Raw genomic sequence first — 56,517 nt, forward strand, 5'->3', positions numbered from 1 at the left:
TTTTTCAGGATAAAAAGGAAACGGAATGGAGCTAAGCACAGGCAAAATCCTAGAGGAAAAACTGGATCAGTCTGCTTTCCACCAGACACTGGGAGATGAATTCACCTTCCAGCAGGCCAAAAACCTGAAAACACAAATATACACTGCAGTTGCTTACCAAGAAGACAGTGAATGTTCCTGAGTGGCCTAATTACAGTGTTGACATAAATCTGCTTGAAAATATATGGCAAGACCTGAAAATGGTTGTCTAGCAATGATCAACAACCAATTTGACAGAGCTTGAAGAATTATGAAAATAATAAATGGTCAAATGTTGCACAATCCAGGTGTGGAAAGTTAGAGACCCAGAAAGACTTACAGCTGCAATTGCTCACAAAATGTGATTCTAACATGCACTGACTCAGGGGGTTGAATAGTTATCTAATGAAGATGTGTTGTTTTTTTCATTATTTAAATTGTATTATATTTTTTACAAATGTTAGAATTTTTCTTCCACTTTGACAGAGTATTTTGTGTAGATCGTTGACAAGATCGTTTATTGCAAGCATAAATTTACTATACTCCTCAAATTTCCAATGATAAAAACCGGGGGGAAAAAATCCTATATGGTCTGGATAATCTGTCCTATTCTATATTCTTACATTCAAACGATTCTGTTACATCGCCAACTCCTATGCTTTATATTTAAAGAATGTTATATGCATCACATATGAATTTTAAGAATAGGAGGTGCGCAAATGTATACAAAAACAAATGTGAGAAGTTTGGCACAATGGACTCAAAGAAGCAGCGGTCAAACATTGAAGAGCAAGCCTCTGATGTGGGTTCCGACACACTGGAGACCGTTCCCCTCCAAGATAGACAGCATCTGCTAAGCCCTCACAGGAAACCTCTCTCTCACCACTTCTGCTTGGGAGGTGCTGAGTATGCAGCGGTGAAATGAAATAGTCTCGTCTCTTGGGATGAGAGGGGAAAAAGTCCAGGCTTCGATTTGCTTCGGTGTGGTGTGGTATTTAGACTGAGGACAGATAAGTAGGGAAATCGCTGATGGGGCTCCTCTGCCTTTTCCGATTTGAGCATAAGTTGTCATGCAATTGCACCACAAGAGGGCAGGAGTGAGTTTTTCCATGTATGACTCTCCAACTTGGTTTACACTAAGCATAACACAAATCATCAAATTACCGGTAGTCACATAGTCACACGTGAATCTCTGCACGTTTTCAAACACCTTCACTTCCGCACGTTTGAGAGAGTGTGTAGGAGATTTTTATTTTTTACCAGTGATGACTAAATGGTGTTTTTTTGTGTTCCCCACACCACAAAAAGATGCAAGGTCGTCAAGAAATCACATTTTTGTGTCACGTGTTTCGTTTGCAACAGGTGTAGACAAACAGTGAAAGGCTTACTTACAGGCCCTTATCCAACAACGCAGTTAGAGATCGTTTGTTTAATACCAAATAGAAATAGTGACAGGCGGAATAAATACTCAGCGAATACCAAATAACAATAACATGGCTATATACAGGGAGTACCAGTACTGAGTCGCTGTGCAGGGGTACGAGGTAATTGAGTTATGTAGGGGTAAAGTGACTAGGCAACAGGATAGATGAGACGGAAGCAGCAGCATATGTGGTGAGTGTCAAAGTATACGTGTGTGTGGCAGGTCAAATTACATTTTATTTGTCACGTGTGCCGAATACAACAGTGAAATGCTTACTTACAAGCCCTTAACCAACAATGCTGTTAAGAACAATACCTAAAGAAATAAAAGTAACAAATAATTAAAGAGCAGCAGTAAAATAACAATAGTGAGGCTATACAGAGTCAAATGTGCGGGGGCACCGGTTAGTCAGGTAATATATACATGTAGGTAGAGTTATTAAAGTGACTATGGGGGGCATTGCAAATAGTCTGGGTAGTCATTTGATTAGATGTTCAGGAGTCTTATGGCTTGGGGTGTAGAAGATGTTTAGAAGCCTCTTGGACCTAGACTTGGCACTCTGGTACCGCTTGCCATAAGGTAGCAGAGAGAACAGTCTATGACTAGGGTGGCTGGAGTCTGACAATTTTTAGGACCTTCCTCTGACACCGCCTGTTATAGAGGTCCTGGATGGAAGGAAGCTTGGCCCCAGTGATGTACTGGGCAGTACCCACTACCCTCTGTAGTGCCTTGCGGTCGGATGCCGAGCAGTTGCCATACCAGGCAGTGATGCAACAAGTCAGGATGCTCTCGATGGTGCAGCTGTAGAACCTTTTGATGATCTGAGGACCCATGCCAAATCTTTGCAGTCTCCTGGGGGGGAATATGTTTTGTCGTGCCCTCTTCACAACTGTCTTGGTGTGCTTGGACCATGTTAGTTTGTTGGTGATGTGGACACCAAGGAACTTGAAACTCTCAACCTGTTCCACTACAGCCCGTCAATGAGAATGATGGCGTGCTCAGTCCTCCTTTTCCTGTTGTCCACAATCATCTCCTTTGTCTTGATCACGTTGAGGGAGAGGTTGTTGTTCTGGCACCACACGGCCAGGTCTCTGACCTCCTCCCTATATGCTGTCTCGTCGTTGTCGGTGATCTGGCCTACCACTGTTGTGTCATCGGCAAACTTAATGATGGTGTTGGAGTTGTGCCTGGCCATGCAGTCATGAGTGAACAGGGAGTATAGGAGGGGGCTGAGCATGCACCCCTGAGGGGCCCCCGTGTTGAGGATCAGGGTGGCGGATGTGTTGTTACCTACCCTTACCACCTGGGGGCGGCCCGTCAATTGGTAGTGAGTGGAAATGCAAACCGGATGCTTCAGATTTATACATATAGTGAAACATCAGGCTCATTGTTCTATCTGTGGTAGTACTAGCTGGCGCTGCTAGCTGCTCGCTAGCCGCTAAGCTACTAGCTAGCTAGTCAGTTTAGCCAATTTATCAAGGTGACAGCTAAAGCACAACAGTGGTTGCTTGGTTGTAGTGATTTTTGGTGTTAACATTGTGTCCAAACATTATCCAAACTAAATTCATCCTGAACACATAGCTAGCTAGCTCTCCCACTTCCCAGTCATTGTTCTCCCAACTTGGACCACTACAATACTAAACACACTAATATAACATCCTGTAGCAGAGCTAGTGCGCACCACTTGTACGTGCGTAGCACACGGCCGCCCTGGAGTTCAGGTTGCGTGCACACACAGAACATACCAACTAACAGCTGGGGAAAGCTGAACTTCATGCAAATACTCTGCGACATCATGTTGCTATTGATCAATCGAAGCTCACTGTATGTTCCAGCCCCTACTGGATTGGCTGTTACCAAGCACTCCCTAGCCTGCTTGCTAACATGACGGCAGTTGCAGACTTACCATTAGGCAGAAGAGGAAATTGCCTCAGGCCTCAATCATTTCCTCGCTTGAGGACCCCCCAACGCATTTCTTCCATAAAAATGCTGGCTGTTAATACTGCCATCGCTGTCAAGGCAGAGGACATGTATGTGTAGCCCATGTATCTGATGCTGTCTGGCCAGAAAGAGTATGACATGTTACTTTTTGGCCAGACAGCACCAGATAAATGGGCTACATATAGTAAGACAGAGGGACGATGTTTCGCTCACTCAGAGGCTTTCTCCGGCGAAATAGTTTTTCAAACAGAAACTTGCATCCTGCAGCACTAATTCCAAAAAGTTTTGGGACACTGTAAAGGTCCATGGAGAATAAGAGCACCTCCTCCCAGCTGCCCACTGCACTGAGGCTAGGAAACACTGTCACCACAATAATCTAGAATTTCAATAAGCATTTCTCTACGGCCGGCCATGCTTTCCACCTGGCTATCCCTACCCCGGCCAACAGCTCTGCACTCCCCGTAGCAACTGGCCCAAGCCCCCCCCCCCTGCTTCTCCTTCACCAAAATCCAGATGTTCTGATATAGAGCTGCAAAATCTGGATCCCTACAAATCAGCTGAGCTAGACAATCTGGACCCTCTCTTCCTAAAATGATCCACCGCCATTGTTGCAACCCCTATTACTAGCCTGTTCAACCTCTCTTTTCATATCGTCTGAGGTTCCTAAAGATTGGAAAGCGGCCGTGGTCATCCCCCTCTTCAAAGGGGGAGACACTAGACCCAAACTGTTACAGACCTATATCCATCCTGCCCTACCTTTTTAAAGTCTTCGAAAGCCAAGTTAACAAACAGATCACCGACCATTTCGAATCCCACTGTACCTTCTCCGCTATGCAATCTGGTTTCTGAGCTGGTTACGGGTGCACCTCAGCCATGCTCAAGGTCCTAAACAAACTCATAACCGCCATCGATAAAAGACAGTACTGTGCAGCCATTCCATCGACCTGGCCAAGGCTTTCGACTCTGTCAATCACCACATTCTTATCGGCAGACTAAACAACCTTGGTTTCTCTAATGACTGCCTCGCCTGGTTCACCAACTACTTCTCAGATAGAGTTCAGTGTGTCAAATTGGAGGGCCTGTTGTCCGGACCTCTGGCAGTCTCAATGGGGGTGCCACAGGGTTCAATTCTCGGGCCGACTCTTTTCTCTGTATATATCAATAATATCGCTCTTGCTGCGGGTGATTCTCTAATCCACCTCTACGCAGACAACACCATTCTGTATACTTCTGGCCCTTCTTTGGACACTGTGTTACCTAACCTCAAGACGAGCTTCAATGCCATACAACTCTCCTTCCGTGGCCTCCAACTGCTCTTAAATGCAAGTTAAACTAAATGCATGCTCTTCAACCGATCGCTGCCCGCACCTGCCCGCCCGTCCAGCATCACTACTCTGGACGGTTCTGACTTAGAATATGCGGACAACCACAAATACCTAAGTGTCTAGCTAGACTGTAAATTCTCCTTCCAGACTCATATTAAGCATCTTCAATCCAAAATTAAATCTAGAATCAGCCTATTTCGCAACAAAGCCTCCTTCACTCATGCTGCCAAACATACCCTCGTAAATCTGACTATCCTACCGATCCTTGACTTCAGCAATGTAATTTACAAAATAACCTTCAACACTCTACTCTGCAAATTGGATGCAGTCTATCACAGTGCCACCCGTTTTGTCACCAATACCCCATATACTACCCACCACTGCGACCTGTATGCTCTCGTTAGCTGGTCCTCGCTACATATTCGTCGCCAAACCCACTGACTCCAGGTCATCTATAAGTCTTTGCTAGGTAAAGCTCCGCCTCATCTCAGCTTACTGGTCACCATAGCAACACCCACCCGTAGCACGCGCTCCAGCAGGTATATTTCACTGGCCATCCCCAAAGCCAACACCTCCTTTGGCCACCTTTCCTTCCAATTCTCTGCAGCCAATGACTGGAACTAATTGCAAAAATCACTGAAATTGGAGACTTATATCTCCCTCACTAACTTTAAGCATCAGCTGTCAGAGCAGCTCACAGATCACTGCACCTGTACATAGCCCATCTGCAAATAGCCCATCCAACTACCTCATCCCCATACTGTTATTTATTTTAGCTCCTTTGCAATTGTAATTACTTCGCCACTATGGCCAATTTATTGCCTTACATCCTTACTTTATTTGCACACACTGTATACAGATTTTTCTATTATGTTATTGACTGTACGTTTGTTTATCCCATGTGTAACTCTGTGTTGATTTTGTCACACTGCTTTGCTTTATCTTGGCCAGGTCGCAGTTGTAAATGAGCAAACTTATTCTCATCTGGCTATCCTGGTTAAATAAGAAGGTGAAATTTAAGAAAATTAAAAACATTTTTAAAAGTTTCAGACACTTGCAAATTGAAGGAACGTTGGCGGGTGCACAGTACACTGTTCGGATGCTGGAATAATTGTTGATGAATGTGAGAAGATAACACTTCAAAAAGCAGGTTTCGTTTGATAAATCAGATGAAAATATCATGACTGGTTGTGTTCATGGCGCATTAAAAGGTAATATGTTTTTACAGTAATAACTTTTAACCCATTACAAACCACTAAGTCCTGAGGGGGAAGCAGGCATGGCTATCTGAATTTACACTTTAAAAGGATCTCTGCTGTGAGATGCTAAAATACCATCTGAGGAGCACGCACATGCGTTTTCCGATTAGCAGACCAGGCAGCGTCAGCACACATAATCTGCAGCTGGATGCTTCTCCTTCAGTTGGCTGTACAAATGTTCTGCATTTGGAATCTAGGTTAAAGGTTGTCAAGCTGGGGGAACGTCCATTTTGAAATTGAATAAGCAGCTGTAGTTGTGGTTCCGGTGATCAGTCACAGACGGCTGGAATGCGTCATATTCCCGTAGCCTCCAGCATCCTTGACTTTTCTTAGTCAAAATCCTGTTTAGTCTGTCTTAGGAATGTCCTGCTTATAACTATTGATGGAGAATATTGATTGCTTCCTTCACTGGTTTGTATTTTGTCTGCTGGTTCTCTTCCATAATGTAATTAAGACTCAAAATCAAGAGAATCTTGTTTTGTTATGGAGGACCATGTTAAAGAGTATGGTGATTCTTCCTGGAAAGAATTTAAGCATGATAAAGATAAGGCTTGAGGTATTAATCTACTGTACATGTTTATTTGTGGAATGGTAATTACATCGCCTGAGTTATCATTCCTCTGACAATCCCTGCCCAAAATATATTGGACTCATGGGGGACAAACATCCCCAAATAAGAAACCAAATAAATATCGATAATCACCAGCAACACGGGAAAACATCTACACAGGTGAAGTCGGAAGTTTACATACACTTTAGCCAAATACATTTCAACTCAGTTTCACAATTCCTGACATTTAATCCTAGTAAAAATGTCATATTAGGTCAGTTAGAATCATCACTTTATTTTAAGAATGTGAAATGTCAGAGTAATAGTAGAGAGAATGATTTATTTCAGCTTTTCTTCTTTCATCACAATCCCAGTGGGTCAGAAGTTTACATGAACCAAATTCTAATTGAGTGTATTGCCTTTAAATTGTTTAACTTGGGTCAAACATTTTGGGTAGCCTTCCACAAGCTTCCCACAATAAGTTGGGTAAATTTTGGCCCATTCCTCCTGACAGAGCTGGTGTAACTGAGTCAGGTTTGTAGGCCTCCTTGCTCGCACACACTTTTTCAGTTCTGCCCATAAATGTTCTATATGATTGACTTTGTTGTCCTTAAGCCATTTTGCTACAACTTTGGAAGTATGCTTGGGGTCATTGTCCATTTGAAAGACCCATTTCCGACCAAGCTTTAACTTCCTGACTGATGTCTTGATTGAGATGTTGCTTCAATATATCCATGTAATTTTCCATCCTCATGATGCCATCTATTTTGTGAAGTGCACCAGTCCCTCCAGCAGCAAAAGCACCCCCACAACATGATGCTGCCGCCCCCGTGCTTCACGGTTGGGATGGTGTTCTTCGGCTTGCAAGCCTCCCCCTTTTTCCTCCAAACATAACGATGGTCATGATGGCCAAACAGTTCCATTTTTGTTTCATCAGACCAGAGGACATTTCTCTAAAAAGTACGATATTTGTCCCCATGTGCAGTTGCAAACCGTAGTCTGGCTTTTTGATGGTGGTTTTGGAGCAGTGGCTTCTTCCTTGCTGAGCGGCCTTTCAGGTTATGTCGATATAAGACTTGTTTTACTGTGGATATATATATTTTTGTACCCGTTTCCTCCAGCATCTTCACAAGGTCCTTTGCTGTTGTTCTGGGATTGATTTGCACTTTGACAGAACGCATCTCTTTCCTGAGCGGTATTTATTTGGCCTTTATTTAACTAGGCAAGTCAGTTTAGAACAAATTCTTATTTTCAATGACAGCCTAGGAACAGTGGGTTAACTGCTTTGTTCAGGGGCAGAAAGACAGACTTTTACCTTGTATCTCTGGGATTTGATCTTGTAACCTTTCAGTTACTAGTCCAACGCTCTAACCACAGTCCCAATGACGACTGTGTGGTCCCATGGTGTTTATACTTGTGTGCTATTGTTTGTACAAATGAACGTGGTACCTTCAGGTGTTTGGAAATTGCTCCCAAGGATGAACCAGGCTTGTGGAGGTCTACAATTTTTTTTCTGAGGTCTTGGCTGATTTCTTTGGATTTTTCCATGATATCAACGTAAAGAGGCACTGAGTTTGAAGGTAGGCCTTGAAATACATCCACAGGTACACCTCCAATTAGCCTATCAGAAGCTTCTAAAGCCATGACATCACTTTCTGGAATTCGAAGCTGTTTAAAGGCAGTTAATTTAGTGTATGTAAACTTCTGACCCACTGGAATTGTGATACAGTGAATTGTAAGTGAAATAATCTGTCTGTTAGCAATTGTTAGAAAAATTGCTTGTCATTCACAAAAAATATGTCCTAACAGATTTGCCAAAACTATAGTTTGTTAACAAGAAATTTGGGGAGTGGTTGAAAAATGAGTATTAATGACTCCAACCTAAGTGTATGTAAACCTCCGACTTCAACTGTATAAACATATTTAAAGCCAACTTCTAACACTGACTGAATGACTCTTCCGTGGCTTGAACGGTCTGTGGTTCGTGACACAGTCCATCAGTCACATTACCGGTGAAACAACTACTTATATTTGAAATAACCTTTTGACTTGCAGAACCACATTAGCACAGTATGCAGTGGGTCACTTCCTCTGGCTTGTCTCAGACGTCATCAGGCCCAGGCACGACGTGCGGTGCGTGCACCAGCAAAAAGGCAGTAGAAAGCTAGGGGAACCTTCCAGTCCCCAAATGCAGAACTCTGTTCTAGCTCTTTACACCTGCCAATTCACTTCCCGCCATCTGTAATGAAGCACATGCATATTCTTTCCATATAAAAATCAGTAACCAGTGAGTGTTTTTGTTCAATTTGTGTTTGCAACATTATTTCGATACTTCTAGTCTTGAGATAAGGCCACACGTTTGTGGTTAGGCTACAGTGTTATTGCATGTTCCTGCCAGAAACAAAACATTTCTCAGCTTTTCCGTTTATTGGGGGGGGGGGGGGGGTTGTGTTAGCTTTTCAAAAGCTTTCAGCAACACATCTGTTTCCTTTCAAATAGTCTCTGTCAGTTACTCTGACCTTATAAATCATATTAGATAACTTTTAGCGCATGGGCATAGGCACAACCCACTGGGGAACCAGGCCCACCCAATAAAATAGAGAAGTTATGTTCCAAATAGGACGTTATGTGTTTTCAATTAAACATGCAAACACCATCAGATAGAATTCATAGCAACCAGTGCACTGCGTTAGTCAGATTTGATGAAATATAACATGACACATGAACTTGACAGGAATTCACCAATAAAAACTAACTGATAGCCACACCCCTAATAAACCATTCCAATATGACTGCATTTAGGCACATGTCACTGCATTCTTCATTTAGCAAACAAGGCCGCTCATAATCCAGTGCCTTTATCACAGTCAACAACACACCTATAATTGAAATATAAAACATGTTTCTCTTTGCGCGACAAATTGTGTGTGTGTGTGTGTGTGTACTAATTTTGCGTAAGCAAATGATACCAAAGCAAACTGTTTACAGTCTTGTTCTTGTTTACAGCAAGTCTATATCCTTCCTAAAAATTGGACAACAAAAGCCTATTTGTTTCGCTGAAACAAAAAGTTATTTGACCGTCTTCATAAAGTCCCTGAGCCTTTATCAAACGAATGGATGTTTGGTCCAGGATGTACAGTTCAGTTGAAGTGAGTTTCACTGCCAAGCACTGTAGGAAGCTTTCCCAGTTACCTTTCACCTACTTAGCCTCCACCACGGACATGAGAGGGTTAACTCCTTTTCTTTGTGGTCTGGCCCCTGCTCGTGAATTGCCTACTTGCTCCCCGGCAGTTAAATCTGGGTCTTGGGAATTACCATATAATGTAGGCATTCTCTGTGGTGAACTTTCCCCTAATTCTCACACTGCTCCTGCTTCGCGGCAGGCCTAAAGAGGAGCACTCCGGCCAAATTATGCAGCACGTTCCCCCTGACTTCCAACACATTGCCAATGACTTCACACAACCGCAATCGGCTTCATTCTATCCCAGCCACATGATTAAGCCGACTCAGGTAACACTGTCGCAGAAAAAAAGCTCTCGCTGTACATTGATGGATGCGTTTTCTAATAAGCGCTAATATCTACAATCGACACGGAGTGTGTTAAGAAGTGCTTCAGTAAATGAAGTACAATCAGTTATTTTTCTTTATGGAGGAAGAAAGACAATGTTTATTCCCAAACTGCATATATTCAGCCAAATTCTTAACTCTGCAAATGAATATGCAATGTAACATTGAGTTGTTTAAAACCACTGATTTATCTAAATCCCATTTCTTATCGTATGGGAAATAATGGTAAATTGTGTCATTGCTATATTACGGTCAAGTCACCCCGTAACACATGATCAACAACAAAGAAATCGATGTCAGTGTCAATCACAGGTGACAGGTTTAATACTCATCGCTGCATCCTTTATTAGAAGGTCGGCTAGACCTCTTAATTCCCGTGGATCACGTCACTTCTCCCTTTTTGTTGACAAAGCTCTTGTGCACAAACTTGCAACATTATCTCACTTCTCTGTTAAAGTAGAAAAATACTGGGCACCAAACCCGTTCACAGGGTTGGTTAACTCGAGGTCCCTCGTGTCTCTATCAACCTAGGGAGAGCAGCCTTTAGTTAAGGCGAACCAAACTCATTTTGAGGAGCAAACTCATTGTGATTAGCTGGGCCTGGCTGCCAAGTGGGTGGGCCTATGCCCTCCAAGGCCCACCCATGGCTGCACCAGTGCCCAGTCATGTGAAATTAATAGATTAGGGCCTAATAAATGTATTTCAATTCACTGATTCCTTTATATGAACTGTAACTCAGTCAAATCTGAAATTGTTGCATTTATATTTTTGTTTAGTATACATATATTTTTTAATCAGCCTGTATGACTTTCCTATCTTGTTTGATGTGACCCACATTCTTTGTTACATCATGATGTGTTCAAAGTGCGTCAATCTATCCCTTGTCATACAGCTGTCTGATTGTCAATTTCTAGTGTACTGACAAGTCTGAACCCCTTTCTGGGTACGGAATGATAGAAACATTATAGAGACAGTAGCTTTCTGTTTAACATCCTTATGTTATGATCATCAGTACATCCTAATGTGTTTGCACAAAAAGCTGTCTTTATCATACAGCTGTGCATGGCAAGGGTTTGCCCGAAAATCTCTTTCTTTACTGTATTCTAAGGGTACTGATGGAAACCAGCTTCATTGTTACATCATGTGCTCCCCTCCCAGTCCTCCTCTAGACAAGAGTTGGGGAGAAACCAGAGAGCAGATCTCCCCCCTCTGCTCAGCCAGCCAATCAGATCGGCCAGCTGGCTGGAGTTGAAGGGCTCTGAAAGTATAAAACTGAAGTGCTCCTCACAGAGAAGTAGGAGCCTGAGATCTAGTAACCAACTGGAAGGGTGCACACTTTGCGTGCCTCTGCAAACCACCGGAGGATAAAACCAACCAAAGAAACCGAGTCAACGAACAAACAAACAAAGGAAAGCAATCGACAATGAAGACAACACTAGTAACTGTGACTCTGTATCTGGTCATTCTGATGGCCACCGGCAACCCCTTCGAGAGGAGAGGAGGCTTGGCCGCTGGCGGGAAGGAGAAGAGGGTGCAATATGCGGCGTGGGACGATGTGAACGTGATCGCCCACGGCCTGCTCCAGCTGGGTCAGGGGCTCAAGGAGCATGTGGACAAGACCAAGGGCCAGATGAGGGATATCACTGCCAAGCTGAAGGCCTTCAACGGTACCGTGGCCGACCTGGGACAGGAGGGTCAGAGGCTGCAGGCGGAGGGCGACGCACTGAAGGCCCGGGCCCGGGGGCTGGAGGACAGGGAAGTCCAGGTGCTCAACGTGACGGCCGAGCTGAGGGAGAGGACAGAGGAGATGCAGCAGGAGAGGAAGAGGGTGGATGAGCGGATGAACAAGCTGGAGGAGAAGGTGGATGGCATGCTGCAGGGAGAGGGGCTGCCCGACATGAATGCAGGCAACTACAGCGATGCCCGCATCATTCAGGTAAGGTGGGAATCCAAGACTATTTGGGGATACTTTGTTTTTCTGTCTGAAAAAGCTATAATACAAATTGCGCATTTGATGTGAAAGGAGAGCAAACGACCTGAGAAAGTTACTACTGACAAGGCAGACTGAGCTGATTTGCTGCATGTCTCCCCCTTTTGTAAGCTTACTTCTCTGCAGTTGCCATTGTATCCAATCATTTCAATTGTAATGAAGGCAATACTATTATTTATTTTTTACAGTAAACAGCCTGGCCTATTCATTCACTGTGCTACATGACAAAACATCACAGAAAAGATGAATTGATTAACATCAAGTCATGCTTAATACAGTAGGTTACTAGTATTATACATCAGTCCTGCATAATAGTTTGACAAATTGCCTATTCGCTACCACTACCCATCTTCAGAAAAATAAGTGGAGGGAAGTGGCGTTATTTCCATTGACCCAAAGATATTCAGATTACAGTAAAGAAAGATCTCCAGCAAACCCTTGAGTCACTGGGACTGTACAGAAGGCACGCCAGTGGGTGTGTTACTATTGTGCTGAAGAGCGTGGACTACGTGTAGAGAGAACGCAAAATCTTGCCAGACAAAAAGGAACTGCACGCCTAATTTTTAAACCGTGATATTTGGAACATGGTCCAATTTAGGAAAATGTCACGCTTGATTTTATAAATGGTTTACAGCTGCAATAGCACCTGCACTCGAAATAATTTATTGTTATGGCCATTTTGGGGGGGAGGGATGGAAAACCCCGCGTTATGTAACCAAACCACCCGGTTGGAAAATACAAATGCCAGCGTTGATTTTGGACATGTGCTCCGAAGGATATGAGTTGTTTTCTGGATATAGTCTAGCAGTTCAATGTGGGCTAGTCATGTTATAAGTAACCTAGGCTACTTACAATTAAGTCACAGGAGAAAGACTTACAGGGTACCCTTTCTGTTTTCTTTCAGTGGATGCTGGAAGCTCAGAATAAACGTATTGATGACCTGGTCAACAGAGTCCGACTCCAGCAAGATAAACTTGACAAGCAGAACGTGCGCATCAGAACCCTGCAAAACCAGGTGTGGAACGCAGTCCATTTGAACATTTATCATGATTTATGCGATTGTTTTGTATGAATTATTTAAAGCTTTGTTTTCTTGCTTCCTCAGATTCAGCTGACAAAAGAGAGACCAGCATTCAGGCGGAAACCAGAGGAGGCCGTTCACAATGGTAGCATTGAGCAGCGCGACTCGCCCATCGGTAAGTAAAACCAAGCTTCATGTCGAATCAGTTGACTCTATTGATTTTTAAGACACCCAGACAAATACTGACCTCCCGTCCCATGCCATCTGCTTAGGGACAGTAAGATGCTTAAAACTTTAACTGGAGTTGTCCCTACATTACTTGAAGTATAGGCTTATTAGCTTTAATCATCAGATTATTGTATGCACGCATTTTACTGCCCAAAGCTCACGAGACATTGTGCACAGATGATTGATTACTTGTCTGATGGAATCACAATCTGATGAATCCCAGTCGGAGTTTGTTTTTTCACAAGTTTCCAGTTGTCTTGAACGCACTGAAGACATAATTCGGAGATGTCTGATTTCCCAGTTGTTTTGAACGCGACATTAGGGACATTTTTCCATGTGAATTCAACAACAAAAAATGTGATGTGATAACGTTGAATCAATGTGGAAAACTGATTGGATTTGCAAAAAGTCATCAACAGAGGGACATTTTGTATTTTTGTCACCCAACTTTTAACTTAAATCCAATGACATTATTTGGTTGATTTCACGTATACTACAGCGGCCTACTCATCACGTGGGTTTTCATCAGGGCGGTATAGAGTTGGCTCATGGTTTCTGGCAATGGAACAAGGATTAGGGCTAACTCGTGGCAAGTTCCTGTTTAGTCCTCAGAGGGGTGGTCACACAAAAAATCCAGCATGAAGGGATATGAATTAATCAATATGACTATACAGGAAATTAGAAGAGTTTATATATCCATCTGAATGATCCCTATGCAAACCATGCCACTTCATGGATGTTGGTCAGATCTGTGATTGACAGACTCAAGAGTTCATTGAAGAAGAAAGTACCATTCTTATACCATTTCAATATATTCCCTGTTAAAAACAAGTAATGTATCGCTCTCTCTCAATCCCAAGCAACATCATTCGTGGTTATATCAAAATATTTCCCACTGTCTGATAGCCACTAAATGAAGTAGTTGAAAAGTGAACCCGGAGCTTGGAGATGCAGTCGCTCAGGCGAACACAATGAGTCCTCTCACAGCAAGTTCTGACAGCAGGATTTTTAGGAATGTTATAAAAGAAACAAGTCCTCTGGCTGCACTTCCATTGAGGGAGAGTTCAGCAGTCTCAGACAGTGTTATCTCAGGGTCACAATAGACCCCGATCACTGAGGGAATACAAATCTGACAGACCTCGGGGAGGGGGGAGTGGTGAATATCCAAATCTAGTATGCTATGTTCTTCAGATTAGGTCCTCTGGGCCAGAGCCAGAAAAAAAGTCAGAACAGAAAATGGAGGTGGTCTAATTTTGTCTGGTGAACTTTGCACACACATCCTTTGTTGTTTTTGATGACACGGACTGCCTTGCTCCATTCTTCCAGCTCTCCACTTTGTACTCCTTCCCATAAAACAAATAATCGCCCATCCCTCAGGAATGTCCAACCGTTCCCCCAGATCTGTCAGAGAAGCCAGCTGTCCACCTTCTCCCCTCCTCCATCCCCGTAGACCCCCGCCTCTTCAGGCCTAGATGAATGCAACTGTGCCAAAGTTGAGGAGAACCCCAGAACGCAAGGAAAATCACAACTACCCATCGCTAACCAATAGAGCTCATGCCTCTCCTAGAAGGGTCATTCCAGAAGAGGGATGTGTTGCGGTCCCGGGGTCGGCGCTCATGTTTGTACTTGAAAACAAATATCAACCAAGTCAAACCGATATTTATTGATTGATTGGTCCCAATTTAAATCTTGAATCATAGTTTAGGCGATTGCTGCAGACAAAGAGCATCATAGCGGATAAACATATGCAGTATCTCTCAAGTCAGCATCATATAAACGTGAACTATTTTCTGGAAAACACTTAAGGTTGTGCTGTGCACCAACTCATGCCTTATCAGGCACATTAATCCAATGGGCTCCCCAGGCCTTTTGTTGACGCTGTCTCTATCCCATATAGTGACAGCATGCTCCTAGCACTCTCTGAGCATTCCCTTTGCATGCAGTGGCTATGCACTTCTGTCACTGACTGGCTGATGTGCATTTGAGGGAGGTGTGACAAACAGGAGCGGAGGGGGAGACGGAGGACAGAAGGGGGTAGAGGAATGCGAGTTGCCAGGCAGCTGAGGTGGAAGTTTGCTTGGGAACTGGGAGAAAGGTCATGTTTACTACTAAGCAAGGAGCTGTCTCCCCCCCCCCCCCCACCAGTTCGGACTAGGGCACAACACATGAACTCTTTCTGTGTTAGGGTATCCAACTATTGATTAACACACTTCACGATAAGGCCCCTTCTTTTTTGCAAGCATTCATAGACCCAGAGAGCTACATTGGAGAAGTCAATGATAGGGATCCCAGCAGTGGAGGCTGGTGGGAGGACCTATAGGAGGAGGGGCTCATTGTAATGGTTGAAATGGCATAAATGAAATCGTATCAAACGGTATGGAAACCACATGTTTAAAATTTGACTCCGTTCCTTTAACTCCATTTCAGCCATTACAATGCGCCCATCCTCTTTAAGCTCCTCCACTGGATCCCAGATAGGGAAACCAGGTGGATCCTGATTCCTGAACATCTGACCTAGTTATTAAGTGAAAGGTAGACCATGTTCTCCAATAATGTCCCTAAAAGTGTGAAGTCTCTCAGTAGAAAACAGTGCCCAGAGTTTGTATTTTCTAGTTGAATTAATCATTTAGAATGTATTTTTATGTTTATTTATATTTGTTCCAGTGTAGAGGAAAGGCCAAAGCACTGTTAGGACACGGACATTGACGACGTGCACTGATACTAACTATTTGAGATACGGTGTGGACAAACTGTGAACCATGTTGTATTTTTGTTCTTTCAGAGATTGCCTCCGATTGCCATGAGCTGTTCCTGAAAGGTGAGACAGCCAGCGGCGTGTACACCATTCAGCCATTAAACTACCAATCCTTTGAAGTCTGCTGCGAAATGACAGCCGGTAAGTGACGTTAGCCAGGGTTATACCCTTGTGTTCTATTTACAGGGCTTAACTAACAATCGTTAACTAGTCCAACAACCAATCTTTATCTTCAGGCAAAAGGATAGCTCAGAAGCCCCTATAGGGGACAAGTCACCGTATAAGGTTTCCCTGTAAGTGTAGTTTTTAAACACATTGTATCACTACATGTATGACAATTGGCTGTGGTAAATTGCTCATGGTCAAGACTAATCCAACTACTCTTCCTCTTTCCTCTCTACAGAAGGTGGCTGGACTGTGATCCAGAGGCGCCAGAATGGCTCAGTTGACTTTGACCAGCTATGGCTGGCCTACCAGAGCGGCTTTGGCAGTCTGAGTGGTAAATAAATCCTCTTATCTTTTCTCATCTCCCTCACTAAATTCCACTGGCGCTAGCTAGCGAGGTCACGCTGAGGTTCGGACAGTACCACCTGTAGCCACAGCATAGAACAGTACAGCGCAGCGCTCTTGACCCGAAAACCTCCCAGTTCAGTTTGATTAACAAGTATTGATACTAACACTAATGCAGGATTGTAGATGTCAAGATCGAGGGATCAGGTGGATCTTGATATGGCAGGTTTGGCACAAACAACCATCTAATCTGCAGCTTTAATGACACTGGCGGCTTTAGGTGCCCGAAGTGACCAAATCGCATGTTCTATTCCTTTTTAAATTCCATTAAGTGATTACCGGCCTCATTACGATGAGATCTATTAAATTAACGAAGACACATGTATGCAGACTTTGCACACGCTGCCAGTGCTTAGGTCTGAACCCTTTCTTTTTTCATCTCTCTCTCACTAGGTGAGTTCTGGCTTGGCCTTGAGAAGATGCACGCCGTGGCCAAAGACACGGACTACACCCTCAAGGTCAAGTTTTCCGACTGGATGGACGATTCTGAGACGGTCCAGTACCCCATCCGTCTGGGCGGGGAGGAGAGCCACTACGCCCTCCACATCCAGGAGACCTCCATCGGCAACCTGGAGAGCTCCCTGGCCACCGAAGCCTCCGGTCTGCCCTTCTCCACCCGCGACCAAGACAATGACCAGAAGAGCGACACCAACTGCGCCAAACACCTCTCTGGTACGCTCCTCTTTATCCATGTTCAAAGTAACTTTTTGTCCAAATTTGATCTTGAGGTCTCAAGATGTATCTCTCAGTAACTCAAATTTGGAATGTAGCACCAATGCCAATCTAACTAGATGTTTGCGCTCTTTCCCCAGGTGGCTGGTGGTTCAGCAACTGCGGACGCTCCAACCTGAACGGGCGCTACTTCATGAGCCCTCCTCCCAAGCAGAGGCATCAGAGGAAGCAGGGGGTTTTCTGGAAGACCTGGCGTGGCCGATACTATCCCCTGAAGACCACCGTCATGATGATCGCACCCATCGCGATCGAGAACAAGTCGTAGAGGAGAGACCCAGCAGTCTTCCGACTTTTCTCTTCTTAAACTGAAACACCTTTAGAGGCGGTTGGCCGACGAGTTAGGTTAGCGACCTGCTCATCCCAGGCCTCGCCCACTGAGGCTTCCAACAGAGCCAAGGCCATCATAAAAGCCAAAACGAACTCATAGTTGAATGGGATCCCGTGTTTCCAAAGCTTTGTTTTTCGAAAGTCTTCAAGTCTCTCGGCTACAGACACAACCGAACAATGCAGAAATGTCTGTTTTAAGAAGTGAAGAAGTACATGTGCATCAGCCTTAGTGGAAATGAATGGCACAGAATGAGGCGAGTGCCAACGTGTGTTCTGTGTTCCAAGAAACGACGCATTTTCTACATGTGGAGACCCATCTGACAGATGTTTTTAAATGCAAGCGCTCTACCCAGATGTTGAGCAGTGACATCTAGCTAGAATATGGTGTTGTCAGCATGAACACTGCCCTCCACTGCAGTTGTACATGTGGGGCAACTGTGGAGTTTATTCATCTGATTGTATGGACCAAAATGGTGACTGAAACAATTAGTTGTTTTCCACATGAACGTAATGGCATTAGCTATTCAAAGGCATTATGTAAATAAATAATCAATGTAAACTAGAATTACAGAAAGTGTGTTAAGAATTTTTAAACAATGGTGGTTTCTTTGTCTACATTTCCCTGTTCCTCTATGGAGCAAAGCACAATTCCAGCCTTTTGTACAAAGTAACTTTTTAAATTTTTTCCCCCTGCAGTTTTATTTTGAATCAAAGTAAGCTCCTGCTCCACTGTTGCGTTCTCGTGGAGACGTTTTATTCCTCAGTCATATTGACTGCATTTAACATGACCAGAGTCGTTTCTTTCTGTATGATGAAACCTCACTGCAACCCATTGTCACATTCTCCAGTGTTCTTTGTCAATGACTTTTAGTTATTATTTTTTCCTTTTATTTAAAAGCTTTAAAGAATCTTTATATATTTCTGGTATTGTCTATTTGTAATTTATATAGTCTATTTTATGTTTTTCAGTTGTAAAATTGTTTTTGTTTTAAAGAAAATAAACAGATTTTTGGCTTCAATAGGAGTCAATAAAAATGATTTTAAAGAACGAATACTGTTGTCTGAGCTCGGATCAAAACACGCTGATGCAGCTGTAAATACAAAACCAGAAGTGAGCCAATGGTCAGAATGAAGTAATATGTCAGACAACTTAAAATGAACATCCGTAGCTAACCCAAAAACAGTCAAATGAATATGGTAGCCAACTTGAAAACTAGTCAAATGAACATCATAGGCCAGGGGTTTTCAAACTTTTCTTGCCCAGGGACCCCAGCATATGTTAGCAAAAAATAAAAAGTCATGTCTTCTCATCAGGTGAATGATAAAAGTCAAGTAGAAGTAAAACAATTTGAAATTAATAGATTTGGAAGACAGTTTTCATACTTTCCTAGTTTATAAAAAAGGCATCTTTGCAGGGGAGAGATTTTGCTGTTGTAAAGCACATTTTCTGCAATTCTACACATTTCCACTGAGCTGAGAGAAAATGTTGCTGATTTCCTGCAATTTATGCATTTTTGCCATGGCTAGCACTGTGTGCCTCTGCTCAAACATATCAAAATCAATGGGCTTGCTCGATTCTCCCTTTTAATTTGTTAGTTCTCAAAGATGGTATTATTTTAAAAATATGTGTAGTTCAATATCTTTTCTGCATGCTTTCTATCTGGTTTTGGTTGTTTAAGTTGACACTGAAATTGCCCACATAAGACTTTTCTATAAAGAAAAGAACCCAGTAATCAGCTCCAATGACTATAAGTTCCTCCATATTAAGGGATTTCGAGATGTTGGCAATGACACCATTTAAATGGGCTCCCGAGTGGTGCAGCGGTCTAAGGCACTGCGTCACAGTCGTAGAGGCGTCTCTACAGACCCTGGTTTGATCCCAGGCTGTATCACAACTGGCTGTGATCGGGAGTCCCATAGGGTGCCGCACAATTGGCCCATCATCGTCCGGGTTAGGGGAGGGTTATGCCGGGGTAGGCCGTCAATAAGAATTTGTTCTTATCTGACTTGCCTAGTTAAAGGTTAAATCAATTTTAAAAATCTAGACTGATGAACAGGAACAGCTAGCATGCTAAACTGTTCCTTTAGACTTCCAATTGAGCCAATGTTAGTTAAAACAACCCCTAACTTCCTTCATAAAGGGTATCCACAATGTTATTCTACTGTAGCTAGCGGAATTCATAAAAATGATTATTTTCGCATAAATTCCCAAAAATATTTTCCTCAAAGAAATAAGTAAGATTGTGGACCTGCTGCGGTACCTCCCGCAGACTCGAGTAGCCAACTCGAAAACAGTCAAGTGAACGTAGTCTTAAACCTCCATCCAACACAGATGGTAGGTCAGCATGAGATACTTGATTGGAAAATGGATAAGCAGACTAGCTAACTAATCCATCCCATTCACACACAGAGGGTTAATCAGATCTTGGCATACTGCCTGGCAGGTGATAGAGGAATGTCCTGGCCGTGCTTAAGCTTGCCTTGCGCTGCGCCCCACAGCCAAGAGACAGGCCCTAACTCTACCAGCTGCATCCCCCATCTCTACTAGCAAATGGTTCCCAATGTGAAGATTCCCCACAAGCAAACTACAGAGACAAACGTGTCATAGTGCTGAACAGGGATGGGCTGCTGTGTCAAGGTATGTTTGCTTTTACAAAGTGAGGCTGAGTAAGGGTTCCTCCAATTAGCGGTATTGATTGAAATTGAGCTGACAGAGCCGAGTTCAAACGTGCTTATTATCAAATCAATATGGTATTTTTTTTTTTGCCTCAATTTCAATGAATTATTTGCATATTACCGGGCTTGATAATATTGCATTTGATCAAGACTGCAGTACTGAAGCCATTCCATCATCGTAAAAGCAGTGAAGCTCTTGGCTTGCAACTCCCATTTTTCCACCACTGTGAGGAAACATAATATTTCACCAATTCGCCTTAAATTGCAGCCACTCATAAAATCTGGATGGAATACCTGAGGGAAACAAAACAACTTTCCCTAGGCAGGCTAGGGTTGAGACAGAGACACGTGTTAACAGCATCCGTGCATAGTGTCTTAGAAGCACCATGCACGTGGACCTCTTGTATTCCCCAGAATTAACAGCTAAGTCATCTTAAAAGAAGCTATGTCCAGAGGCTTCCTTCCGTCAACTTCAATGTCTCACACCTCTGATAAATGTGGTCAGGTGTCAGGCTTTACGGCTAATGTGCGTTCTAACACCTTCAGAGAGAGTGAGTGACATGAAGGGGCATCCAATGCCTAATGTCCCGCTGTTCGTGATTGACCTCGATCAAATGCTAGCTCAGGTGGAGTTTTCCTTACTCAATCTTGTTCTGAGGGCAGTTCTGCCTCGAAGGGCAGAACAAACGGCATTCTGCCTGGGTGCCGATGTGACTAGCTAATTGGTCATTTTCTTTCTGTGACAATCAGGCTATTATTCTGACTTTCAAGGGTCAAAATTCACTGTCCGGTAGGGATCATGCACACATGGAAAAGAAAAACTCTTGAGATGCATTTTTTCATAGAGGATGACAAATCAAATATGTTGTCGTTGTCATCAATAAAAAGGTAGCCAAAGGGTAAACCGTTACTTTGACTGTCCATTTGCAATATAAAAAGAATACAATTCAACTTCACTCATAAACTATTTCGAGCTGCAGTTGAACGTCTCACCCTCTGAAACAGGTGCTCCAAAATGGCTACCAAAGCTTCATGAGGTGGTCCACATGGACTGCAGTCTACTCAGTAACATCAAGGCATCTGCAGCGTCAATCACGTTCAAGCGCTCTCGCTCCCAGCAAGCTCATCTACAAAAACACAAGCGTCGATCCCTGGCGGCCATGGCAACTGTCCCCCTCCCAAAGGGAAGGTGGATGCATGAGTACTCAATGATTAAAAGGTGCTTTGAATAGCCCTGAGATGGAGTGTAGTTTCACTGTGTTTAAGATATCAATCACATCGTAGTTGACCATTGACACTCACGCTTGTTATCATGTACAATATGACACATTGAAGCAGAAGCGTGTCTATATATCCATCCATCTTTGTTCATGTTCATCTAGGACAAATGAAATAACAACAAAGAGCAGAGATTTCATTATACATTTATTCATCGTCATGTATAAATTTTATTCAGGTGGTAAAAAGCTGTTTAAGACTCGGCTGCTCACACTTGCATCGTTATTGCAGTAAAAAAAAAGAAAATAACAGCATGATCAGAAGTCAGAAGTACTTTGGCAAATATTGTATCTTCAGAGGGCAAGCCGACACCTTGAGCAATGTAATGCGAGGCGAGATTAGAGAAAGGGCGCAAAAAAGACTTTATATCAATGAGGGACTTCGTTTGACGCTCATTATAAAATAATAAGAATCCATACAAATATTTTATTTTAACAATACACACTTAAAATAGTTAATGAATGCAAGTAGAGGCAGGGTCTCTTCCGCTAGCCATTACACACCACCTCCAAGGCTTAAACTCACAGTAAGTATTATAGCTATATTCTTTCTGTCTGCCTGTCTGTCTGTCTAGATTCCATTTCCTGTTTGAGGAACCCCACTCCTACTACTGACTTGAGTGAATAAAATGTAGGAAAAAGAAAAACATTTGGCAAAACAATCATGGCTCCAGTGAAGAGGAAAACAAGGGAGAGTGATTGCGGCTCAGCCTCCAGATAATGTTGTCCTCCTTTCATTCCACAGTGAAACTTGATAACACTGCCTTGGATCACCTTAGGGAACCTAACCCTACCCCCCACCCTAATGTGGGGGCGAGAGAAAGGAAGAATGGGAGAGAGAGAGAGAGAGCAGGCAACAGAGAAAGAGAGAGGGAGAGAGCTAGCAACAGAGAAAGAGAGAGGGAGAGAGGTGGAGGCATAATAGAGTGAGATCTCCAGTTCACGGTAAATGTGGGCTGGATGGGCGTGGCTGCAGAGTGTGAGGTCTCTATGCCAAGGTTGAGGGGTTATCGGGGGGTGGGGGGGGGGGTTCACCCCGGTTTCAGAGGTATTGTTGTAGAAAGTGCAGCAGCATGATCTCATAGTGTTCTCCTGACTCTGGGCAGCGAATACTGTGTCGCTCGTTGGGGTAGACCTGCAAAACAACAGAGGAAAATCAAACACTAATTCCTGCTTCAGTACATACTGTACAGCACATGTGACTCCAGCTACCTACAAGCTGCAATGTTCTGAAAATGCAATATTCCCTGAAACCCATTCATACCAAGAAGCTGTACAGTAATAAAGAGGCCCAAATTTCTGGTCTGCTGGCTTTCATTTTTAAGTGACAGTTTAGTCATAAATTAAGACATTGGCTTCATGCTATATAGGCGCATACCAGTGTATGCTTCTGAGCCCCACTTTGACAGCACATGGAAGAGACTGTAGCAGTATTTTCTCTAATTGTGCAACAACGTTAGGGGGAAAATAATATGGGTAGCGTAGAGATAGTTGATGCACAGTAGTTACCCAACTGTTGCATTCCAGCACTGAGGCCCTACAGTATTTTAAGCAAAGCTGTCCAATTTGAAAGTCATTACGTCAACCCAAGTGATTAAGATTATATCCAGCAGAAGCTGCTATGCCTCTGGCCCAGTGGCTATACGTTATCCATAACCTGCCATTAACGCTGATTCTAGAAATGTGAAAAACGCATTAATAAATTGTAGAAAAAGTAAAATACTAGCCTGTAGCTGATATGGCTTCCCAGCGCGTATTATTTGTGACACCAGGAAGTTGGTATGGAAAAAGTGCACATTCTCGTCGAGGAATCCGTGTAGAATCAGCAAGCGGTTTGGCCTGTTAGGACAAGGAGAGGGTTTCAAAGGGATGGAAATGGACATAAAATTAGGTTCAATTATCATGTTTAAATGTATACTATACAATAGTAAGTATATCCTGGGTTTTTAAAATGTATACAGATGTATAGAGAGTGTGCAACTTTCACTGGGCACGAGGGGGACATGCCCCCCCACATTCTGAAATTGCATTTTTGTCCCCCGCAGTTTTATCATTGGAATGCACATTTTTTTTTAAACAATGAGGCAATGGTGTGCTTTAGGACCATGTGGACGCCTCCGAGCAGTCGGGGAGGCTGTTTGGAGTGTTTATCCGAATGGATAAAAAATATGTGTGTGTGTGTCCCACTTCTAAAACCAAAGTTGCACCACTGTAGAAATGTCAATGGTGAAACTCAATAACATCCCATCTGTCCTTGAAATTTGAGCCAAGACTTTTTTCGCTCAAAACCCATGCCCGTTTTTAACCAACAAAGATGAACAAAATGGAAAGTAAAACAGAATTGTGCGATCATGTTACAACACCTACATCTGACCTCGAGGGCCTACCATTATTCTATTATGTTTTCTACAGTATATATAAGTAGGCTATTCTTATATTGTAGAGTGCAGTAAACTGGGACTGACTCGCTGGGCAGCTTGTCCACGTGCAGAGCCACGGAGCCCTCCTCGTAGCCCTGCGGGTTGTTCTCAGGAGTATCCATGTAGCGCTCCGTGTAGCCCGTGTCGTACGCCATCCACACGGTCACCGGGGCACCCGCTATGGCCACCTGAAAGGAACAACAACATTGCCATTTTTTTCTCTAATTTATTTTACTTGTTTATTTATTTGCAGTTAGGGACAGCACAGAAACTCCCCAGATAGAGGTGTGCCAAGCTTGTAGCGTCACACCCAAGAAGACTTGAGGCTGTAAATCACTGCCAAAAGGTGCTTCAACAAAGTACAGAGTAAAGGGTCTGAATACTTATGTAAATGTCATATTTCTGCTTCTTTTTATTTTTTTATTATACATTTGCAAACACATTTTAAAACCCGTTTTTTTGTATGTGTCATTGTGTAGATTGATGAAGGGGAAAATATTATCTCATCCATTTTAGAATGGGGCTGTAACGTAACAACATGTGGAAAAAGTCAAGGGTTTTCTTTGTCATTATAGGATAGTGTGTAGATTGATGAAGGGGATTTTTTTTTTTTTGAATAGCCTGTCCTGCTATTTCTCCCTCCACGTGTAACCCACAGCGACACCATGAGCACAAACAGGGAAACTACATCTATCCAGAACAGATGTATCAAATCAAACCTATCCCATCTATGGTTCAATCAATCCATAATCAATCCAGCCCACTCTGATTTTAAGGAGAAGGAAATAGTAGAGGGAAGGTAATGACACTTTGTGGAATGAACCTCGGCTCAGTCGAGATCTAGAGATTCTAGTATTCTATTGTCTCGGGAGTGGTGCCTTTAACTGTGGCGCGTCTCACCTTGAAGACGTTGGGCCTCTGGATGAGGCCCATGAGGGAGAGGAAGCCGCCGTAGGACCAGCCGTGGATGGCCACGCGACTCAGGTCCACAAAGTTGAACCTCTCCGACACGTACTGCAGCCCCTCCACCTGGTCCTCGATCTCCACCTGGCCCTGGTAACACACAGAGCGAGAGAGAGAGAGTAGGGCGTTAGTCTCACCGATAGATCCACATGCCCAGATGGCTTGGGTAGAATGAACATGCTTCTAAAATTCACAAAAGGATTCATAGTCTGGATGAAAGCTGTGTGAGAGATATGAAGTGCACATTCCAAATAGTCACGCTGGCGCTGCCCAATGAATAAATAGTATGAAGTAATATTAATAAATAAAAGGAAGCTAGCATACGGTATATGCTGCACACATGTGCTTTAATGAACACGCACAGCCGGAACAGCCTTGGTTGGCAAGGTGCAAATTTGCCATTCCTATGTCTAAAGTTGAACACGGGCGCCTTAACACTTAACTACAAAAAGACGGAACCATTTCTATTGAAACCATTTATAAACAAAAAGCAAGATATGGGTTGGAAGGGAAATAGTTGTTTTCGAAAACCAATCCTACCATTTTGTTTTTCAGAGCCCCTTCAAACTCCAGGCCCCTCTGACAGGAGCCCCTCCCGTCGATGACCACCACAGCGTATCCCAGGGAGGCCAGGGTGTTGAGGCGCAGGTATTTCATCCCCTTGAAGGAGTTATTCACCAACTGGACCTGTGGATACACACAGATCCCATTTTCACACCACTGAGACAAACCTAGCAGAGCCGAGCCTCACTAAGGCCGGCATGATTCTGCATCCATCGTAGATGCTGGAACCATGCTGGAAATGATCACTCGAAAATAAAATATATCTTAGCAAGATAACCGCAGTGAGGTTTGGGTCAGCCCTATCGTGAACCCAGGACTTCAGCCTTGTATACGTCTTGCTACTGTATGTGAAAAGCAAGGTGACAGAGCTTGGAATGGCTATTTCCTGGGTTAAACAGGAAAGCATTCACTATTATTGCTAGTTACAAACAGGTCATAAAGGACCAGTTCCATTTTAGTCCCTGGCTCCTTCCCTTGTTCCTACCTCGTCGGTGCTCACAGGTCTGACTGGATTTCTATCAGGAATCAGACATACCATTTTTCTTGTATGTCTGAGAGAAGCCACAAACCTGCGGGCCGCCATAGACAAAGAGGACTGTGGGATGCTTCTTGCCAGGCTGGAGGTTGTGAGGCTTGTACACCATTCCGTAGAGCTGGAAGCCCGACTTTCCTGGGAAGTCAAAGATCTCCGGAGATTTGTAGTCTCCTGGGCAACCTGAAATACACACAGCGAAATAAGTACTGATTGACATCAATAATTGACTGACATAAAATTGCCCACCTAGCTTAAAAACTGCAATCTGGGATTAGTTTTGCAGCAAAACGACAGCCCTGCTACTCGTTTTAGTATATAGCTGAGGGATGGGGCTGGGGAAATGTATCCACTCTCAAATTCACGAATATATATAAATAACTGAATTGAACATCAAACAGATCCCAGATTGTAGCTTTAATAAATCTGTGGCCTTATGGCATCACCACTCCCCCCAACACAGCGACCAAGCTACTACCCCTTAGCTACCCTAGTGAAAGATTCCTGGTGATGCCACTGCCTTGAAATAATCACCGCTCGGCCTCAACTCTACTCTAAATATTTATATATTGATTGTATTTTAGGAACAAAAAAGAAAAAGATAGCCGACCTTCACATTTCCTCTTAATTATGCAACATGTACTACGCACAAAGTATTACTCCAAAATAGACCAATGGGATTATTTCACTGCGCTTGCTAAGATATATCCTGACCCCTCCTGTCTCAGCCTCCAGTATTTATGCTGCAGTAGTTTATGTGTCGGGGGGCTGGGGTCAGTTTGTTATATCTGGAGTACTTCTCCTGTCCTATTCGGTGTCCTGTGTGAATCTAAGTGTGCGTTCTCTAATTCTCTCCTTCTCTCTTTCTTTCTCTCTCTCGGAGGACCTGAGCCCTAGGACCATGCCCCAGGACTACCTGACATGATGACTCCTTGCTGTCCCCAGTCCACCTGGCCATGCTGCTGTTCCAGTTTCAACTGACCTGAGCCCTAGGACCATGCCCCAGGACTACCTGACATGATGACTCCTTGCTGTCCCCAGTCCACCTGGCCATGCTGCTGCTCCAGTTTCAACTTCCACCTGACTGTGCTGCTGCTCCAGTTTCAACTGTTCTGCCTTATTATTATTCGACCATGCTGGTCATTTATGAACATTTGAACATCTTGGCCATGTTCTGTTATAATCTCCACCCGGCACAGCCAGAAGAGGACTGGCCACCCCACATAGCCTGGTTCCTCTCTAGGTTTCTTCCTAGGTATTGGCCTTTCTAGGGAGTCTTTCCTAGCCACCGTGCTTCTACACCTGCATTGCTTGCTGTTTGGGGTTTTAGGCTGGGTTTCTGTACAGCACTTTGAGATATCAGCTGATGTACGAAGGGCTATATAAATAAATTTGATTTGATTTGATTTGAATAAAGATCTGGATTTAGCTTGGTTTACCCTATGGTGCAAAGGTCACTATGAAACACCCATGACCTCATTGTAATGACGTAGTAAGATATGTTGCTTTAAAGCAATGAAATAGTGAAGTATTGGTGAGTCATACGGGTTGGGCCACTCAGAAGTGATTAAGTAAAGGGCAGTCTAAATTCAAAGCATACTTTCTTCTTTTTTTTTACACCATCCCTCTGCACTTCATTGAAGTAATCACAGATCTAACACAACTGGATAGGAGCAACTCAGAATCCCTTGGTAGAGTTTACCCCTATCCAGTTAGATCAGTGAATGCCTCAAGGAACGAGGAAGGAAGTCTTTGAAAGGGGTAATCTGCAATTGCTACATACATTTTTGGACTTTTAAAGGAATGATATATACCCATTGTTTCTTGAAGAGTATACAGTGCATTCTGATTCAGAGCCTTTGACTTTTTTCACATTTTGTTACATTACAGCCATATTTTTTTCCCCTCATCAATCTACACAATACCTCATAATGACAAGGTGAAAACAGGTTCAGACATTTTTGCAAATGTATTGAAAATAAAACCTGAAATAATTTATTCACATAAGTATTTAGACCCTTTGCTATGAGACAACAAAAGTGAGCTCAGGTGCATCCTGTTTCCATTGATCATCTTTGAGATGTGGACTCAAATCAAGTTGTAGAAACCTGTGGGAAATTCAATTGAATGGACATGATTTGGAAAGGCACACACCTGTCTATATAAAGGTCCCACGGTTGACAGTGCATGTCAGAGCAAAAACCAAGCCATGAGATCAAAGGAATTGTCCGTAGAGCTCCGAGACAGGATTGTGTCAAGGCACAGATCTGGGGAAGGGTAGCAAAAACATTCTGCAGCATTGAAGGTCCCCAAACCCACAGTGGTCTCCATCATTCTTAAATTATTCTTAGAGCTGAAAATTCTTCTTAGAGCTGTCCGCCTGGCCAAACTGAGCAATCAGGGGAGAAGAGCCTTGGTCAAAGAGGACACCAAGAACCCGATGGTCACTCTGACAGAGCTCCAGAGTTCCTCTGTGGAGATTGGATAACATTCCAGAAGGACAACCATCTCTGCAGCACTCCACCAATCAGGCCTTTATAGTAGAGTGGCTAGATGGAAGCCACTCCTCAGTAAAAGGCACATGACAGCTCGCTTGGAGTTTGCCAAAAGGCACTTAAAGGACTCTTGAGAAACAAAATTCTCTGATCTGATGGAACCAAGATTGAACTTGTTGGCCTGAATGCCAAGTGTCACGTCTGGAAGAAACCTGGCACCATCCCTATGGTGAAGCATGGTGGTGGCAGCATCATGCTGTGGGGATGTTTTCAGTGGCAGGGACTGGGAGAGGATCGAGGTAAAGATTAACTAAGCAAACTACAGAGAGATCCTTGCTGAAAACCTGCTCCAGAGCACTCAGGACCTCAGACTGGAGCGAAGGTTCACCTCTAACAGGACAACGACCCTAAGCACACAGCCAAGACAATGCAGGAGCGGCTTTGGGACAAGTCTCAAAGTCCTTGAGTGGCCCAGCCCAGACTTGAACCCGATCTAACATCTCTGGAGAGACCTGAAAATAGCTGTGCGGCAATGCTCCCCATCTAACCTGACAGAGCTTGGGAAGATCTGCAGAGGAGAATGAGATCAACTCCCTAAATACAGGTGTGCCAAGCTTGTAGCGTCATACCCAAGAAGACTCTAGGCTGTAATCACTGCCAAAGGTGCTTCAACAAAGTACTGAGTAAAGGTTCTGAATACTTATGTAAATGTGATATTTCATTTTTATTTATTTTTTATACATTTGCAAACAAATTTTAAAACCTGTTTTTTCTTTGTCATTATGGGGTAGTGTGTAGATTGATGAAGGGGAAAAAAATATTTAACCCATTTTAGAATTGGGCTGTAACATAACAACGTGGAAAAAGTCAAGAGGTCTGAATACCTTCCCGAATGCACTATAACATAAATGCATGATGAGGTAATGGAACGAGGCCTAACCCCTCTCTTCCTAACCTGGGGCTTCCATCATGCTGGCCCAGCACTCAGGAAGGATGTTGATTAAACAGTATTGGAACGAGGCCTAAACCCTCTCATCCGGTCACCCTTACCTGGGGCTTCCATCATGCTGGCCCAGCACTCAGGAAGGATGTTGATTAAACAGTATTGGAACGAGGCCTAAACCCTCTCATCCGGTCACCCATACCTGGGGCTTCCATCATGCTGGCCCAGCACTCAGGAAGGAATGATGTTGATTAAACATTATTGGAACAAGGCCTAAACCCTCTCATCCGGTCACCCTTACCCGGGGCTTCCATCATGCTGGCCCAGAACTCAGGCACCATGTGGAGAGGGTCTCCCTCTGAGGCGGTCAGCTTGTAGACGTGGACACAGGGGGGAGTGCTTACGTTACTGTAGTGGCTGACAAACATGTCAAAGTTCTGCCGAGAGAAGAGAGAAAGAGAGAGAAAGAGAAAGAGAAAGAGAAAGAGAGAGAGAGAGAGAGAGAGATACAGTGATAAGAAGGAGAGAGAGAAGGAGACAAGAGATGAGTGGCAGTGAATTAATCTTCTTATCGTCACATCGGAGACAGAAAGTCACTGGGCCCTGATTTCAAGCCAGCTTTGCTGCTCATCTTATAAAGTTAGAGGCACACCTGAAACAAATCACACAACTGATCTTAGACCAGCAGCTTCAGAACCAACTCCCTGTGTATTTCAACATGGGTCCAGATGCCCACACAACAGGCCACACCCCACGACACAGCATTGTCTACTCGGCCCAATCTGTTCACAGCCAGGGCAAATCCCTTACATTGTAGCAACGTCCATCAATATCCTCTCTATGTCTCTCTATGACACACACAGACATACACACAGACACACACACAGAGAATGACCAGATGGTTACACCGTATGACATGGGCAGTTTCACAACGCTCCCTGATGTAACCAGGCTTCTCATAGGGAAGGGATCACAGCTGTCCCTCCCTAAGGTTCTTGTGTGGCATGATCTGATGAAGCGTGGGTAGAGGTTGATTAAGTGCAGTGTGTCAGAGGTCAGGGTTGTTGCAGTGTTTTGTCAGTACTACCTACTGCAGCGGTGTTGTTTGGCAAGATGGCTAGTGAATGCAATGCCAGGCGACAGAGGGCTCTATTCCACCAAAACCTGTAGCTCAGTTTCAAGAATGCATTTTGCGGTGAGAGTTGTAATTACAGGGGTGCCAGAGGGGGGCTAGGCACACAAAGATTTCCAAATAGCACCGAAAGCCAGGCAGTCCATAAGCGTTACAAAAATCTAAATGCTGAGCTAGCCTACTACTGTTAGCTCAGTCCCAAAACAGTAAACGTATACTCCCTACCCTGCGTTATTAGGGAAAGGGCTAAGGGTAATGTTAACTAAATGATATTTTGTCGCGTCCGTACCTTACTTATGGAACAGCTGTGGGAGAAGCCAGGCTTGGTGAGTCTGACCACGTCGCCAGGGGACTGATAGCTGACCACATAGAGGTGGTGCTCCAGGGGAGTGTCTCTAGTGCCCTGGAAGTACACCAGCTTAGAGGCCTCATTCACCCAGATCTACAGGGACAGAGGGAGACAGAGAGATACAGAGTGAAAGAGAGAGATACAGAGTGAAAGAGAGAGATACAGAGTGAAAGAGAGGAGAGAGAGAGAGAAGAGAAGAGAGAGAGAGAAGAGAAGAAGAGGAGAGAGAAAGAAAGAAAGAAGAGGAGAGAGAAAGAGAGAGAGAGAAAGAAAGAGAGAGAGAGAGAGAGAAGAGAGAGAAAGAAAGAGAGAGAGAGAGAGAAAGAAAGAAGAGAAGAGGAGAGAGAAAGAAATAGAGAGAGAGAAGAGAGAGAGAGAAAGAAAGAGAGAGAGAGAGGAGAGAGAGAGTGAGGGAGAGGAGAGAGAAGAAAGTATGAGCGAAGAGAGCGATGAGAGAAGAGAAAGAGATAGAAGAGGAGAGCGACAGGAGAGAAGGAGAGAGAGAGAGAAAGAGGTCCTGAGATGTATTTTGACGGCAAAGTACATTATAACTGTACAATAGCGTTGGCGCACACAACACACACACACACACACACACACACAAATCCATTATAAACATATTCAACACATCAGATTATAAAAACACAGCGACAAGAATGGCTTTAATCTGATGAACTGAAGTTACTACCTTGGAACCATGCCTGGCCAACACCTCCCACTCTCCACTGGTCAGAGTCACCTCCTCCTTGATTGCACATTTAAAGTCTCCTGCAGAGGAGGAAGAGACCATCGAGATTTGAGATGCTGTTTTGACGTCCTTAGCATTACTTGACCGACAGTGCGGCAATCTGACACCCCCCTGGATGGCGACCGCAGATATTTCGAGGTTATTTGCCTTCAAGATCTCGCCATTCACTTAAACCGGCGACACATCCAGATCGGTGATTAGCCCGAGGAAGGAAGGACTAAGCCCGAGTCCTGGATCTGTTTGTGCTGTGACATGGCGATGACAGCAATGACATTGGCAAGACGGCACAAACCGATCTGAGACTCAAGGCAATTTGACGTTGTTATAGGTTCTTCAGTCTAATGACTCACCCTCTGTATGTGTGTAGTTTCCTGACCATTGGTAGCAGCCTGGTCGCAAAGTTGACGTGATTTTGTACAGATGGCTGAAGCCCGTTTTGGATTCATTCACCCATATGAAGGAGAAGTCGTCCTCGGACGTTTGAACGAACGGATAGAAAATATCATGAACCTGGAGGCAACAGAAGATCATGGCTGTTATTCGTTTGTCGTGGCCCAACTCTTCCATGCAAATATACACCGAGTGTACAAAACATTAGGGACACCCGCTCTTTCCATGAGACAAACTGACCAGGTGAATCCAGGTGAAAGCTCTGATCCCTTATTGACGTCACTTGTTAAATCCACTTCAAATCAGTGTAGGTGAAGGGGAGGAGACAGGTTAAAGAATGATTTTTAAGCCTTGAGACAATTGAGAAATGGACTGTGTTTGTGTGACATTCAGAGGGTGAATGGGCATGACAAACTATTTAAGTGCCTTTGAACGTGGTAGGTACCAGGCGCACCGGTTTGAGTGTGTCAAGAACTGCAACGCTGCTGGGTTTTTCACGTGCCACAGTTTCCTGTGTTTATGAAAAATGGTCCACCACCTAAAGGACATCCAGCCAACTTGACACAACTGTGGGAAGTATTGGAGTCAACATGGGCCAGCATCCCTGTGGAATGCTTTCGAAACCTTGTAGAGTCCATGCCCTGACAAATTGAGACTGTTCTGAGGGCAAAAGGGGGTGTTCCTAATGCTTTGTACAATCAGTGTATATGTCAAGATACACCCTCAATATATAGTGACTGTTTTAAATGTAACATTTTAGTCATTTTAACAAATACTCTTATCCAGAGCGACTTACAGGAGCAATTAGAGTTAAGTGCTTTGCTCAAGGGCACACTGACAGATTTTTCACCAAGTCTGATCGGGATTCGAACCATCAACCTTTCGGTTACTGGCCCAATGCTTTTAACCACTAGGCTACCTGCCAACTGTCAATTCAATAATCAAACTCAATAGGCAAATGTTCGAAGAGTAGTTCCCAACAAGCGTCAAACCATTATTTTTGAAAGAGCACGGATAACCAAATCTAGAGTCTTATGATTCATGGTACACATAATACTAACCACATAATCTGGTAGCTACAATTCTCTCATATAGTACAAAACGGGTTAAATTGAGGGGCCCCTCCATTACCAAACCTTATTCAAGTTCCATCATAACAAAATGTTTACTTTCCCTGTTCATGCTCAAAACAACAACTGAGATGTGCCCAGCCTCTTAAGTAGTGCCATCCCCAGAAACTCTCTCTCACATTGATCCAGATGTCGGTGGTCTCCTCGTAGACAATGTAAGGGTGGACGTCCTCGGGCACGGCCTCCAGGCTCTCCTGTCTCTGGGCCGGGTCGTCTGTGATGGGGATGAAGAGGGCCGGGGGAAGCAGGACCAGCTGGAGACTCTTCTGACTGCGGTCCAGTAGAACGGCCCAACCACTGAAGAGGGAGACAGAGAGACACTTTACCTCACTGACTGGATCCTATACAGTACACCAGGCAAAAGCAAATTTGAGCCATGCATCCTCCGGGATCGAACCCGGGTCTGTAGTGACTCTAGCCTCTAGCACTTGGACCACGGCGCCATTCAGGAGCCCCCCCCCCAAAGGTTTTCTGAACAAAAAATAAATATGGAACTGGGAACTAAGGGGCCTAGGCTTGCGTGCGGCTGCTCGGCCATGGAAACCCATTTCATGAAGCTCCCGACTAACAGTTCTTGTACTGATGTTGCTTCCAGAAGCAGTTTGAAACTCGGTAGTGAGTGGTGCAACCGAGGACTGATGATTTTTATGCTCTACGCGCTTCAGCAGTCGGCGGTCTCATTCTGTGAGCTTGTGTGGCCTACCACTTATGGCTGAGCCGTTGTTGCTCCTAGACGGTTCAACTTCACAATAACAGCACTTACAGTTGACCGGGGCAGCTCTAGCAGGGCAGAAATTTGACGAACTGACTTGTTGGAAATGTGGCACCCTATGATGGTGCCATGTTGAAAGTCACTGAGCTCTTCATTAAGGCCATTCTACTCTCAATGCTTGTCTATGGAGATTGCATGGCGGTGTGCTCAATTTTATACACCTGTCAGCAAGGGGTGTGGCTGAAATAGCCGAATCCACTCTTTTGAAGGGGTGTCCACATACTTTTGTATATATAGTTTATATGGTCTACTGGAACAATGCGGTCATATCCTGCATAAGAGTAATGGTAGTAGGCACCTCCATTAGCACAGCTAATTGATGGAGATAAAATAATGATATATTCACGAGAAATGACTATACATACCCAACTTATCAATCGCCAAATTTCTTTTATGATACATCATGTACAAATATAATGTATATTTCTTTATTTTTTACTAAATGTTTTATTGTTGGACATAAAAGACTGTAAAAAACACCAGCAAATAAGATCCAAGTTATTTCAATTTTGGAAATCTGTTCCCACGCAAAATAGAGAGAGAAAAAACCTGAGGAACACCTTCCTAATATCGAGTTGCACCCCCTTTTGCCCTCAGAACAGCCTCAAATCGTCAGGGCAGGGACTCTACAAGGTGTCGAAAGTGCTCCACAGCTATGCTGGCTCCAATGCTTCCCACAGTTTTGTCAAGTTGACTGGATGTCCTTAGGGTGGTGGACCATTCTTGATACACTCAGGAAAACTGTTGAGCGTGAAAAACCCAGCAGTGTTGCATTTCTTGACACACTCAAACATTATATCTGTTTGGGCTTCCTGCGGACAAATTTGCAGTCGGCAAATGATTTGTAATTATGTTCCGGCCCCCCTGACCATCCGCTCAAGAAGATATCGTCCCGCGGCAGAATCTAGATGATGATCCCTGGTGTACAGGCATGTGTTTGAGCTCAACACTAACACAACTGATTAAACTAGTCAACTAACACCTACACAACTCTAGTAGCTTTCCTCCAGTTGGGAATCAGTTGCACACCCCCCATCTCTAACCAATATAAGCCAACAAAGAAACAGAGACTAATGCGTTCCCTGGGGAAACATTATGCCGTAACACTCACTATTTGCCGTCACTCGTCCATCCTGCCCGGGCGATGTACTCCGCCCCGGGGAATAGGGTGGTGAAGGGGAGAACCAGCTCCTTGTCTTGGATGCTCATGATCTGGAGACAGACAGAAAGACAGACAGAGACAGGGGAAGACAGGAACAGAAAAGGACGGAGAGAAGGACAGACAGAGACGTAATTAGTCTGCTCATAAACAATGCAGGGAGCAGAGAGAGAAATAAGAGAATGAAAGAGAGAAGTTGAAAGTAGGCAACTTACTTTGCCTTGGTTGTTAGTCTTTATCTCTGTCAGTTTGAGGGTGGTTTGTGGATTTTTACTGCCTAGAAAAATAGAAACATTCAGATTATAGATAGAGAGAAAAGAAAACTCAGGAGCTCTACTCTTGAAATGATTTGATTAGGTCATTACCAATATGTGTTACTACATACACACAATGTACAATCCTACATGAGTAGGCCTCAACCTGCGCCGGGGGGGGGCTCAACCTGCACCGGGGAGGGGAGGGGCTCAACCTGCACCGGGGAGGGGCTCAACCTGCACCGGGGAGGGGCTCAACCTGCGCCGGGGGGGTGAGGGGCTCAACCTGCGCCGGGGGGGGTGAGGGGCTCAACCTGCGCCGGGGGGGTGAGGGGCTCAACCTGCGCCAGGGGGGGGGGGCTCAACCTGCGCCAGGGGGGGAGGGACTCAACCTTCGCCAGGGGGGGAGGGGCTCAACCTGCGCCAGGGGGGGGGGGGCTCAACCTGCGCCAGGGGGGGGGGGGCTCAACCTTCACCAGGGGGGGAGGGGCTCCACCTGCACCAGGGTTGGGGGGGCTCAACCTACACCAGGGGGGGGGGGGGGGCTCAACCTGCACCAGGGGGGGAGGGGCTCAACCTTCGCCAGGGGGGGAGGGGCTCAACCTGCGCCAGGGGGGGGGGGGGGGGGGGGGCTCAACCTGCGCCAGGGGGGGGAGGGGCTCAACCTTCGCCAGGGGGGGAGGGGCTCCACCTGCACCAGGGTTGGGGGGGCTCAACCTACACCAGGGGGGGGGGGGGGGGGGGCTCAACCTGCACCAGGGGGGGGGCTCAACCTGCACCAGGGGGGGGGGGGGGGCACAACCTGCACCAGGGGGGGGGGCTCAACCTGCACCAGGGGGGGGGGGGGGGCTCAACCTGCGCCAGGGGGGGAGGGGCTCAACCTGCGCCAGGGGGGGAGGGGCTCAACCTGCGCCAGGGGGGGGGGGGGGGAGGGGCTCAACCTGCGCCAGGGGGGGAGGGGAGGGGCTCTACCTGCACCAGGGTTGGGGGGGCTCAACCTACACCAGGGGGGGGGGGGGGGGGGGGGGCTCAACCTGCACCAGGGGGGGGGGGGCTCAACCTGCGCCAGGGGGGGGAGGGGCTCAACCTTCGCCAGGGGGGGAGGGGCTCCACCTGCACCAGGGTTGGGGGGGCTCAACCTACACCAGGGGGGGGGGGGGGGGGGCTCAACCTGCACCAGGGGGGGGGCTCAACCTGCGCCAGGGGGGGAGGGACTCAACCTTCGCCAGGGGGGGAGGGGCTCAACCTGCGCCAGGGGGGGGGGGGGCTCAACCTGCGCCAGGGGGGGGGGGGGCTCAACCTTCACCAGGGGGGGAGGGGCTCCACCTGCACCAGGGTTGGGGGGGCTCAACCTACACCAGGGGGGGGGGGGGGGGCTCAACCTGCACCAGGGGGGGAGGGGCTCAACCTTCGCCAGGGGGGGAGGGGCTCAACCTGCGCCAGGGGGGGGGGGGGGGGCTCAACCTGCGCCAGGGGGGGGGGGGGCTCAACCTGCGCCAGGGGGGGGGGGCTCAACCTTCACCAGGGGGGGAGGGGCTCCACCTGCACCAGGGTTGGGGGGGCTCAACCTACACCAGGGGGGGGGGGGAGGGCTCAACCTTCGCCAGGGGGGGAGGGGCTCAACCTGCGCCAGGGGGGGGGGGGGGGGGGCTCAACCTGCGCCAGGGGGGGGAGGGGCTCAACCTTCGCCAGGGGGGGAGGGGCTCCACCTGCACCAGGGTTGGGGGGGCTCAACCTACACCAGGGGGGGGGGGGGCACAACCTGCACCAGGGGGGGGGGCTCAACCTGCACCAGGGGGGGGGGGGGGCTCAACCTGCGCCAGGGGGGGAGGGGCTCAACCTGCGCCAGGGGGGGAGGGGCTCAACCTGCGCCAGGGGGGGGGGGGAGGGGCTCAACCTGCGCCAGGGGGGAGGGGAGGGGCTCTACCTGCACCAGGGTTGGGGGGGCTCAACCTACACCAGGGGGGGGGGGGGGGGGGGGGGCTCAACCTGCACCAGGGGGGGGGGGCTCAACCTGCGCCAGGGGGGGGAGGGGCTCAACCTTCGCCAGGGGGGGAGGGGCTCCACCTGCACCAGGGTTGGGGGGGCTCAACCTACACCAGGGGGGGGGGGGGGGGGGCTCAACCTGCACCAGGGGGGGGGCTCAACCTGCGCCAGGGGGGGAGGGACTCAACCTTCGCCAGGGGGGGAGGGGCTCAACCTGCGCCAGGGGGGGGGGGGCTCAACCTGCGCCAGGGGGGGGGGGGCTCAACCTTCACCAGGGGGGGAGGGGCTCCACCTGCACCAGGGTTGGGGGGGCTCAACCTACACCAGGGGGGGGGGGGGGGGCTCAACCTGCACCAGGGGGGGAGGGGCTCAACCTTCGCCAGGGGGGGAGGGGCTCAACCTGCGCCAGGGGGGGGGGGGGGGGGGCTCAACCTGCGCCAGGGGGGGGGGGCTCAACCTGCGCCAGGGGGGGGGGGCTCAACCTTCACCAGGGGGGGAGGGGCTCCACCTGCACCAGGGTTGGGGGGGCTCAACCTACACCAGGGGGGGGGGGGGGGGCTCAACCTGCACCAGGGGGGGAGGGGCTCAACCTTCGCCAGGGGGGGAGGGGCTCAACCTGCGCCAGGGGGGGGGGGGGGGGGGGGGGCTCAACCTGCGCCAGGGGGGGGAGGGGCTCAACCTTCGCCAGGGGGGGAGGGGCTCCACCTGCACCAGGGTTGGGGGGGCTCAACCTACACCAGGGGGGGGGGGGGGGGGGCTCAACCTGCACCAGGGGGGGGGCTCAACCTGCACCAGGGGGGGGGGGCACAACCTGCACCAGGGGGGGGGGCTCAACCTGCACCAGGGGGGGGGGGGGGCTCAACCTGCGCCAGGGGGGGAGGGGCTCAACCTGCGCCAGGGGGGGAGGGGCTCAACCTGCGCCAGGGGGGGGGGGGGAGGGGCTCAACCTGCGCCAGGGTGGGAGGGGAGGGGCTCTACCTGCACCAGGGTTGGGGGGGCTCAACCTACACCAGGGGGGGGGGGGGGGCTCAACCTGCACCAGGGGGGGGGGGGGCTCAACCTGCGCCAGGGGGGGGAGGGGCTCAACCTTCGCCAGGGGGGGAGGGGCTCCACCTGCACCAGGGTTGGGGGGGCTCAACCTACACCAGGGGGGGGGGGGGGGGGGGGGCTCAACCTGCACCAGGGGGGGGGCTCAACCTGCACCAGGGGGGGGGGGGGGCTCAACCTACACCAGGGGGGGGGGGGGGGGGCTCAACCTGCACCAGGGGGGGGGGGGGCTCAACCTGCACCAGGGGGGGGGGGGCTCAACCTGCACCAGGGGGGGGGGGGCTCAACCTGCACCGGGGAGGGGAGGGGCTCAACCTGCACCGGGGAGGGGCTCAACCTGCACCGGGGGGGGTGGGGGGGCTCAACCTGCACCGGGGAGGGGAGGGGCTCAACCTTCACCGGGGAGGGGAGGGGCTCAACCTGCACCGGGGAGGGGCTCAACCTGCACCGGGGGGGGGGGGTGAGGGGGGGGCTCAACCTGCACCAGGGGGGGAGGGGAGGGGCTCAACCTGCGCCAGGGGGGGAGGGGAGGGGCTCAACCTGCACCGGGGTTGGGGGGGGGCTCAACCTGCACCGGGGGGGGGGGGGGCTCAACCTGCACCGGGGAGGGGCTCAACCTGCACCGGGGGGGGGGGGTGAGGGGGGGGCTCAACCTGCGCCAGGGTTGGGGGGGCTCAACCTACACCAGGGGGGGGGGGGGGCCTCAACCTGCACCAGGGGGGGGGGGCTCAACCTGCACCGGGGAGGGGGCTCAACCTGCACCGGGGGGGGGTGAGGGGGGGGGGGCTCAACCTGCGCCGGGGGGGGATGAGGGGGGGGGGGGCTCAACCTGCACCAGGGGGGAGGGGAGGGGCTCAACCTGCACCAGGGTTGGGGGGGGGGCTCAACCTGCACCGGGGGGGGGGGGGGGGGTCAACCTGCACCAGGGGGGGAGGGGCTCAACCTGCACCGGGGGGGGGGCTCACCTGTGCGGGGGTATCTGTAAGCGTCGGCCTTCCGCTCCTCCAGGGCTGGAGAGGGAACATGAATGATCTCTACCTCCGTCTCATCCACCTCTTCATACAGCAGATGCAGGGTTTTCCCCCCATCTGAGTCTAACAGAAGGGAAAAGCAGGCTGAAAATGCATACAGATACAGCTGGAGTTTCTATGACAGACATCTTCATGACGACAGTGTCTGGGGGGCAGGTTGAAGCCTGTACAATGTTCATCAAAGCATCACTGATTGACTGACAGACAAGACTACTTGATTACAGAAGAACCCAATTTCTCTCGCATGAAAGTGAGTGGTGCTCTACTCGTATGGAAGGAGTGGTAGATGGTGACCCTACTCACCCTCTACAGCAGATGGACTCCACCAGTAGCCAGTGAAGCGGTCAAACTCCTCCTGGATCACAAACGTGGCCACGCCCGCAGACTTGGGGTCCTCCTTCACGTTATCCAGACCTGAACCAGGGAGAGGGGATTCATTAATTTGATTAAATCTATGCAGCGTCAGCAGCATGGCATTGAGAACGTTTACAATGCCATACGACTACAGTACAACAAACGTCCAAAAGTTGCTGACCCCCCCTGACCTTTGTGACAGAAGGTGAGTCTCCTCTCCTCCCCAGACTTGATGTTAGCCAGCCACAGGTCGTTGTTGTTGATAAATGCAATGAAGTTGGGCTCTCCTGGGGAGATCTTGGGGTCCATGCGGGTCCCTGAGCACTGTGTCTTAATCTCCACCGGCTTCATTGGGGCAGACTGCTTTTAAACCAGGAAACACACTGTCAGTGTACAGGGTCGTATTCATTAGGCACCAAACGGCACAAAACAGACTGAAACAGGGAAGACCTAGACTTGTCCAATACAACGGCTTGTTTTCATTTTCCATTGAAAAACTATTTTTTTTGTTCTACAATGTGCACTAATGAATACAACCCTGAAGACAACCATATATACAGCAACAGTCATTCATTGCAGTGGCGTTGGGTGCTGTGCAGTTCGTACACTAATGCTTATCTCAACTACAGGATTTTTTAATTCCACTTATATTACGCAGATATCAATCCCAGGATGGTCATAATTGAACCACAACAGGAAATAATCAGACTGCTTGCAATGATAGATTCAGTCTTAGACAGATATGTTGACAAGTGTGAACACCGAGGCAGGCCATGTATAGAAAACAACATAACGGTAGATATGGATATAGATATCGAGCCCATATAGCCAACCTATTCTCTAGAATCTATAAACTAACCACAACCTGAGAGAACTAAGGGAAGAAGTGAGTGTAACGCTCTAGAAAGCACTAGAAAAAAAGATACACTAGCACACTTACAGTGCCTGGTAAAAGTAATCAGACCCCTTGGATTTCTACACATTTTATTGTGTTACAAAGTGGGGTAAGTTGTTAAGTTTGGGGCGACAGGTGGTTAAGAGCGTTGGACTAGTAACCGAAAGGTTGCAAGTTTGAATCCCCGAGCTGACAAGGTTCAAAAAAAAATTATCTGTCATTCTGCCCCTGAACAAGGCAGTGAACCCACTGTTCCTAGGCTGTCATTGAAAATAAGAATTTGTTCTCAACTGTCTTCCCTAGTTAAACAAAAGGTCAAATAAATAAATACATTTAAATGAAAATCTTGACAGAAATAATTTGAATGCATTTATTTTCTCCATTTAAATGTCTGTTCTGTCCTTGAGCGGTTCTTGTCTGTTGTCACAGTAATGCTTTGGCATTTAGCCTGGGGGAAATGCACATTGCCAATACATTTGTTTTTTTATTGACTTTCACAGGTAAATATTTAACGGCCCTTATAATTATAAATGATAGAAACGTGTGCATATTAACCAAACTTAAACAACAAATCGCTAGTAGGCTATCTCTGTCTACAGACAAAATAAACATTGGGGCATTTGAAATCAGAGAAAGTGCACGATGATGTGACCACATCCAAAGTGGATCAAAAAAAGCTACTTTCTGAAATCACCCTACAGAAGTCAGATCGTTTTAAACTTCTCTTATATGACAGTGGTTCCACACGTTACTGACACTCAAGTTGTGTGGGAAAAATATGATTTATTCTGTTATATTCCATTATATTAATTCTTACTATAAAATATGTGTGTTGATTGATCAGGGCAGGGGAATGTATGCTAAGTATCTATGTCTCTTGAATGAACAAAATGAAATAATAATTTGCACAGACCAGTAATATAATTAAACTCTAAATATACTATTCTATTATTTTGAAAATAAATTGTATTAGTTGTATGTTTCTTAGGACCTACATAAACCAATTAAAAATGGATTTCTTTGTCTAGCCAGCTCATATATAGTTGAAGTCAGCAGTTTACATACACTTAGGTTGGAGTCATTAAAACTCATTTTTCAACCACTCCACAAATTTCTTGTTAACAACATATATAGTTTTGACAGGTCGGTTAGGAAATCTACTTTCCAACAATTGTTTACAGACAGATTATTTCACTTATAATTCACTCTATCACAATTCCAGTGGGTCAGAAGTTTACCTACTCTAAGTTGGCTGTGCCTTTAAACAGCTTGGAAAAATCCAGAAAATGATGTCTTGGCTTTAGAAGCTTCTGATAGGCTAATTGACTTAATTTGAGTCAATTGGAGGTGTATCTGTGGATGTATTTCAAGGCCTTCCTTCAAACTAAGTGCCTCTTTGCTTGACATCATGGGAAAATCTAAAGAAATCAGCCAAGACCTCAGACAAAAAATTGGTTCATCCTTGGGAGCAATTTCCAAATGCCTGAAGGAACCACGTTCATCTGTGCAAACAATAGCACGCAAGTATAAACACCATGGGACCACACAGCCATCATACCGCCCAGGAAGGAGACGAGTTCTGTCTCCTAGAGATGAACGTACTTTGGGGCAAAAAGTGCAAATCAATCTCAGAACAACAGCAAAGGACCTTGTGAAGATGCTGGAGGAAACAGGTACAAAAATATCTATATCCACAGTAAAACAAGTCTTATATCGACATAACCTGAAAGGCCGCTCAGCAAGGAAGAAGCCACTGCTCCAAAACCGCCATAAAAAAGCCAGACTACGGTTTGCAACTGCACATGGGGACAATGATCGTACTTTTTGGAGAAATGTCCTCTGGTCTGATGAAACAAAAATGAAACTGTTTGGCCAATGACCATTGTTAGATTTGGAGGGGAAAGGGGGAGGCTTGCAAGCCGAAGAACACCATCCCAACCGTGAAGCACGGGGGTGCCAGCATCATGTTGTGGGGGTGCTTTGCTGCAGGAAGGACTGGTGTACTTCACAAAATAGATGGCATCATGAGGAAAGAAAATTATGTGGATATATTGAAGCAACATCTCAAGACATCAGTCAGGAAGTTAAAGCTTGGTCACAAATGGGTCTTCCAAATGGACAATGACCCCAAGCATACTTCCAAAGTTGTGACAATATGGCTTAAGGACAACAAAGTCAAGCTATTGGAATGGCCATCACAAAGCCCTGGCCTCAATCCTATTGAAAATTTGGGGGCAGAACTGAAAAAGCATGTGCGAGCAAGGAGGCCTTACAAACCTGACTCAGTTACACAGGCTCTGTCAGGTGGAATGGGCCAAAATTCACCCAACTTATTGTGGGAAGCATGTGGAAGGCTACCCGAAACGTTTGACCCAAGTTAAACAATTTAAAGGCAATGCTACCAAATACTAATTGAGTGTATGTAAACTTCTGACCCACTGGGAATGTGATGAAAGAAACAAAAGCTGAAATAAATAGGGAATTTTTACTAGGATTAAATGTCGGGAATTGTGAAAAACTGAGTTTAAATGTATTTGGCTAAAGTGGATGTAAATGTTTGACTTCAACTGTAAGTGCCAGAACATATCTGACAACGTTTTGAGTTGCCAACTTTTTATTCGCCATACAGGAAAATGGCTATGATGGCTATGGCAAGCTGCTAACTTACTGTTGTGAATGTGAAGAAATGAAAGCAGCGGATGGTCTAAATTTAAACAGAGGAATTAAGAACCGCTGATGTAGGAAGGGCTTTATGAATACACTTGATTGATAATAAAAGGGGGTAAAACTCACAATGAAGCCGTTGTTTCCCCCGTCCTGACAATAGAAGAGGCTGTTGCTGGCCTGGAAGAGGAACAGGCCGGTCTGGGAGTGGTAGTCGTAGGAGGTAATCCCAAACGCTCCCAGACGCTTACGCTCCCGAAGCAGCTCCTCCTCCCGGGAATAGGCCCCCTGGTGCGGTGTGGCCTGGAAGTGTTGGAAAGAGGGGAAAGTCATTTGTATGAGTGTTTGTGTATGTATGTATCCCACAACTGTTGCTAGTGAGTAAAGATGTAAGGGACAATATAGGATGGATCACAATAATGGTTTGCTAAAATAATAATTGCTTGCCAAAAATGTAATTTCTGTAATGGCAATCCTGGTTAGAGGTAACAATCCTGGTTAGAGGTAACAATCCTGGTTAGAGGTAACAATCCTGGTTAGAGGTAACAATCCTGGTTAGAGGTAACAATCCTGGTTAGAGGTAACAATCCTGGTTAGAGGTAACAATCCTGGTTAGAGGTAACAATTCTTTGCATGAACTGCCTACATTATTACTAATATTATTTGCTAATTGTGGAAACTAAGATAAGTAGGATGTTGTATATATATATATATATTCAGAAAGTATTCAGACCTCTTGACTTTTTACACATTTTGTTACGTTCCGGCCACATTCTAAAATGTATTAAATATGTTTTTTTTCTCATCAATCTACACACGATACCACATAATGACAAATTGAAAACAGGGTTTTAGACATTTTTGCAAATTTATATATTTATTTATATAAGTATTCAGACCCTTTGCTATGAGAATCAAAACTGAGCTCAGGTGCACCCTGTTTCCATTGATCATTCTTGAGATGTTGCTACAACTTGCCTGGAGCCCACCTGTGGTAAATTAAATTGATTGGTCATGATTTGAAAAAGCACACACCTGTCTGTCTATTTTAGGTCACACAGTACTGAGAGATTCTTGATGAAAACCTGCTTCACAGTGCTCAGGACCTCAGACTGGGGCGAAGGTTCAACGACCCTAAGCACACAGCCAAGACAACGCAGGAGTGGCTTTAGGACAAGTCTCTGAATGTCCTTGAGTGGCCCAGCCAGAGCCCGGACTTGAGCCCGATGGAACATCTCTGGAGAGACCTGAAAATAGCTGTGCAGCGACACTCCCCATCCAACCTGACAGAGCTTGAGAGGATCTGCAGAGCAAAATGGGATAAACTCCCCTAATACAGGTGTACCACGCTGGTAGCGTCACACCCAAGAAAACTCAAGGCTGTAATCGCTGCCAAAGTTGCTTCAACAAAGTACTGAGTAAAAGGTATGAATACTTATGTAAATGTAATATTCCAGGTTTATTTAAAAAAATACATTTGCTAAAATATCTAAAAGCCAGTTGTTGCTCTGTCTTTATGGCGTATTGTCTGTAGATTGATGAGGGAAAAATCCATTGAATCCATTTTAGAATAAGGCTGTAACGTAACAAAATGTGGAAGAAGTCAAGGGGTCTGAATACTTTCCGAATCCACTTTATATTTTTTAATAGCTATATATATATATATATACATATAACACAAAAAGAGGTGAGGGCGATGGAAATGCTTTTGACAGTTGATTTGCTTCCTTTCGAATGGTGGCACTATGGGTCTCGGTCTCTCTCGAGGGGCCCTGGGATCGGGGGGTGGTCTGCCGATCACGGGGATGACAACCCAACTTGGGAAGGGGAGGGGTTTTAGCGGGTGGAATAGTGGGGAACAATTGGAGGTTTACTTCATAGCAATGCAAATATAGTACAGCTATATGGACACTCAATCACCATAGTACTTTTTAAATGGTGAGTTTACAAACATATATTATGATAAATAGATTTGAAACTTGTATCTCATTATGGTAAATGGTGAAATTAGTATAGCCAGTTATAACTAATGGCTTAGCAGATAATAAGAAAAAGACAATCAGTATTTACCTGGCTAAAAAAGAAGGAATATAATATCTATTATTTACAGGAAACTCATTTAACATTTTCTTTAGATAGATAAGATAGATAGGAGAGACTTGAGTGACCAGCCGGAGGAAGATGACACGACAGCACCCTTCTCAGGGGATAGGTACTCAGTGTAAAGCCAATTATTACACAGCTGGGCCCACTAATTGCTTTGTGTCTTCCTCTAGATAGGTGTGCCAGGAGAGGAGCTAGGGGAGGATTGGGAGTAGAGACGGGGACCTGTGAGGATGTCGGTTTTTCCTACCTCCAGAGAAAGTTCTGTGACCGGGCACCTTGTCTCTCTGTTAACCTAGGCAGGCTTTAGGTAGACAGAAGCGTTCCTCCTTGTAACAGTTATGTGTAGACGATAGTCTAAGACAGGAGTAGCCGTTTTGCGGTTTTGCTTTCAATTTTTGCACACGGCCTTTTGATTCTCGGCTTAGTTTATGTTGCTTTTGTTACGCTGGTGTTTCAGCATTGGAAGTTTCCCAGACTGGAGTTATCTTGTCGGGCGAAAGAAGACCCGTTTAGTAAACAATACGACAACAAAAAAGGAACCACAACCACTGCCTCTCGTCTGTTCATTTTATGCCTCCTGTGTTAGGGTGTTTCAGACAAGCTGATCCATTCTAAACGGGTGGAGAATACAGGCACTTTGAGGCAAGATCACAACCTTTCCCCTTTCCGGTGGCTGTGATTTATAATATACATCCCCCCCCCCCCCCCCCCCCCCCCCCGGAAGCCCACTACACCGGCTGACGTAGAAATTCTTTGCTCATGCCTTAGGATGCCTTCCACCCCCAAGCCTTAAGACTGCTACTCGCTGTTTATTATCTATGCATAGTCACTTTACCCCTACCTACATGTACATAATACCTCAACTACCTCATACCCCTGCACATTGGCCCTGTATATAGCCTCGTTATTTTATTGTTGTTATTTTTTTCTTTAGTTTATTTAGTCAACATTTTTCTTAACTCTTTTTCTTAAACTGCATTGTTGGTTAAGGGCTTGTAAGTATTTCACGTTAAGGCCTACACCCGTTTTATTCAGCACAGGTGACAAATACAATTTGATAAATGTAGCTGTGTGGCACTAGCAGAGGCTCTAAAATGTCAACTGCGGCACTCACTGCAACTAAACTATGCCGAAATTAAATGACCACATTATAGACGTACCCTAAAACCAAATTGAAATCTGATAGGTGACAATATTAATTGTCAAATTGTGAATGACGAGACTAATGAACAGTGCAGCGTTTGTAGGCTCATTGACACAGAAGCAGGGAATGGAGCAAATGCTTATTCTTACCAACAAGTGACTTTTTGAAATCCTCCTAGTGAGATGCATGCAAGAGAGCACGGGCCACAGACTATATGGCACAGGCTTGACTAGTTAGATTTGCGGTTTTAAATGATCAACCGGGGCGCTATCCATGGTGCTGAATCTCCGCTTTTTGCTGCTGTTGCGTGTCTGTTTCTTTAGCGCAGCATCAGATATGCCACAATCAGTAGGTAGGCTAAAACAAACGTCATTTTCAGTAGGCTGTAATAACCTCATCATTACCAGTTGGCAAACAGTGCTTCATAGGCCTACATTAAAACTAGGCTACATCAACGAAATAGCCTAGTGTGTTGACAGAGAACTTTGTGTTGATTCAATTGCAGCAAATACCACAAGAAACCTGTGTTCCTCTGTATATTTACCAATTTACAGTGGTATAATCATGTCAGATTTTGGGGGGTGGTATTATACGCTTTATAACATTTCCGGTTTGAATGGGAATACCGGGATGCACGGTAGGGCTTGCAATTTACTCGGGAAGGAAAAAGTGTTGATTTTGGGAAAATATTCAGCCCTAGTTTGGATGTCATTAGGTTTCAGTGGAACAAATTAGATAAGTGATATTCACCTGGAAGTGATCCAGCATCTGTTTCCACGACAACACCAAGAGGGCCTCTTTCCGGATCTTCTTGGGGATTTCGGAGTAGAGCAGTGAGTTCTCTCTACTTCCGTAAGACATCCCTAGTAGAGAGATACATTGGAATTGAAAACGAGTTAGGTGACCAAGGTACAACTTGCAACACGGTGCAGTTAATTGTAAAAACACAAGTGGTACTCAATGAACCACTGATTGAGCAATAGCGTGACAGTCTTCAGTGGCAGGTGGTTTTGAGCTCACCGAGGTAGTACAGGCGATGGGAGTGGGGGCCTGACTCATCATTTTTCTGCACAAACTGGAAGTCATGGGGCGCTTTGTTGGCGATCATTCCCGAGTACTTCCTGCTGCTGTGGATGATGTCACGCAGGCCATCCCACGAGTGCTTCTCCACGTAGAACTGAGAGGGGACGTCCTCCATCTCCACCACCTCTGTGCTCTCTGTTAGCCCGTCCACCGCCGTCATATTCACTTCTAAACAACTGGGGGGGGGGGGGGGGACAACCCAGAGACAACCCACTGGTCATTTACATGCTCACAAACAAATGACACTTGCATCTGGTATGGAAACGCACACAGACAGAGACTCACACATATGTCTCGGCCGACACAATGGGTTATCTAGCACAGCGTTTCCCAACCCTGGTCCTCCAGTACCCCCAACAGTTTCGTTGTGGCCCTTGACAAACACCTCACTCAACTCATTGAGGGCTCGATGATTAGTTGACAAGATTAATCTGGTGTGCTTGTCCAGGGTAACAATAGAGTGTGTACTGTTGGGGGGGGGGGTATTGGAGGACCAGGGTTTGGAAAAATACTGATCTAGCACTCCTATTCGCACAGGTCATTTGAACACACAAGGACACCATACCTTTTCCAGTAACCTTCTGTTTTGTTCCCACGCTTCACTTTCTTCACTCTGTGCATTCACCGGCCAACCAGCCTCGACCAGACTCTGCAACCTAAAGTTAACCATTTAAATAAACAGGGGGAAATCAGTCTTACAGACATTGAGCAACACCTACCTATAGAATGGCTCTCCCTCATTCTAAATCCAGGTGTCATAATCAACGTGACAATCAGGCATGCAGTAAAGGTTTGGCATCTCGGGAGTGGTAGAAGGTAGCAGCGGCATAAGGAATGTCCCACATTCCATTCCTGGTATAGTTGGATGTTACAGGAATACATGACACTTTAGCTAACATACTGTATCGTGAAAGTAAAAACAAAGTCATTCAAAAAGTTTAAATAAATAAATCTTTACTTGGCTCTTCGCCAAAAGGGGGTAGAATGATATATTTTTTTCAAGTATGGATTTCAGCACCCCGCGGAAGGACTGCATTTGTACAGGGACAAACACACAGGTATGTTTTCCATAATATTTTTTTTTTTACAAGTATCGACTGATTGTGACTCAATGTTGTTGTCAGAAAATCGCGCAACCATTTATCAATACTCAAATCCTCCTCGATATAAGAGAACGAAGATGAGCGCTCCTCGGCTATACTGCCATGAGGATGATAAGCGCAACATCGTTCACGAATTGCAGCACTCCAGCGATTCGTTCTCGAGTTAAATTTGTTGAGCAGACGCTGTGTATGTTTTGCTTCTACAAAGCTGTGTCCATCATAGCATTCGATAATCAATTAATTGTATTCATTCTTGCACCATGCGATCATTTATTTTCTTAACATGTATTTTTCTTCTCTATGATGCCTGCGCGCATAGGCCTAAATGTATGACAGAAAGTTGTTTGGTCGGAGCGCGTATCTTGGATCATCGGAGGAGCGTGTATTAATCCTGATGTAGAATTCATTGCGTCCAGCAGCTCAAACGAACCGCTAAAATTAACGAGTCCCTCAGGAAAAACTCATCATGACTCTTGAGTCAGAAAAAAAGTGTGGTTCAAAAATAACGAATTGTTCGCAAACTAAACTACTAATTTTGAGACAAATATAGATGTTGAATTGACGGCTTTTCCTAGTGGGTTGTGTTGATGGGATTTTCAGAGTACTTGTTATTCATCTGTCATTCCCTTTCAGATGATGTAAAAGAGAAAACATTCAAGTACTGGATGTAAAGGGAATCTGAACACCAATTGCTATAGAATGCTCGGTGTCAATTACACAAACCTACCCGCCTGGCCTGTACAATTTCACATTGAAGGTCCAGAAGGAGCTGATGGGTGTGTAAACAATATGACAATTGCTCAAAATAGCCATAAGGTAGGTTAGGGTATAGATGCACAAATTGGTCCTAGATCCGTAAGGGAAAACCAAGGGGAAAGGAAAATATGGGCAGGCTCGTGGAGTTGGATTAGGAATGGGTAGACCTAAACTGCACCTTACAGAAGAGGTACAAAGAAGTATCACTTTTGCATTTGGAAAGCAGGAAGTGATAGCTGACAAGCTGTTGTCATCCACACATCACCTGTCTTAGAGCCTCATATTTGGAGCATAGACCATGTACACTGAGTATACCAAACATTAGGAACACCTGCAGGGCCTGGACTCTACAAGGTGTCGAAGGCGTTCCACAGGGATGCTGGCCCATGTTGACTCCAATGCTTCCTGCAGTTGTGTCAAGTTGTCTTTATGTCCTTTGGGCAGCGGACCATTCTTGATACACAGGAAACTGTTGAGTGAAAAACCCAGCAGCTTTGCAGTTCTTGACACAAACTGGTGCGCCCGGCAACTACTACCATACCATGTCCAAAGGCACTTAAATATTTTCTTGCCCATTCACCCTCTGAATGGCACACATACACAATCCATGTCTCAATTGTCTCAAGACTTAAAAATCCTTCTTTAACCTGTCTCCTCCCCTTCATCTACACTGTCTGTGATGGAAAGAGCAGGTGTTCTTTTGTAATACTCATTTGTATATAAATGGAGTGATGACTACACAAATCTGAGTCACTGTGATTTCCTCTCCCGTTCATAACCCTTTGTTAAAGGAGATTCCAGATTTGAACTCAAATGTCTACCGTTCTAAATATCAGATAGGTTTGGCAGCTAAAATGGGGAAAGGAAAACAGGGAGGGGGAAATAATTTAATGACCAGCACGACATAGCCTAGTTAGAAGCTATCTTTGTTCTCAAGAGCCGAGGTCACACAAAAACTAACTGTTTACTGCTGCTAGCTATAGTACAAGTTGGCAACAATCTCGTGATTAGCTACATTGTATATCTAATAGAACGTACGCGTTACAGAAAAACCGCAAGCTAGCTAGCTACATAATACCGCAACGTTTCCTAGCTAGGCAGGAAACATTGTAACGTGACAGCTCTCTCATGACAGTTCTCGGGTTTACCAGCTATGAGTTAGCTGGTTCTATAGCAAGCCTGTCACTCTAGCTACATCCTCCTGTCGGAAACGAGTTTAGAAGCGAATACTTACCAATCCGGCTACTACTTATTTCCCCAACTATCCTTGGCTTTATTAGCTAACTATTAAAAAACAAATATTACTAGTGCTAAAGGTTGCGTCCATGGCCCAGAATGTGTAATAAAGTGAATAGCGTCTCATCAGCAACACTAAAGAAGTACTTCCGGGTTACGGTATTTCGAAAATGTTCAAATATAAAAGTACCCATGTAAATGTACAATAACCTAAATAAGTGTCAATAAATTGTATTTATTCATGATATATGAAAAATAATTGTCTAAACATTAACAATGATTCAGATCACTGTATATGGAATACATATTGGCTTATAGAGCAAAAAATATTCTGGGGGCAGCAGTAAAATTATTGTAGGGAATACTCAGTAAGGTCTGTGGAGTGTATATATGGTGTCATTTCATAGGGCTCTGAATAATACGGAGTGTTGCTGGCCTTTAACTGTTGTCAAACAGATTCAAATTGGGTGCCTGGACACTATACGGTACAAATATAACACTACAGAAAAACTATTATTTGTGCTGATGTAAAGTGGGGTGGGGAGAACTTAGTAGCATCTGTAGAATCTGTATATGGTGTTTTTTCACTGGGGACTGAGGTCATTATGCCCAGCAACACTTTCTACTCCACCCATTCTATTGGTCCCAATGCAATACACTGTAGGCCTATAAATTACATATTGGCTTATAAAGAAATTAACTATTCTATGTGCAGAGGTAAAAGTGTGGTTGGGAGTACTCAGTACGGTCTGTAGAAAAGCACCTTCGAATTACCCGGTGGTATTCATGTTCCTGAATATACATACTAAACTATCAACACTCAAAAAACAATCACAATAAGGTAACCTTTTCAGTCAAAACAAAAAACGAATTTAAGTACAATTTTAACATAATGAATATCAACCAGGCTATAGGTACACAGTCACTACAGTCACCAATTTAATACAATGGGTCCATTTAAAAATAATGGTCAAACACACTCTAGGATACATTCATTTGTTTCAGTGGAGTCCAGACAACTGCTTGTGGATTGCCCATTGGGCCAGCTGTGTTCTGGTGGTATAAACCTACTTAACCAGTTTAATAGAATGGGAAGCCCATCCACAATTGATCAGCAGGCAATTAAGTACAGCCTGTTTTTGTTTTGATGTTTAAAAAAAAAACTATGCTATGCAGCCTGTTAGAAGTTCTGTGAGACGGCTTTGTGCATGCAGGAACAGTCGGGTATGCTTTTTTTTTTACAGAATAGTGTAGGTTAACAGGAAGAATAAACCAATATCACGACATGCCTTGCTCATATTGATATCAAACGGTATCGATATCATATCAAATTATCGATATTGGTGCCAACCACTATATAAAATAAATAACATATTTATATTTAAATATAGTTCAATTATTAAGCATATATAGTGTACTCATACTCCTTGATCTATTCCATATTTTGTAGTATTACAGCCTGAATTGAAAATGGATGAAATGGATTTTGTTTTCACACCCATCTAAACACAATAACCCATAATCACAAAGTGAAAACATGTTTTTAAGACATTTTTGCAGAATTTATTACAGAAATATCTCATTAACGTAAGTATTCACACCCCTGAGTCAATACATGTTAGAATCACCATTGGCATCGATTACAGCTGTGAGTCTGTCTGGGAAAGTCTCTAAGAGCTTTGCACACCTGTATTGAACAATATTTGCACATTATTCTTTTTAAAATTCTTCAAGCTCTGTCAAGTCTTGCCATAGATTTTTAAGCCAACTTAAGTCAAAACTGTAACTAGGTCACTCAGGAACATTCAATGTCGTCTTGGTAAGCAACTCCAGTGTATATTTGGCATTGTGTTTTAGGTTATTTTCCTGCTGAAAGGTACATTTGTCAACCAGTGTCTGTTGTAAAGCAGACAACCAAGTTTTCCTCTCTGATTTTTCCTGTGCTTAGCTCTATTCGTTTATTTTTATCCTAAAAGACTCCCTAGTGCTTGCCGATAACAAGCATACCCAAAACATGATGCAGCCACCCCCATGCTTGAAAATATGAAGAGTGGTACTCAGTGATGTGTTGTGTTTGATTTACCCCAAACATAACGCTTTGTATTCAGGAGATAAAGTTAATTTCTTTGTCAATTTTTTTGCATTATTAACTTTAGTGCCTTTTGCAAACAGGATGCATGTTTTTGAATATTTCTCTTCTCTACAGGCTTCTTTCTTTTCACTCTGTCATTTAAGGTTAGTATTGTGGAGTAACTACAATGTTGTTGATCCATCCTCAGTTTTCGCCTATCACAGCCATTAAACTCTGTAACTGATTTAAAGTCACCATTGGCCTCATGGTGAAATCCGCAAGCAGTTTCCTTCCTCTTTGGCAACTGAGTTAGGAAGGACACCTGTATATTTGTAGTGACTGGGTGTAAACACCCTCCAAAAGTGTAATTAATAACTTCACCATGCTCAAAGGGATATTCAATGTCGGCTTTTTTTTACCCATCTACCAATAGGTGCCCTTCTTTGTGAGGCATTGGGAAAACCTCCCTGGTTTTCGTGGTTGAATCTTTGTTCGAACTTCACTGCTCAATTGACGGACCTTACAGATAATTGTATGTGTGGAATACAGAGATGAGTACGTCATTCAAAAATCATGTAAAAAAATATTATTGCACACAGAGTGAGTCTATGCAACTCATTATGTGACTTGTTAAGCAAACTTAATTCTGAACTTAGGCTTGCTATAACAAAGGAGTACTTAGTGACTTATTGACTCAAGACGTTTCAGCTTTTCATGTTTTATTAATTAGTAAAAATGTCTAAAAATATAATTCCACTTTTACATTTTGGGGTATTGTGTGTAGGCCAGTGACACACAATCTCATTTAACTAAATCCATTTTAAATTCAGGCTGTAACACAACAAAATGTGGAAAAAGTCAAGGGATGTGAATACTTTCTGAAGGCCCTGCTGTAGCTTCATTTTGTCAGTCTGCTGTATCATTCAAGCTTAAAATCTTAACTTCTTTCAAATAAGTAATTTCCTCTCCGATAACTCACGTAAAACAGTCTTGCATGCCATTGTGAAAAAGCGTGTTCACATTGCTCTCTCATAAGACTGTTTTAGAGAACAAGCACACACATACATCACAACTGCTACTGTTTCTAAAAGGCAGAGGCTGCTGATCCAACTTTTCTCGACCTTGCTTCTCGGCGGTGCAAAAAGGCCTACCCATGAGAACTTTTTTAAATACTGTACCTGCCGCTATTTTTTTAACCTTCCAAAATGTACCTCATCTGACAAAACACACTTCCTCGCTTATTTCGACGTCAACCTCCAGTTACATGCTGCTCATCTGATTCAATTGTCATAGAGCTTATGATGTCCTCACCTGATAAACCTCAACCACAACTTTCTGCCTCTAAATGGTAGTATTCATTCCCAATATCTTAGGTGTCTGATTGGGCTCCACCACTGACACTCCATCATGTGAACTATTGGATACATCAGGTTGAAGATCGGAAGCAGGTTCTTTATCCTCAAAAGGGTGTACATTTTGTTGGCAGTCTGAGTGTCTTGTTTGAACAGTTGACATTCCCTCGTTTAAACTCTCCACAGGCAATAGGTTTTGTACCTGAGCCTCATTTACAGTGCCTTCGGAAATTATTCAGAACCCTTGACTTTTTCCATATTTTGTTATGTCACAGCCTTATTCTAGAATTGATTATATTGTTTTATCCCCCTCATCAATCTACACATAATAACACATAACGACAAAGCAAAACCAGCTTTTTAGACATTTTTGCTCATTTATATATTTTGTAAAAGTGAAATATCACATTTATATAAGTATTCAGACCCTTTACTCAGTATTTTGTTGAAGCACCCTTGGCAGAGATTACAGCCTCGAGTCTTCTTGGGTATGACGCTACAAGCTTGGCACACCTGTATTTGTGGAGTTTCTCCCATTCTTCTCTGCAGATCCTCTCAAGCTCTGTCACGTTGGATGGGGAGCATTGCTGCACAGCTATTTTCAGGTCTCTCCAGAGATGTTCGATCTGGTTCAAGTCCGGGCTCTGGCTGGGCCACTCAAGGACATTCAGAGACTTGTCCCGAAGCCACTCCTGCGTTATCTTAGCTGTGTGCTTAGGGTTGTTGTCCTGTTAGAAAGTGAACCTTCACGCCAGTCTTAGGTCATCCCAAAACATTCACACTGCATGATGCTGCCACCACCATGCTTCACAGTAGGGATGGTGCCAGGTTTCCTCTAGACGTGACGCTTGGCATTCAGGCCAAAGAGTTCAATCTTGGTTTCATCAGATCAGAGAATATTGTTTCTCATGGTCTGAGAGTCTTTAGGTGACTTTTAGCAAACTCCAAGCAGGCTGTCATGTGCCATTTACTGAGGAGTGGCTTACGTCTGGCCATTCTACCATAAAGGCCTGATTGGTGGAATGCTGCAGAGATGGTTGTCCTTCTGGAAGGCTCTCCCAACTCCACAGAGGAACTCTAGAGCTCTGTCAGAGTGACCATCGGGTTCTTGGTCACCTCCCTAATCAAGGCCCTTCTCCCCCAATTGCTCAGTTTGGCCGGGCGACCAGCTCTAGGAAGAGTCTTGGTGGTTCCAAACATTTTCCATTTAAGAATGATAACAATGGTTTTTCCAATTGGCCATTTTTTGGCAACTTCCTACCAAAATTGGAAATAAAATATTTCATTATGCTGCATTATAGAAAGTATTGCCAATGAAATAGAATGGTAATCCAAACATTTAATTTAATTTAAAAAAAAAAGGTGATTCTTAACTTTCTGATCCTCCCCAACATCCCTATACAATTTATGTTTCAGATTTGGTGGTTCAACAGCATTATTTTCATTTATCATGTGTTGTGTCAAATCATTCTGATCTATGCATTTAGAGTTAACTATCACCACAGACAACAGCGTCACTATCAGTACAAGAGTAGGGCAGGCCAGGGCTCATGATTGGGATATCCATTGCAGTGTGTTAATGCAGTGTAGCCACACCATCCCAGCAGCGCAAAAACTCGGAAAGGAAGTTAGAAATATAACTTTGCCCTGTGCTTCTCCGAGCATGCACTTCGTATTGCCTCGGTCCCACAGTATGAGTCATAATAACCATACAACCTAGCAGTCAAACAGGGAAATGGTGTCAGTCATTGTCCCACCATTTTTATCATAGAGGATTTTTAGAAACAGTTTTGATAACGGTGCAAATCTCTCTAGGACACGGTGATTTTTATCAATACATTCGCACGCATTTACCCTTAAAAAAATGAACTGCTAATGTGGCTATCAAAAAGAACTACAAATACCGCAAGTGATCTGGACAGCCTGCCGAATTTAAGAAAAGGTAAGAATCTCTGGATTAACTATATAATGTTATATATAACTATATACATTTCGGGATTAATAAATTGGCTACATTTCTTTCAATTGACAATTCTGTGAACTGTCTTGTGCAATTTTTAAATTGACACAATACCCGTTAGCATAGGTGTCAGCTGGAGATGACGTGCATAGATTTGTCGTCTGCTTTGATGCTAATTAGCATTTCAGAATCTGAGAGTAAATAGAGCCAAATATATTG

At 45.2% G+C, this 56,517-nt stretch overlaps 2 protein-coding genes across 5 annotated transcripts; one reads left to right on the top strand and one right to left on the bottom strand.

Moving 5' to 3' along the window:
• The first annotated feature begins 11,196 nt into the window (after positions 1-11,196).
• On the top strand, positions 11,197-18,758 carry LOC109875360 (angiopoietin-related protein 4). Its single transcript, XM_020467697.2, has 7 exons — positions 11,197-12,019; positions 12,978-13,088; positions 13,179-13,269; positions 16,105-16,218; positions 16,481-16,576; positions 17,041-17,319; positions 17,460-18,758. The coding sequence occupies exons 1-7, from the start codon at positions 11,507-11,509 to the stop codon at positions 17,642-17,644; spliced, it is 1,389 nt and encodes a 462-aa protein (XP_020323286.1). The 5' UTR covers positions 11,197-11,506; the 3' UTR covers positions 17,645-18,758.
• Positions 18,759-21,790: 3,032 nt separating this feature from the next.
• On the bottom strand, positions 21,791-51,063 carry LOC109874671 (dipeptidyl peptidase 9-like). 4 transcript variants are annotated; one of them, XM_020466686.2, is made up of 21 exons: positions 50,914-51,063; positions 48,386-48,476; positions 47,758-47,996; positions 47,488-47,600; positions 43,617-43,790; positions 40,120-40,291; positions 39,878-39,988; positions 39,509-39,637; positions 35,472-35,533; positions 35,209-35,309; positions 33,445-33,622; positions 32,156-32,315; positions 31,746-31,825; positions 30,998-31,150; positions 29,878-30,013; positions 26,176-26,321; positions 25,583-25,729; positions 24,980-25,132; positions 24,125-24,267; positions 23,387-23,498; positions 21,791-22,794 (listed from the first exon to the last, which is right to left on the bottom strand). In XM_020466686.2, the coding sequence occupies exons 2-21, from the start codon at positions 48,439-48,441 to the stop codon at positions 22,702-22,704; spliced, it is 2,658 nt and encodes an 885-aa protein (XP_020322275.1). In that variant the 5' UTR covers positions 48,442-48,476; positions 50,914-51,063; the 3' UTR covers positions 21,791-22,701. The 4 variants fall into 4 exon arrangements, with proteins under 4 accessions (XP_020322275.1, XP_031666131.1, XP_020322277.1 ...); XM_031810271.1 differs by having other exon boundaries at positions 40,120-40,288; positions 47,758-47,988; positions 50,914-51,053; XM_020466688.2 differs by having other exon boundaries at positions 47,758-47,988; positions 50,914-51,053.
• Between the last annotated feature and the right edge of the window lie 5,454 nt (positions 51,064-56,517).

Source organism: Oncorhynchus kisutch, linkage group LG30 (genome assembly GCF_002021735.2).
Source record: "Oncorhynchus kisutch isolate 150728-3 linkage group LG30, Okis_V2, whole genome shotgun sequence".
In the NCBI taxonomy this organism is placed as follows: Eukaryota; Metazoa; Chordata; class Actinopteri; order Salmoniformes; family Salmonidae; genus Oncorhynchus; species Oncorhynchus kisutch.

Coding starts and splice junctions, on each gene's coding strand:
- LOC109875360 (XM_020467697.2), top strand. CDS start 11,507: ATGAAGACAACACTAGTAACTGTGACTCTGTATCTGGTCATTCTGATG. Junction 12,020..12,977: donor GCGATGCCCGCATCATTCAG/GTAAGGTGGGAA, acceptor GTTTTCTTTCAG/TGGATGCTGGAAGCTCAGAA. Junction 13,270..16,104: donor GCAGCGCGACTCGCCCATCG/GTAAGTAAAACC, acceptor TTGTTCTTTCAG/AGATTGCCTCCGATTGCCAT.
- LOC109874671 (XM_020466686.2), bottom strand. CDS start 48,441: ATGCACAGAGTGAAGAAAGTGAAGCGTGGGAACAAAACAGAAGGTTAC. Junction 40,292..43,616: donor GGGGAAACAACGGCTTCATT/GTGAGTTTTACC, acceptor CTGGTTTAAAAG/CAGTCTGCCCCAATGAAGCC. Junction 33,623..35,208: donor TGGACGAGTGACGGCAAATA/GTGAGTGTTACG, acceptor CTCCCTCTTCAG/TGGTTGGGCCGTTCTACTGG.